Source organism: Macrobrachium rosenbergii, chromosome 12 (genome assembly GCF_040412425.1).
Source record: "Macrobrachium rosenbergii isolate ZJJX-2024 chromosome 12, ASM4041242v1, whole genome shotgun sequence".
Lineage (NCBI taxonomy): Eukaryota > Metazoa > Arthropoda > Malacostraca > Decapoda > Palaemonidae > Macrobrachium > Macrobrachium rosenbergii.
Window position 1 is genome coordinate 66,672,820 of NC_089752.1, and position 52,500 is coordinate 66,725,319.

The window sequence follows — 52,500 nt, forward strand, 5'->3', positions numbered from 1 at the left end:
AAACTCCCTTTTTCATTTTCTTTAGCACTGAATAGCTGAAGTTGCTCTAGTGCTTGGCTTTTTAGCATAAATTCCATAAGTCCAATCCTACCAGTTTTTGGAGCCACAACAAAACTCCTCCAAATAGTAGCTGTAATATGTTTTATCAAAACATGCAGTAAAATGAAAAAAGGAACAAAAGAAGCATTGGTTATTTTGATAAAGAATTTCACCATAAAGCAAATATTATACCAGTAACCTTCAAAAGTGACAACGTGCATTAACCATTTGACATATTTACCAAGAAAGTCCCATACTTATCACAGACAAAATCTTAGAAAAAGTCAAATTAAAAGACAACAGAAATGAAGTTGATCAGAATGAAGAGAGTGCCAAAATAACAAGAGATAATGCAAGTTACAACAACAAACTTCCAAGTAAAACATTTACTTTTGTAGATCTCCAAAACCTGATTAATCGTTGTTTCCCTAAAGAACATCCTCAGGTTACAATGTGTATACAAGATACAAATTACTGTAGATTATATTCTGGTATCTTCCTAATGTCATGAAGAAAATAGCAAGGAACTGCACTACAGATACATGAAAAGTAACCTATGACAAACTAGCTATACATTACTTTGGATTTCAAATCTGGGCTATAAAGATCTACCATGAAAGCAATAAGGTTTTTGCTATGATAGTAATTTATACGGTTGTCCAAGTAAGAATTATGACCTAATAAGAGACTCTATAATGCCTGAAGCAAATTCAAGATCACAACTGCTGTACAGCAGATAACCAGGGCTGCATACTGAATAATTAATAGGACACTAATTGGCCTTTGCTATTGACAATGAAACGCATACAGATTTCTCCAAAATACATGGAATATTTTCATCATTCGACATAAGTATGTATTCCTTCTGTATTATAGACAGGTTTGAGTGGAATATATGTGAGGGTCTGTACAGCAGTGATCACTTCAATATCAATAAAATGTTTGCAGACCAGCCTAACTGCACTTCCTTTGCTTTATAATCTCTACAGAGCCAATCGGAATCTATATCAGTAGCACACTTGAGAGACCATAACAAAACCACCTCCATAGGGGAATAGTGCTATTGTGTACCTCATTTGGTGCACCGTAAGGCATTTCTGAAGGTAGGTTGCAGCAGCCCTTTGGCCCTTAGCCGCACCCACTCTCTAGCCTTTTACCTGAGTTCCATTACAACTTTCCTCAGTTGTGCTGTCCAACCTCTCATTACTTCTCCAAGTTCCACCTGTAGGTCCATGTACCTAATTTTTTTATTCCCTGGATCTTTCTATCTTGCTGTCCAGCTTCCTCATTTTGCTGTCTTAAGCACTGAAAGTATGCCTTTGCTTGGCTTGACAGCCTAAATGTCATAAATCAATCCATCAACAAAACCAACAGATGTATCCACATTGTTCACCATGGCAAGTAAAGCTGCTTCATTCTTCTAACTACCCTTCTAAACACAAAGTCCCCAGGTGGACAGAGGTGGTATCAGAATTAACAAAAACCAGGTATTAAATTGAAAGACAAATCAATGGATGAAGCAGAAGATATAAGAAGTTTCAAAACAAACCACTTGTGCAAGGGAGAACATTACTAAAACTAGTCATCATTGCTATTGAAATAGGTATACAGAAATCAACATAATAAGGTCTCTGCTGAGTTTGGAAAAGTAATAAGAGGAAGAATTATATCCTGGAGGCAATATGTATCAGATCAGGTGGTAACCATTTTAAAGGCAAATATTGCAGAGATTCTGCAAAACCTAGGGAAGTTTTGCAGGTTCACTGACATGGAAACAGAATTCATAATACTTGTGAAATCATTAATAATCTACGAAGACATGTTTAGCAGACCCCGTAAGGAGGGTAGTGCTGTTAGTGCACCTCACTTGGAGCACTATATGCATTACTAAAGGTTGTTTGCAATATCCTTTGGCCCCATCTGCATTTAATTTTTGGCCTTTTACTTTTCCAACCATTCCCGCTTCCTTCAGTCTTTCTTTCCAACACCTCTCACTGCAACTGTGGTGTTTCCTCCCAATTCCACCTTCAGATCTTTGTACTTGTTCTTCTTTACCTTATGGATCTCATCTTGCTTTCCAACCACTGTAACTCAACTCTTTTCACAATCTAAAGTGCCCCAGTGCTTGGCTTGTAAGGACGGGATTGAGTGACATACTGGCTGGGTGTTGACTGGTTTATTGGTAGTTCCTTACTGACTGAGTGTACAGAATCTTCGAAGATGTTATTGGCCTGTGCGAATGGTAAAGTATACACAGACAGAGTAAAACAGAGGTAATGTTTCGGACATCTGTGTTTGTCGGCAGACAAAACGACGGCGATTGTGAGAGACATAATAAACGTACAGTGATAAAACATATATCAATGGAAAGGCCAGGAAATTCTACACATGGCCAATTGCATGAGATTCGAGACAGATTAATAAATACAATGCAGTAGCGTAATATATGTGAAATGGCAAGACGTTTGGCGTCTTCACAAACAGAAACATACATACAGCTTGATACAGAAGATTCGGTGGAACATTGTGAGTACATGATTAGAATGCTTGCATGGCAATGCAAGTAGTGGTGATTGTACATATATCAAGACAACAATGGTTAGGGAGAAACAGACGGAAATATTGTATGGTAGAGTTGTGTTCCTTGAGAGAGAGAGAAAACGAGATGCTCGTTTCTGTCTTGTCCCCTCCGATGGATGACGAACACACGTGTGCTCGAAAGAGACCGTGGTCGGTGCAATGGGTCTCTTACAATACTTCCCCCCCAAGCAAGGCATCAATGCGGAAATCGTCTTGCTGACGGTTGGAAGGGGCTCGAAGAGCTTGGGCTAGGGGCAGGTAGGAGGCTGAAGGGCAGCGCTGGCCGGCAGGAACTCGAGGAGGGCGGTAGCGGGTTGAAGGGTGACGTCGGATGATCCTTCAGTAGCCAGCTCGAGGGGGACGGCAGTAGGCTGAAGGATGATGGCGGCTGATCCTTCGGTAGCCAGCTCGAGGGCTGAAGGATGACGGCAACTGATCCTTCGGTAGCCAGCTCGAGGGGGGTGGCAGCAGGCTGAAGGATGATGTCGGCTGGTCCTTCGTTGGTCAGCTTGTCCGGTATGAGTTCGGGGGCGGCTTCAGGCTTCCTGAAGGAGGCGTCCAGGGCTCCGGTGGTGGGGTGGGTCATCTCAGAGGGCCAGACATCTACTTAGAGCTTGGGAACGGCGGGAAACGGGGTGGCGGCAGAGGGTCTATTGGTGCGTGGGTCGGCCGGGTCCTTCGTGTCACTCCGGGGTCACCAGTGTAAGGATGGAATTGAGTGACATACTGGCTGGGGGTTGACAGGTTTATTGGTAGTTCCTTACTGACTGAATGTACAGAATCTTCGAAGATGTTATTGGACTGTGCAAGTGGTAAAGTAGCATCTACACACAGACAGAGCAAAACAGAGGTAACGTTTTGGAAATCTGTGTTTGTCGGCAGACAAACAGATGGTGATTGTGAGAGACATAATAAACGTACAGTGATAAAACATATCAATGGAAAGGCCAGGAAATTCTACACATGGCCAATTGCATGAGATTCGAGACAGATTAATGAATACAATGCAGTAGCATAATATATGTGAAATGGCAAGACGTTTGGAGTCTTCACAAACAGAAACATACATACAGTTTGATACAGAAGATTCAGTGGAACGTTATGAGTACATGATTAGAATGCTTGCATGGCAATGCAAGTAGTGGTGATTGTACATATATCAAGACAACAATGGTTAGGGAGAAACAGACGGAAATATTGTGTGGTAGAGTTGCGTTCCTTGAGAGAGAGAAAACTAGATGCTCTTGTTTCTGTCTTGTCCCCTCCGATGGATGACGAACACACGTGCTCGAAAGAGACCGCGATCGGTGCGACAGGTCTCTTACAGGCTTGACAGCCAATATTTCATAAATGAAATGAAGCAGTTTTTATCATAAATAGCCACAAAATATCAAACAACTAATTTTATTAAGTTTCTAAATAGCTGAATCTCAAAAATGTATATAGATCTACTGTTGATTATTTGTCCATTAGAAGACCATATCTTTTGTGGTCTTGAATGAAAACTAATGATCATAGCGACATTTCTTTATTTGTTCTGAACAAACATGACTTGAGAGAGATTGGAAACACAAGGGGTGGTAGAAGGGGTGGTAGAGGAGGGTAAAAGCCACCCTAGGAAAAATACAAATTACTTTGAATTTGGTATTTGTTCTGATGGGAATATGAACCTATGCTTTTACAGGTGGAGCCTCCCCAATAGGTGGAAGGACCAATTATCTAAAGCAGAGGTTGTCAACCTTTATTGCTTAGTGGTGCACTAATGATATTTCCTGGACTTTGACGGCGCACCAACTCTACAGTCAATGTAATTATGTATATTATATAAGCTTGCTACATATTCCACTGACACAAAGGTACACACTAGGGCTAGCCATAATATTAGTACAAATATATGTGTGCATATAATTATTATAATAATGAAGTAATACAGTACTGCAATAGTAATAATAATAACAATAATCATAATAATAATATTGTATAATCATAATAATAATATTGTAAGGATTGTATCTAGGGACATGAGGATGGAGTTTGGAATAGAAAAATGCACCTAGGTCAACATCAAAAAAATGGATAAAGCTACTAGATGGGAATAGCATCAAACACATAGATGAGACAGGATACAAATACCTGGGAATAATAGGAGAGGATATAAAGCACCAAGAGATGAAGGACACGATCAGGAAAGAATATATGCAGAGACTTAAGGCAATACTCAAGTCAAAACTCAACCTACGAAACATGATGAAAGCCATAAACACATGGGCAGCACCAATTATGAGATACAGTGCAGGAGTAGTGGAGTGGACGAAGGTTGAACTCTGCAGCATAGACCAGAAAACTAGGAAACACATGACAATACTTACTAAAGGTTCTTTGCAGTGTCCCTTCGGCCCCTAGCTGCAACCCCTTTCATTCCTGTTACCGCACCTCCATTCATATCTATCTTCCATCTTGCTATCCACCCCCTCCGAACAATTATTTCATAGTGCAACTGCGAGGTTTTCCTCCTGTTACACCTTTCAAACCTACCTACTCTCAGTTTCCTTCCCAGTGCTTGGCCTTTGGCCTAAACTCTATATTCCATTCCATCCACATGACAATACACAAAGCACTACATCCAAGAGCAAATACAGACAGACTATACATAACATGAAAGAAAGGGGGGAGACGGCTACTAAGCACAGAGGACTGCATCAACATCAAGAGCAGAGCACTGGGGCAATATCTGAAAACCAGTGAAGACGAGTGGCTAAGGAATGCATGGGAAGAAGGACTGATAAAAGTAGACGAAGACCCAGAAATATACAGAGACAGGAGAATGAAAAACAGAACAGAGGAATGGTACAACACACCAATGCATGGATAGTACAAGACAGACTAAAGAACTGGCCAGCAATGAAACATGGCAGTGGCTACAGAGGGGAGAACTCAAGGAGGAAACAAAGAATGTTAACATTGTCACATGATCAGGCCCTAAGAACCAGATATGGCCAAAGAACAATAGTTGGAAATAACATGTTACCCATATGCAGGAAGTGCAATATGAAAGACGAGACCATAAGCCACATAGCAAACGAATGTCCGGCGCTTGCAAAGAACCAGTACAAAAAGAGGCATGATTCAGTAGCAAAAGCCCTCCATTGGACCCTGTGCAAGAAACACCAGCTAGCTTGCAGTAATAAGTGGTACAAACACCAACCTGAGGGAGTGATAGAAAACGATCAGGCAAAGATCCTCTGGGACTGTGACATCAGAGCAGATAGGGTGATATGTGCCAATAAACCAGACGTGATGTTAATTGACAAAATCAAGAAGAAAGTATCACTAATTGATGTTGCAATACCATGGGACACCAGAGTAGAAGAGAAAGAAAGAGAAAAAATTTATAAGTATCAAGACCTGAAAATAGAAATAAGAAGGATATGGGATATACCAGAGGAGATTGTACCCATAATCATAGGAACACTAGGCACGATCCCAAGATCCCTGAAAAGGAATCTGGAAAAACTAGATGCCGAAGTAGCTCCAGGACTCGTGCAGAAGAGTGTGCTACTAGAAACAGCGCACATAGTGAGAAAAGTGATGGACTCCTATGGAGGCAGGATGCAACCTGGAACCCCACACTATAAAAACCACCCAGTTGAATAGGATGACTGTGACAGACAAAAAAAAAATTATTACTATTGTTTCTATTATTATATATGAATGAATTAATGAGCACATGGGAATGATGTACAACATACATTCCAGTTGTGGATTAAACATACCTAATTAATGGGACTTTTGCACCTGTCTGGATTTGCATATCCTTTCAATGTTGTGAGGGACACTGGACAGGCACACTCTCATTTCCTCTTCAACACTCAGCAATCTAGACCTCTTCTTATTAGTTTTGAAGTTTGTAAGTGTTGAGAATACTAGTTCACACAGATATGAGGTCGAACACTGCAGCAATATTTTCTGGGTTTTAGGTATGTGAGGGTGTTCCTTTTCAATTTTTATCCAAAAGCTTTCTAGTAACATATCCAAGTACTCTAGTTTTAGTGTGGGGTCATTACGAATGTTAATTAGTTCCTCTTCTTCAAGGATACTAAGTTGTGTCTTGCTTGAGGGATCATGGATGAAAGGATTTCTTACCCAATCATATTGATTAGCAGATATATTAGGGAAATATTTTTCAATGTTCCCCTCTAGAATTTCAAGGTGCTCCTTGATGAGTGGAATGATGTCTGTATATTTAGCTTCAGCAGTCTTTTGAAACATAACGGCATTGCCATCATTCACACTATCTTTCCAAAGCCTTATTTTTTTCCAGCAAGCCTCTTATTTTGTCAGATGATGTTAACATATTCTCATTTTTCCCTTGCATACTGGTACTGCATTAACCTTGTTTAGATGTTCAAATATATCTGCCAGGTAGCATAACTTTGCACTCCAAATTTCATCGGCCAGTAGTTCACAAAATTCAGGTTTTTCCAGAAGATTAAAGAAAACTAGCATTTCCTACCTAAGTTCATGTACTCTCGACAACACTTTGCCTCTTGATAGCCACCTGACCTCTGTACGGAGGAGAAGGCCATCGTGGGCAGATCCCATTTCTTCACAGAGAATGGAAAACAGTCTTGTCTGCTTTGGTCTGCTCTTTATGAAGTTTACCATCTTTACAACACTTGCAAGCACAAGCTTTTATTCCTGTCCAAGTGTTGCAATAAGATTTTCATGATGTAAGAAACAATGTGTTGTAATTAGGTGTGGGTTTTCCTTCTGTGCTGATGACATGAAACCTTTTACTGATCCTACCATAGATGGACAACCACCTGTGCAAATTCCCCCAGATAATTTCCACATCAGTCCCATTTCTTTCAAATATTTTGCTACTGAAGAGAATATGTCCTCTCCTGAAGTTTGCACAAGTTCTTTGCAGCACAAAAATTGTTCAATTATTTTATTATCAGCAATATTCCTGATGAACACTAGTAATTGGGATTTACCTCCAATATCAGTTGACTCGTCTGCTTGCAGAGCATACATTTCATCTTTCATAAGCTCACTGACAGTCTTTTGAATGTCAGACGACATATCCTTGATTCATCTACCAATAGTGTCATCCGAGAGAGGTATTTTTTACTTATTTTTCAGCCTCATCATCAAACAAGGTTTTCACTACAGCACAAGTTGGAAGAAAATATGAGTTCGCAATTGAATGAGGTTTCATATGTTTTGCCGTCTGCTCTGCCACTAAATAACTTGCTTTCTGTGTCATATGCCTATCCGTGAAATTTTCTCAGCACACTTGGGGGATAGTTGCGGCACAGAAGGGCGCCATGGTGCAGTGGTTGAGAATTACTGATCTAGAGTGTCGGATGAATGTGCTTTGTAATGGCAGTGCCTCTCTACTAATACTTATGAAGTTACCTCTACGGCTCGGGTCACCACTGAAGAAAAATCTAACTAGGTCAACCCCACCTACTCACCATCTCCTTGGGGGGCCCGTTGATGATGAACGATCCTGTTGGCAGAACCTACCCTTGGGGATTCACTGCCATTATACTACCTGCTGGCTTGCTACCACTGGGTTCAGGGTGAAAGTATCCAGGGACTTGTGAGGCAAGTCCTGGAGATAGAAAGCCATAAATGTTGACTGCTTCTTCCACGTTCCTACTTTCAGGACCTGCTGGATGGAATGGTCCCTCTTGTTTGCCACTGAGGGGCCTGTACCTCTTATATCATGGGTTTTGATTCCTGATGGGTGATGAATATCATCTTGTACTGTGGAATATGCTCTGACTGTGACTTCCCTCTGCCGGAGGGAGATGGTGTTGGAAACCTCCCTCTTCTCCTCCCCCACTCCCCTGGTACTTATGAAGAGCCTCCTACAGGATAGTCTGTGTGGGGCCATCTGCTTCAGGTATTGTCTTAAAGTTCTGAGTGGGCATAGAACTCTTATGAAATTCTTTAATGAGGGCATGGAGAAACGTTTAAATTTCAGGTCTGGGACTGCAGGGTTCTGGGTCTTGGCCACAGAGTCTGGGATGTGTTCCAGCAAGATGGAGGACTTCCCCACTACATGCAAGACATACAACTGGGCATGAAGTTTCTCCACCCTTTTGGCTGATGCCAGGGTGAGGAGGAAGATAATCTTCAACGTCAGGTCTCTATCTGACGCCTTCTTGAGAGGTTTGAATGGGGCCGTCCTCTGGAAGGAAAGAACCTTGGTTACATCCCACTCAGAGGACCTTAACTCTCTTAGGGGGCATCTCTTCTTGTAGTACTTGATGATGGTGGTCAATTCCCAGGCATTCAAGAGGTCCATCCCCATAGGTCTGAAAACGGGCTAGGGCAGCTCTGTAGTCTTCACTGCTGTATGCCCAATCACGACCCGCCACTTGTTTTGCCATTTGCTGTGGTTTTGAGGAGAGAAACAGCTCTGATACCCTCATCAAGTTGGCAATCCTCTGGTTAGATGGAAATTCCCTTCCCACCATGGTGTTGATCCTCATCCCCAGGCACTTGATGGTTTACTTTTGGGAGAGCTTTGATTTGGGTAAATTTACCCCCACCCTCAGGTCCTTGCAAAGAGACAGGGCCTGGTCCCCATGGAGTTCCCAATGGCTTAGGATGCTAGGATCAGCCAGTTGTCCAGGTATCTTCGAAGTCTTATCTCCTTGGTGTGTGCCCACTCCAAGACTAGTTGAAACACTCGGGTAAAGACTTGCAGCACTGTTGCCATGCCAAAGCAAAGGGCCTTGAACTGGTAGACTACTACCTGGGAGACAAACCTCAGGAATTTCCTGGACGTCCCGTGGGTGGGGATGTGCTGCTAGGGATCCTGCAGATCCATGAATACCATATAATCCTTGCCCTTGATGGAGGCCAAGACTGACTTTGGTGTCTCCATGGAGGACATCTTCTGGTGGTAATGGTTCAGAGCAGACAAGTCTATGACTGGACTCCAATCCCCAAATGCCTGCTCCACTGGGAAAAGGCAGCTGTAGAAGCCTGGTGAGTGGTCACTCATGATCTTCACCACCTTCTTGAGCATTGTCTCCACCTCCTGCTGCAGTGCCTTCCCCTTGGACAAGATGTTCCTGTAAGAGGGGAAGGGAATCAGGGTTTTGGATAAAGGGGGTGATGTAGTCATGAAGTGCGGTTTGTATCCCCGTCTGAGGACCCGCACTGTCCACTCCTGTGTCCTGAACTGCTGCTAGGTGGTCCTCTTGTCTGCTAGGAACCTCTTTACTCGAGGCAGCGGGTTGGGGGGAGGCCGCTTACGTCTCAACTGGAATCTCCCCTCTTCTCGGTCCTGTTTCTAAGACGGCCATGAAAGGGCTGGGGCCCCAGAAGGGTTGGTTGTTGTCCAAGGACCTGCTCTGCAATGCAGCCTGATTCTGATGGTGGAATCTGTGTTGGGGAGAAGACTAACTACTGAAGGAGGAGGCCCTGTGCTGAAGGGGGAGTCTTTTTGCTTCTCCTCGAGGCAGAGGTGCGGGTTTCTTGGATGAGGCATGTGAGAAAACAGGGAGTCTTGTGAGTCTTCCATCTTGATGCCATTGGCCTGCTGAACTAAATCTGGAGGGAAGTAGAAAGGAGAATCAAGGAGGGGACAGTTTTGGAGGCTTGGCCAACTCTCCAAGGAAATCATTTTCTGCACCAGTGAAAGAGAAACCTCTCCTCTCTTCAGAATGATGTTGGCCCAAAGGTGGCCAACTTGTCTTATCATGTACAAGAGGACTCCCCCTGATGGTCCCAGGAACTTCTTGACCCCTGATCACTTTTCCGGAAGGACGACTTCCTTCAACTCTTTAATCCATGCTCCTTGACATTTGTTCAGCCAGGAGATGGATCTCAAGGTTTTTGCTAACATCAGCTCAAATGTGCCAAACTCAGTGCTGCTAAGATGGATGCTCTGCTGCTTGAACCTCTCTAATGGGGTGTTACCTGCTAACCTGCCTAACCTCCAGATGTTTGAAGCCAAAGTTCTCGGTATGGTGAAGGCATCTTCCAGGATGTAGAACTTAGCTTGTACTTAGCTTGCCTCAGGAGAGGAGGGAGTTTATCCAACCTTGCTCCTGCTAAGGAGCTCTTGGGTCCTGCCACCAAGGACTGTACTTCACACATGACCCCAGTGATCATGGGGTGCCAAGGGAGGTGCACTGACTGGTGCATCTGTGGTGGAGGGGAGTCTCATCTTCCTGTTCCTAATAGGAAAGTGGGGTTAGGTCCCCGGTTCTGCTGTAGATGGTTCAGTCAAGAGTAGAATTTGTCTGATTTGGCATACAAAATCGATGAAATCTTTCTCCTCCTCTGGGATCTCTACCTGTGAAGGAGTGTCGACTTTGTCTCTGTTGTGTGGGGGTCTCTTACTGCCTCTTCTCTGGTGTCCCTTCCAAAAGAGACACCTGAGCTGTTGGATGAAGAGAGAGGGTTGGGTTGGTTTGCTGGTGGATCCTCTACTGTTATAGGTCCTATCCTTGGTCTTGCCTGTGGGGGTGCACCTCTGGTAGGACCTGTTGTAGGGTGGGCTGCTTCAGTCTGTCACTGCCCTGTCCCGATGAGCAGCGCTTGGAGAATGCTAACCTTAACAGGGAGAAACCTTGTACTTCTTGTCACTGGCACCACTCCAATGTCTACTTGCTTGCTCCAGGACCGGGGCAGGGTAACTCCACTGGTGGGATACCTAATGGAGTTGCCTCTCTTCTGATGTTGCGGAGGTGGGGGGGGGGTAATGCTACCCAGCCAAGAGTCACCCTATCTTCTCAAGGTGCTCCGTTCCACCGTCCTGCTGCTGCTTTGGGACGAGAAGTTTCTGCTGCTATTCCTTGATGCTGATAGCCATCTCCGATGTAACAAGAAGTTAAAGAGGCATGCTGGGAACACCAACAAGGAGGCAACTGATGGGGAATGACAACGACTGGTCCTACTGGCAGAGGGTGATCTGGATTTCCCCAATCTTTGGTACTTGGAAAGAGGGGAAGAGGGACCAGTGGAATCTGCTCTCAACCTCTTGGACGGGAGGCTGTCCATATTGCTGACCTCCTTGGAAGAGGGAGACTGACCTGATGCTAGGAATGGCCCTTTGTTCTCCATGTGGCAAAAGAAGAAGATTGGAGTCTTCTGGAAATTACCCGCCACCACCTGTGGAAGAGATGTGCCACCTTTTACCCAGATATCCATGACAATCCTCAGGATATCTTCTGCCTCAGAGCCTTCCCCTGATGAAGAAACTGGGGAGGTACTAATAATACTGCTGGGGGAGTAACTCCTGGGGGAGGCCTAGACAAAGGTGGAAGCACAGGATGGCAGGCTGATGGACTAAGGGTAGGTTCTCTCGAAGAACTACCCTTCTTCTGAAGCCTTTTCTTATAGAGACCATGGGGGGGAGGGGAGCCAACTGGCCACTCTCAAACACTCTGTCCCTAACACAAGATGTATATGGAGTGCGGACCTACCGCTATTGGGGACATCAATTTACTGCAGCGCTTACAATTACCCCTACAATGACGAAATTCAAAGTTTGTAATCTCCATCGTGGCCATTGAAAACACAAGGAGGGAATGATGGACAATACGAGCTGGTATCACTCAACAAATTAGACAAAAGGTGGTCACCCACGTGGCTGTCACACAAAAAAGAATTTAACACTACACAACACTAGGGTACATGGCTAATGGAGGTGGAAATGGCACAAGAAGGGCAAGATGCTGCAGCAAAAACGAAGACAGGGCACAAACACATGACACACACACACACAAAAGCAAATCTCTACTATGTGAGATGAAGGTCAACAGAACTGCAAACCGAGATGACTTAGAACAAAACTGGTGAGTTACCCCTGGCTCAGGTCACAGGTAAGCCTATTCGTTAGGCAGTTATTTTTTGTTGTTAAGTCAGCAAACAGCCACAGCATAATTTGCGTTGAGTACTCTTTATCTATGATAGCACAGGTATGTATATTAAAACACATTTGGCATCACATCTAGATATTCAGTTTTCAAAATATATAACAATAATCACAGATATTTTCCAGTATTTATCAAAACTTCCCTAAATGACTGTCCTTTACAAGTAGGGGTAATATTTACTCGAAAACATATAATCTATCAATCGAAATTTCTCCAGGTACAGCAGTGTCAAAAAAGTGTAACCTACCGGGCTTGAAAATAATGTGTTCATGAATCACTTTTAACATATTTATTCAGCATCAAACATGCGACATGCCCCATGAATCCTTGATTTCGCTGTAAATAAGTTGCTCCATAGCCTTCATCAATTAGATTTGAATCCTCAGTACAGAAAACGTAATTATTATGCTTTACAAGAGACAGCAGGTGGAAACAAAGCTATCAAGTTGAAATAAAAGTGAGAGGAAAACAGCCATCCTGTTAAAATCTCGGGTCTAATATTTGGTACACCAAAACTGATAAGTCGAAATAAAAATGAGAGAAAAACAGTCATACTATCAAAATCCTAGGTCTAACATTCAAAATACTAGGCTTAACATTTGATACACCGAAACTGATAAGGCAAAATAAAAATGAGAGAAAAACAGTTATCAAAATCCTAGGTCTAACATTTGATACATCGAAACGGATAATTTGAAATAAAAATGAAAGACAGTCATACTGTCAAAATCCTAGGACTAGCATTTGATACATCAAAACTGATGTCTAAATCGAAAAGAGATGAAAAACAGTCATACTGTGAAAATCCTAGGTCTAACATTTGATACATCGAAACTAATGAGGAGAAATAAAAATATGAGAAAAACATTCATACTGTACTGTCAAAACACTAGGTCTAATATTTGATACATTGAAAATGATAAGGCAAAAATAAAAGAGCCATACCGTCAAAATCATAGGTCTAACATTTGCTACGCTGAAGTGTAATCTTATATATAAAAGTGAATGTTTGTATTGTATGTTTGTGCACATTAGAAATCCAAACTGCTTAACCGATCTAGACAAAATTTGGCATGTGGCCATCATTTGACCCAACTTAGATATAAGGATAGGTTTCAAATCTGTACCCCCCTTCCCTTCATAACTTATGTGGTGACCGCTTGGCCAATCTAGACAAAATTTGGCACTTGGCCATCATTTGACCCAGCTTAGATAATAGGCTAGGTTTCAAACCCATAACCCGTTCCCCTACCCTTTGTAACTTATGTGGTAACTGTTTGACTGATCTAGACAAAATTTGGCATGTGGCCAACTTGGATAATAAGGTAGGTTTCAAACCCATATCCCCCTTCCCTCTGTAACTTATGTGGTAAATAAACTCTACAGGTTTATCATACCTCCTTTCATGTACTCGATACCATAGAAATAAATTACTGAAAATGCCTTTTCTTTCCTATGATTAATAATTCTGTATCAAGGTTTGTGCTTAGGTTTAGTGGGGTGTGCGTTTAGTTTTCGTGGGGATGTTTTTAGGCTTAGGAGGGGATGTGTTTAGGCTTAGTGGGGGTTGTGCTTAGGTTTAGTAGGGGGTGTGTTTATGTTTAGTGGGGGGTAAATAGAGTCACTGCAGTAATGTCTGGGTAAAATGGACAGTCACCACAGTAATACCTGGATAAAATGGACAGTCAGTACGTGAGAGGGTGCAAAAGAGAGAGCAGGTAGACATTGACTGCTAGTTTATTAAGGGAGCAGGTCGCTTATAAAGTGGCATGCGGACGTCAGTACAAAGACATACAAGGACATACAGGTGACCTGAGGTCAATTGTTCTCAATGTGAAACAGGACAGGTAAATACAGATGTCACAAATAAAATTAACAGATTAGACACAACAATGCTCTGACACATGTACAATACAAAAGGACACAAATGAGTAAGTAATAAATGCACATTTACATACATAAAACATGGCTAGGTACCCCGACCTAAGGTCAGGAGAAAAAGGCACCGTAGAAAACGGGAGGTTCACTAAAGAAAACCCGTTGAACAGGGACTTTGCAATAGCGCCACCCCCCCAACACGTAGGTAACGTCTGATTAAAGCAAGTATCTGCTGGGGCGCTGGAGAGGGCTGCGGCTCCGCGATGTCAGCTGGGGGATGCGTTGCATGTGGGAGCGGTTGGCTGCAGCGCTGCCTGGGTCTGAACCTGTGGGAGGAGCTGACGGAGGAAGATCTCCCTCGACAGGCTTATCTCCGTGTGCCTGCCTCTGCTGTCTGTCCTGGGTAGGATAAGGTCCCGGATGACGTTCCACATCTCCAGGAAGTTCTGGTCGTGCCGGGGGTTGTTGGCGAGGTCGAGGGCGCAGGCAGCTCTCTCGGAGATTGGCAGGGAGTAGGTCTCGACGAGAAAGGCCTTCAGCTTCTGGTAGGTAGCAGGACTTGCGGCAGACACCCACGGGGTGATCTTCCTGCAGCACTTCGTCAGTCAGGCCTGCCAACCTGAACTGCCCTTCGACCCTGTAGAGCTATGATGATGATGGGTTGTGGTGTGTGAACAGCGGCAGCTTTATGGCAAGGGCGGACCTCGGTTGGTTCGTCAGGAAGGGCAGCGCGTGAGGAGCGGGTACCGACATGGAGGAGCACGCAAGCCTTGGCGTGGGGAAGGGCACGAGTGGGTTTTGTGCAAGGGAGATATCAGACTCCGCGAAGTTCGCGGTTATTTGTATGTGGGAGGGAATGTCTGCGTCCATACTCGCTTCTGCACTCTCACTCGGAGTGTGAGTTACACTCGTGTCAATACACACTTGGGGGCGTGCTGTGTGGGTCTGCTAATGACGCCCATGATCTGCCGACGAGGGTCGGTACACCCGAATGCTTTGTTAAAACACCGTAGTTAGTCTGTTAGGGGCGTGGGGTAGTTCATCGGGCCAAGACTAAGTCGCCGTTTGGGCCCATTAATGGCTCCGGGAACCACTCCAGGGTCACTACTGTTACAGGGTGCAAAAGATAGAGCAGGTAGACATTGACTGCTAGTTTCAGTACAGAGACATACAAGGACATACAGGTGACCTGAGGTCAATTGTTCTCAATGTGAAACAGGACAGGTAAATACAGATGTCACAAATAAAATTAACAGATTAGACACAACAATGCTCTGACACATGTACAATACAAAAGGACACAAATGAGTAAGTAATAAATGCACATTTACATAAATAAAACATGGCTAGGTACCCCAACCTAAGGTCAGGAGAAAAAGGCACCGTAGAAAACGGGAGGTTCACTAAAGAAAACCCATGGAGCAGGGACTTTACAAGCACAGTAATACCTGGGGGGACAGTCACCACAGTAATGTCTGGATAAAATAGACAGTCACCACAGTAATACCTGGATAAAACAGTCACCACAGTAATACCTGGATAAAAATGACAGGCAGCACAGTAATTCTTGGATAAAAGGGACAGACAGTACAATAATACCTGGATAAATGGGACAGTCACCACAGTAATACCAAGATAAAAATGACAGGCAGCACAGTAATTCTTGGATAAAAGGGACAGTCAGCTCAGTAATACCTGGATAAATGGGACAGCCACTACAGTAATACCAGGATAAATGGGACAGCCATCACAGTAATACCTTGATAAATGGGACAGCCACCACAGTAATACCTGGATAAATGGGACAGTCACCACAGTAATATCTGGATAAAATGGACAGCCACCACAGTAATACCTGGATAAAAGGGACAGTCAACACAATAATACCGGGATAAAATGGGACAGTCACCACAGTAAAGTCTGGATAAAATGGACAGTCACCATACTAATACCTGGATAAATGGGACAGTCACCACAGTAATACCTGGATACAAGGGACAGTCACCGCAGTAATGTCTGGCTTAAAGGGACAGTCAGCACAGTAATACCTGGATAAAAGGGACAGTCAGCAAAGCATTACATGGTTAAATGGGACAGTCACCACAGTAATACCTAGATAAAAGGGACAGTCAGATCTGTAATACCTGGATAAATGGGAAAGTTACCACAACAACATCTGGATAAATGGGACAGTCACCACAGTAATACCCAGATAAAAGGGACAGTCACCACAGCAACATCTGGGTAAATGGGACAGTCACCACAGTAATAACTGAATAAATGGGACAGTCAGTACAGTAAGACCTTGATAATAGGGACAGTCAACACAGTAATACTTGGATAAATGGGACAGTCAAGACAGTCATACCTGGATAAAAGGCACAGTCACCACAGTAATATCTGGATAAATGGGACCATCAGCAAAGTAATATTCGGATAAAAGGGCAGTCAGTATGGTTATTTCTGGATAAAAGGGACATCCATCACAGTAATTCCTGGATAAAAGGGACAGACAACAGTAATACCTGGATAAATGGGACAATTATGACAGTAATACCTGGATAAAAGGGGCATACCACAGCAATATTTGGATAAAAGGAACAGTCAGCACATTAATACTTGGATAAAAGGGACAGTCAGTACAGTAATACCCGGATAAACGGAACAGTTACTACAGTAATATCTGAATAAAAGGGACGGTCAGTACAGTAATACCTGGATAAATGGGAGAGAAAGTACACTAATACCTGGATAAAAGGGACAGTCACCATGGTAATACCTGGATAAATAGGACAGTCACTACAGTAATATCTGGATAAATGGGACAGCCACTACAGCAATACCTGAGTAAATGGGACAGTCAGAACAGTAATATTTGAATAAAAGGAACAGTTAGTACAGTAATTCCTGGATAATGGGGACAGTTACCACAGTGATACATGGATAAATGGGACAGTTAGAACAGTAATATTTGGATAAAAGCGACATTCAGTACAATAATTTCAGGATAAAAGAGACAGTCAGCACAAGGAGGTGCAGGAAATTTTTTTTGAGTCCTTCAGTTTTCCTGGGCAGTGCCGGGTTGGTCAGCTAGTTTGAAATAAAAAGAGAGAACAGTCATTCTATTAAAATAATAGGTCTAACATTGAATCTGCCATGTCAAAATAAAAATGAGAGAAAAACAGTCATATTTGTCAATTGCTGTCAAAGCACTAGGACTAACATTTCACTCATCAAAACTGATGTGAAAAAAAAAAGAGAGAGAAAGGGAGAGAGAGAAGAGCATTCGTACTGGTAAAGTCCTATGTCTAACATTTGATACATCAAAACTGATATGTCGAAATTAAAATGAGAGAAGAACAGTCATAATGGTAAAATCCTATGTCTTACATTTGATGCATCGAAACTGATAAGCCAAAATAAAAATGAGAGGCAAATACTCATAACTGTCAGAATGCTAGTTCTAACATTTGATACATGAAATATTTGGATAAAAGGAACAGTCAGCACATTAATACTTGGATAAAAGGGACAGTCAGTACAGTAATACCCGGATAAACTGAACAGTTACTACAGTAATATCTGAATAAAAGGGACGGTCAGAACAGTAATACTTGGATAAATGGGAGAGAAAGTACACTAATACCTGGATAAAAGGGACAGTCACCATGGTAATACCTGGATAAATAGGACAGTCACTACAGTAATATCTGGATAAATGGGACAGCCACTACAGCAATACCTGAGTAAATGGGACAGTCAGAACAGTAATATTTGGATAAAGGAACAGTTAGTACAGTAATTCCTGGATAATGGGGACAGTTACCACAGTCACAGTGATACATGGATAAATGGGACAGTTAGAACAGTAATATTTGGATAAAAGCGACATTCAGTACAATAATTTCAGGATAAAAGAGACAGTCAGCACAAGGAGGTGCAGGAAAATTTTTTTGAGTCCTTCAGTTTTCCTGGGCAGTGCCGGGTTGGTCAGCTAGTTTGAAATAAAAAGAGGGAACAGTCATTCTATTAAAATAATAGGTCTAACATTGAATCTGCCACGTCAAAATAAAAATGAGAGAAAAACAGTCATATTTGTCAATTGCTGTCAAAGCACTAGGACTAACATTTCACTCATCAAAACTGATGTAAAAAAGAGAGAGAGAGAGAGAGAGAGGGGGGGGGGGAGAGAGAGAAGAGCATTCGTACTGGTAAAGTCCTATGTCTAACATTTGATACATCAAAACTGATATGTCGAAATTAAAATGAGAGAAGAACAGTCATAATGGTAAAATCCTGTCTTACATTTGATGCATCGAAACTGATGAGCCAAAATAAAAATGATAGGCAAATACTCATAACTGTCAGAATGCTAGTTCTAACATTTGATACATGAAAAGTGATAAGTCTAAATAAAATTTTAAGAGAATAAGTCATACTGTCAAAATCCTAGGTCTAATGTTTGATACACTGAAACTAAGTCAAAATTAAAATGAAAGAACAACAGTCATACTGTTAAAATCCAAGATCTAACATTTGATACACTGGAACTGATAAGTCAAAATAAAAATGAGAGAAGAACAGTCATTCTGATAAAATCCTAGGTCCAACATTTGATACATCGAAACTGATAGGTCAAATTAAAAATGTGAAAAACAGTCATACTGTTAAAATCCTAGGTCTAACATTTCGTACAGGGCTGCTCAGGAGACTTTCATGAACAGCTGCAAAAAAATATGAAAGAATAATAATAAGTGTCGTGCAAAAATTGGATCCATTTTTTCTCGACAATCCTTCAGAACGTTAAGGATAAGCGCGGGGGAGTGGTAAGCAGGTGGCAGAGTTCGTGGTTCCCGGTTTTCTGTAAATATGTTTGAGTGTTTTTGTGTGTGTATGTGTGTGTGTGTGTGTGTGTCCGGCTAATTGCCTGTGTTAACTGTATCATGAATGTTGGAGAAGCTCTTTTTTAAATAATTAAAGTACATTCTTTGGTAAAATAGCCTATGTAGAAATTTTGAAAGGGAACCGAAGTGACGACAAGACATGAAGAGGGGAAATATGCGTCTTTCTCGAGGGCATATCATTGAGGTAAGCTGAGCACTCTCCAGGCCGTCACCTCCCCAGCCAAATTCTTTATTTTATAGTCAAGAGCCAGTTCCTTTAGTACGCTAAATTAATCCCTTCACATTTTTGCCATCCGAGGCTTGATGCAGTTAATATTCAGTTAAAGTATAGCCTGATTATTTCGAAGTAAGTTTTGTATAAAACTGTAACTTCCAGAAGCCATATTTTTTGAGTTTTGGGTAACTTTTTCGAAGTTTTGTACCCGACCGCGAGGTCCTTGTGCATTAATGTATGTTAAATTTAATTCGTCTATTTTTAAAAATAAAATTGTAAAACCCTGCCTGATCTTAATGGACCTTCGTTTCGTTGTTTGTTAGTAGTGCCCTTCAGGCCTGATCATCCTAGTCCCATACCATCCGGGACTTAAAACCCTCCCAGTCGTTGGGAAAAATTCGCGACAATAAGAATAATGAAAGAGATTACTTTACTCAAAGGTATAATTTACACTAGTTGGAATTTTAATAATTTATTTTAACAAATAAACCCAAACAGATCATAAGCAGATACAAATTACACGGCCTATTTGGCCAAAAGGGAGGGTTGCAAAATCAATATACTGTACAGGTAGAAATTAATAAAAGAAAATCTTCGGCAGTGCCAGATCACGAGAAAACTTCTGCCTTGGAGCTTCCACATGGGACCAGGAGAACTGACCATTTCTGAGAGCTGAAGTTCTGACTTCACACATGATAACACATCTCTCTGAAAGAGAAATGGGTCGTATTAGCTATGGAAATGGCATACAGATAAGCTAGCAGGGTTCCCCGACTGAGTAAGCCCAATGCAGCGCAACTGTGTCATGGTTCAGGGCAACAGCTCATGCATGTGGATGGCTAAACCAAGTCGAACACTCTAAATGCACAATTATTTCAATTCTACATTAAACGAAGGTCATATGAGGGAGGTGGGACACTTGCTGAATATCAGTTAAGGATGGTACGAGGTTTCGGATAAAAGGAGAGAAAATATGATTAGGTTGAGGGAATAGGTTGCCGTTGCACTGTTTAGACTTACCTGGACGGTTACTGTGATTTTACATGCAATGAAACGGCCCCTACTGGGTAGCTATTCTCTGCTAGGGGTGGCTTCCCTTTGTTCCGCGTCTGGAGCAACAGACAATAGCGGTCCTCTCTCCTCCGAGTTCTTGGCCAGAATCAGCTTGGGTCAGGTCTCCCTGGCCTGAGCTGGCTGGCTCACAAAATGATCACTCCCATCCGTAAGCCTGAAAGAGCACAGAGAGCTCATAGCAGAAATGGGATTTGGGAGTGGTCAGTCCTCCCGCTCGTCAGCCATCATGAAAGGTGGATTTCGAACGAGGTTAAGCCTGTGTCCATGACACATTTGATAAATTGAAAATGATAAGTCAAATTGAGAGGAAAAAACAGCCATACTGTTAAAACCATATTTCAAACATTTGATACACTTCAACTAATAGGTCAAAATAAAAATGAGAGAAAAGCAGTCATACTGGTAAAATCCTATGATAACATTTGATGCATCAAAACTGATAAGTTGAAATCAATATGAGAAAAGAACAGTCAAACTGTTAAAATACTAGGTCAAACATTTGACACATTGAAATTGATGAGTAAAAATAAAAATGAGAAGAAAAACCTTCATACTGTCAAAATGCTTGGTCTAACATTTGATAAGTCAGAACTAATAAGTTAAAAAAAAAAAAATAATTGAGAGAAAAACAGTCATGCTATTAAAATCCTAGGTGTAACTTTTGATACATCAAAGCTGATAAGTTGAATAAAAATGAGAGAATAACCATCTTACTGTTAAAACCCTTGGTCTAACATCTGATATATCTAAACAGAAAAGTTGAAATAAAAATGAGAGGAAAACAGTTATACTGTCAAAACATTACGTTTAACATTAGATAAACTAAAAGTGAAAAGTCAAAATAAAAATGAGAGAAAATTAGTTATACTGTCAAAATCCTATGTCTAATATTTCATAAATCTAAACTGAAAAGTCGAAATAAAAAGTAGAGAAAAATAGTCAAACGATAAAATCTAGGTGTAACATTTGACATATCAAAACAAGTTGAAATAACAATGGGATATTAAGACTTATTGTCAAAATCTTATGTTAAACATTTGATAGAACAAAACTGATAAGTTTAAATAAAAAAAAAGAGGGAAGAGGAGTCATTTTGAAGTCTCAAAATGTATAAATCAAAATAAAAGTGAGAGAAAAACATTCATACTGTCAAAATCTTAGTCCTTACATTTAATACATCAAAACTGAAAAGTCAAAATAAAAATGAGAGAAAATAGTTATAATGTCAAAATCCTAGGTCTAACACCTGACTCATCGAAACTAAGAAGACAAAGTAAAAATGAGAGGAAAAATAGTTGTACCATCAAAGTCCTTTGTCTAACATTTGATACATCGAATCTGGAAAGTATAAAAAAAAAAATGACAGAAAAATAGTTATACTGTCAAAATGCTAGGTCTAACATTTGACACATCGAAACTAAAAAGTCAAAATAAAAATGAAAGAAAAAAAAAGCTATACTGTCCAAATCATATGTCTAACTTCTGTTACCTCGAAACTGAAAAGTCAAAAGGAAAATGAAAGAAAAATAGTTATACCATCAAAATTTTATGTCTAACATTTGATAAATCGAAAATGAAAAGTCAAAATAAAAATGAAAGAAAAAAGAGACATATTATCAAAATTCTATGTCTAACATTTGATATATCCAAACATAAAAGTCAAAATAAAAATGGATTTTGAAAGGAAAATAGTTATGCCATCAAAATTCTATGTCTAACGTTTGTTATATCGAAACATATGTCAAAATAAAAATGAATAAAAATAGTTATGCTATCAAAATCCTATACATAACATTTGATACATCAAAACTGAAAAGTCAAAATAAAAATGAAACAAAAATATTTATACGATCAAAATCCTATGTCTAACATTTGATTCATCAAAATTGAAAAGTCAAAATAAAAATGGAAGAAAAATAATTGTACCATAAAAATCCTATGTCTAACATTTAATACATCGAAACTGAAAAGTAAAACTGAAAATGAAAGAAAAATAGTTATACTATCAAAATCCTATTTCAAAAATTTAATATGGAAACTGAAAAGTCAAAATAAAAATTAAAGAAAAATAATTATACCATCAAAATTCTGTCTAACATTTGATACCTCGAAACTAAAAAGTCAATATAAAAATGAAAGAAGAACATTTATACCATCTAAATCCTGTCTAACATTTGATACATCGAAACTGAAAAGTCAAAATAAAAATGAAGGAAAATAATTATACCATCAAAATCCTATGTCTAACATCTGATACATCAAAACTGAAAAGTCAAAATAAAAATGGAAGAAAAATAATTATACCATCAAAATCCTACGTCTAACATTTGATACATCGAAACTGAAGTCAAAATAAAAATGAAAGAAAAATAATTATACCATCAAAATCCTACGTCTAACATTTGATACATCGAAACTGAAGTCAAAATAAAAATGAAAGAAAAATAATTATACCATCAAAATCCTACGTCTAACATTTGATACATCGAAACTGAAGTCAAAATAAAAATGAAAGAAAAATAATTATACCATCAAAATCCTACGTCTAATATTTGATACATCGAAACTGAAGTCAAAATAAAAATGAAAGAAAAATAATTATACCATCAAAATCCTACGTCTAACATCTGATACATCGAAACTGAAGTCAAAATAAAAATGAAAGAAAAATAATTATACCATCAAAATCCTATGTCTAACACTTGATACATCGAAACTGAAAAGTCGAAATAAAAATGAGAGAAAACTAATTATAATATAAAAAACCTATGTCCAAAATTTGACCCATCAAAAATTAAAAGTCAAAACAAAAATGAAAGAAAAATAGTTATACCATCAAAATCCTATGTCTAACACTTGATACATCGAAACTGAAAAGTAAAGAAAAAAATAAATAAATCATTATAGCATAAAAAATCTATGTCCAAAATTTGACCCATCAAAACTGAAAAGTCAAAATAAAAATGAAAGGGAAATAGTTATACTATTAAAATTATGTGTCTAACCTTTGATACATCGAAACTGAAAAGTCAAAATTTAAATAAAAAGTAATTATACCATTAAACTCTTATGTCCAATATCAAAACTGAAAAGTTAAAATAGAAATGAAAGAAAAATAGTTATACCATTAAAATTGTATGTCTAACATTTGATACATCGAAACTGAAAAGTCAAAATGGAAATGAAAGAAAAATAGTAATACCATCAAAATTCTACTGTATGTCTAACATTTGATACACTGAAACTGAAAAGTCAAAATAAAAAAAATAAAAAAAAATAGTTATACCATTAAACTCTTATGTCCAATATTTGACCCACCAAAACTGAAGTCAAAATAGAAATGAAAGAAAAATAGTTATACCATCAAAATTCTGTCTAATATATGATACATCGAAATTGAAAACTCAAAATAAAAATGATAGAAAAATAGTTATACCATCAAAATCCTATGTCCAATATTTGATCCATCAAAACTGAAAATTCAAAATAGAAATGAACGAAAAATAGTTATACCACCAAAATTCTATGTCTAACATTTGATACCTCGAAACTGAAAAGTCAAAATAAAAATGAAAGAAAAAGAATTATACCATCAAAATCCTATGTTTAACATTTGATATATCGAAACTGAAAAGTCAAAATAAAAATGACTAGTTCCTTAAAAACAGGGCAGGTTTATACAGAGAACATAGTGATAAACAATGTCTGACACATGAAATAAATATCTTGTCACTTGTACATAACAAATGATTGTTTGGAAAGACAATATATACATGGTGTATAATTGTGATGATAAATATATACTGTATTCCGCTCGACCGTAGGCCGCGGAAAGGCACTGCAGAAAATGGGATGTTCTCCACAGAGAACGCATTGAGCGGGGACTTTACAAGTTTCTATGAGTCAAGACAAATGTGCAGACTGCCATCTGGTTTGTGAACATACTGTATGTGATACTTGACACCAAATTAGTAGGTTCTTGCACTGGATGTATGACATCTAAAGATATCATTCTGTCTAGAACAGCTCTGATTTTCTCCTGTAATTGGATTGGTACTCTCCTGGGTGGATGTATTGTTGGTTTGACACTGTCATCAACTATCAGTTCATGTTCACCAGTGAATTTACCAAGACCTTGGAATCTGTCTGGGTAACTGCTAACCAAATCACTAAGGGACTTGACAGCTTTATGTAAATTCTTTCTTGAAATGTCTAAATTTCCCAGTTCAAATTTACCAACCCTAGAGTTCTACATGTATGGAATCCAAATATTACTGGACGTGGAGTATCTGCAACATAAAATCTTGCTTTCCACACATCGCCTGGATACTTGCAAGTTATTTCAATACACCCATAATGACAAATTACAGTACCATTGTCTGCTTGTAGTGAGGTGTGTGAAAAACCAGTATTTATAGGAACTCCTCTTGCATTACTGTATCTTGGATACAAGTTCTTGAATGTTTGGATAGGTAATATATTACCCTTAGTGCCTGTGTCAGCTTTTCCTGTGGAATTTGTGTCTACCCTTGTAAGGTTCTATTCAAATTGTTGCTAAAGCTTAATCACTGACATCGCTAAGAATATCACTGTCAAAATAATCAAATACATTGAATTAAAATTGAGATTTTCAAAATCTTCATATAGATGAGACTCATAATTTTCACAGACATCACTATTTATAACATTAGCTTTTCTACTTCTGCTTCTAGGACTGCTGAATTTCTTTCCTTTACTCCTTCGTGTTGTACGTGGATGCACTTGAGCATCGGGTTTACGACTTCTAGACTTGCTTCTTTCACGTGTGTGGACTTGCACATTCTTGTAAGAGGTGCAAAAAACCCAGCAGGTAAAAGAGAACTGCTGCTTTATTTCAGATCCACGCAGTTTATATAACGGCAGACTGGCGCCGTGCCGCGAAAGACAATGAGATTGTGTGTGACCTGAGGTCGATAATAATTAACAATAATATACAGCGAGCAAGTACACTTTACAATATAAAAACAGACAGAATTCCACTATGGATATAATCTTGATGCCTGCGAATGAAGAAATACAAGATACACAATTGACAACAGGTGAACAAATACATACATAGTTTAAATGATTGAAATCACGTGACCTGGCACGTTAGGCGTGACCAATTGTATGGCGAAGAAAATGGGACACCACCATAGAAAACTTGCTCACCGGAGACTTAGTGAATGACACGTTCAATGGAGACGCCGCTGACGGCTCTGTAGGTGACTTTACAAATACTCCCCCCCGAAGACGTGGGACAAGTCTGATCAGTCTGAGTATCTGCTGGGGCGCTGAAGGGTGCCACGGCTGTGTGAGGACAATGGGGGAGGACTCTGTGCGTGAGGCTGCCTGACTGCGGGTGAGGGTGGCCTTTTCCTGGGACGGCCGCGCGCCTGTTGCTTGCGGTGGCCCGGTTGTGGCGAAGGGTGGCCGGGCAGGGGGTGCGCTGTGGTGATGTCTGTGTCTTCCTCCAGGAGGGCGGGCTTTATCTGGTCTATGGAAACCCAGTCGTTCCTCCCAGAAAGTGCTAGCAGGAATGCCTTGTTGTTCCGCTCCAGCACGCAGAAGGGGCCCCTGTAGGGCCTGGTCAGTGGCAGGCGGACGGCGTCATCCCTGATGAAGGCATGAGTGGCGGATGCCACCCCCGGTGGTGTGAAAGTGGCTGACCTGTCGGTGTATGTGCGCTTGCAGGGGGCGAACTTGCCGACCACATCGTGGAGCCTCTGCACTGACAGGTTGTGGTGATCTTCTGTCACAAGTTAGCCCGGGACCACGAGGGACTCGCCATAGGTTTTTTCAGCTGTGGACGGGGCGCCATCGGCCCTGGGGGCAGTTCTCAAACTGAGGAGGACCCAAGGAAGCTGATATTTCCAATCCTCGGCGGTGCAGCGGGCCATGAGAGACGCCTTCAGGGACCTGTGGAACCGCTCGACCAGGCCATTGGCCGCCGGGTTGTAAGCCGTGGTGGTGTGATGCGTTGTCCACAGCAGCCGAGCCAGGGCGGGCCATAACTCGGACAGGAAAGCGGGGCCCCTGTCGGTTGTGATGTGGTCCAGGACGCCGAAGCGGCTGACCCAACTGGAAAGCAGGGCCTCGGCACAAGCGCTGGTGGTGGCTTCTTGCATCGGCGTGGCTTTGGGCCACCTTGTTGAGCGATCTACCACCGTCAGGAGATATCTGGACCCGCCTGATGGGGGAAAAGGCCCGACGACGTCGATATGGATGTGGCCGAAACGCCGCTCTGGCTGCGGGAACTCGCCTATTCCGGACTGTGTGTGACGTCCCACCTTGCTGGTTTGGCACTGCAGGCACTGTTTCGCCCAGGACGTGGCATCTTTCTGCACTCCGTGCCAGACGAACTTCTTTGACAGCAACTTGGCCGTTGTCCTGCCAGAGGGATGTGAGAGGCCGTGAATGATGTCGAATACCTGGCGGCAGTGGGAGGCTGGAACCAAGGGGCGGGGCTGGCCAGTACTGATGTCGCAGAGGAGACTTGGGCCCCCGGGGGTGAGGGGCACGTCCCTCCACTTGAGGGACGTGACGGCGGTGAGGTAGGCTGAGGTTTCTGGGTCTGCAATCTGTTCCCTGGCGAGGTCTTCGTAGTTTACCCCAAGCTGCACCGCATTCAGCTCGACTCTGGAGAGGGCGTCTGCTACAGGACTTTTCTTGCCGAGGCGGTACCTGACGGAGCAGGTGAATTCGGCGATGGCTGAGAGGTGTTGCTGCTGCCTGGAAGACCATGCGTCCCCCTGCTTAGTGAAGGCGTGAACCAACGGCTGGTGGTCTGTGAAGATTGTGAAGGGTGTCCCACCATGAAGTGCTGGACTGCACGGTACACTGCGCAGAGTTCCCTGTCGAAGGTGCTGTAGCGGGCTTCTGCGGGGTTGAACTTCTTGCTGAAGAAGGCGATGGGCTGGGGAACACCATTGATGACCTGCTCCAGGACAGCACCACAGGCGACGTTGCTGGCGTCCGTTGTCAGCTGGAGGGGGGCGCTGGGATCCTGGTGTGCCAAGGCGGTTGCCTCGGCGAGGGCGGCCTTCGTCAGGGAGAAGGCCTGCTGCTGGCTGGGTCCCCACGACAGGGACTTTGGTTGGCCTTTGAGAACTTCCGTCAGGGGGGCCGTGGTGTGTGCGACCCCGGGGATGAACCGCCTGTAGTAATTCACCATCCCGAGGAACTCCTGGACGGCCTTGACAGAGGTGGGGGTGGGGAACCTGGTGACAGCTGCGACCTTGGATGTGAGCCGGCGGACACCTGCCGGGGATATCTCGTGGCCTAGGAAGTCAGCTTTCTGGACGCCGAAGGTGCATTTGTCGAAACGCACAACGAGGCCGTTCTCCTGCAGGCGCTGCAGGACTGCCCGGATGAGTTTCTGGTGCTCACTGTGGGACCTGGAAAATATGAGGATATCATCAATGTAGCAGACGCAGAACTTCAGGTCCCCGAGGATGCTGTCCATAAGCCGCTGGAAGGTCGCCCTGGCATTCCTCAGGCCGAAGGTGGAGAAGGCGAACACGTAGGAACCGAATGGCGTGGTATATCCTGTGGTGCGACAGGTACTGAAAATATGATTTTAGAAGGTCTAATTTAGTGAACATTTTGGCTCCGTTAAAGGAGGCCGTGAGGTCCTGCATGTTCAGCAGGGGGTAGTGGTCGGGCTCCGTTGCGATGTTGAGACGCCTGTAGTCGCCGCAGGGTCTCCAGGAGCCGTCCGGTTTCTGCACCATGTGGAGGGGGGAGGCCCATGAACTGGAGGCCTTTTTGCAGATTCCCATTCGCTCCATTTCTGCGCATGCATTTTTGGCCTCTTGAAGGCGCCGTGGGGGAAGCCTCCAGAACTTCGCATGTGTAGGGGGGCCCTTAGTTATTATATGATGGTATATGCCATGTTTGGCTGGGGCCCCGGGGACTTGGCGGAGCTCGGGCTTGAACACCTCCAGAAACTCCGTCAGCAGCTGTGCATACTGGTGGGGGGCGACGGAACAGATGGTGGGTGCCTTGGGTCCCGTTGCCAACGGGAGGGACCGGCAGGAGTCGGTGTCGAGGAGGCACTTCCGCCCGACGTCGACTGCCAGCCTGAAGTGTGCCCGGAAGTCAGCACCCAGGAGCGGGGTCCCTACGTCCGCGACGACGAAGTCCCAGGAATAACGCTGGCCAAGGATGGAGATTGACAGAGGCCTGGTGCCGTAGGAGAGGATGGTGGACCCGTTGGCGGCCATCAGGAAGGCAGCCGGATCCGGTTTTTGCTTGAGGTCCTCCTTGGATGCTGGGAAGATCGATCTAATGGCCCCCCGTGTCGACCAGCATCATCCTGCCGGAGACGGTGTCGCGGACATAGAAGCCTACTGATTCTGGGCCCCTGGGTTTTTCAGCTGTCATGGCGGTCTGTCCTGCTGGCCGCCGCCTCCCCCGTTTTTTGAACGGGCAAATGAACAGGGCAGCAGGCAGTTCTGAGCATCTTTGCCAAACCGCTTGTGGTAGTGGCACAGGCCCAGGGAACTCCATTTGTTGTGGGGAGGTGGTCGCCTCCTGGTGATGACGTTGATGTCCTGCTCCGCGCCTTCTTCCTGCTGGACAGAGCTGACTGGTAGTGTGGGCTTTCTTAACCGCTTCGTTGCCTTCACGCAGTCCGTCAGGTGCTGTGCCATTTGGATGAGGGCATCGAGGGGCATGGTGTAGGGGTGAGGAATCTGGGTGCGGACCTCCGGGAGGAGCTGGCGAAGGTAGATCTCCCGCGACAGGCTTATTTCCTGCTGCTTTTTGCTGCCGTCGAAGTCTGGGAGTGAGAGCAGGTCCTCGATCATGCCCCATGACTCCACCGCGTTCAGATCATGCCCCAGGTTGACGGCAAGGTCGATGGCGCGGGTGGCCCGCTCGGCGATTGGTAGGGAGCACGTTTCGAGGAGGGCCTTCTTCAGGATGTGGTATGTGAGGGGGTGTGCAGCGGACACTCGCGGGACGAGTTTCCTATATACTTCCTCCGGCAGGGCGTTAAGGACTGTGTCAGCCTGTAGCACTTCGTCGGTAAGGTCCGCTATCCTGAACTGGCTCTCAACCCTGTACAGCCACGTTGTTGGGTTCCCGTGTGAACGGTGGCAACTTTATGGACAGGGCGGCCCGTGACTGTTTTGCGGGGCCGGGGAGTGTGTGGGGCGCGGGAATGGGTGTGGAGGAGCGTGAGAGACTCGGTGGGGGGGCAGGCGCGGGTGAGATGGGAGGAAGGTAGACGTCTGAGTCTGTGAGGTTCGCGGTTAATTGCACGAGGGAGGGGATGTCCGCGTCCATGCTCGCTCCTTGCCCTCTTACTGGAGTGGGGTACTCGCGTCAAAATGCACTTGGAAGCGCGCCGTGTGAGTCCGTAAATGACACTGGTGATTTTTGCCAACGAGAGTCAGCATGCCCAAACGGTGGTTACAGCGGCGTCGTTAGTCCGCTAAGGGCGTGAGTGAGTTCCTGGAGCCAAGACTGAGTCACCGTATGGGTCCGCTAATGGCTCCAGGACTACTCCGGGGGTCACCACTGTAAGAGGTGCAAAAAAACAAGCAGGTAAAAGAGAACTGCTGCTTTATTTCAGATCCAGGCAGTTTATATAGCGGCAGACTTGCGCCGTGCCGCGAAAGACAATGAGATTGTGTGTGACCTGAGGTTGATAATAAGTAACAATAATATACAGCGAGCAAGTACACTTTACAATATAAAAACAGACAGAATTCCAATATGGATATAATCTTGATCGCTGCGAATGAAGAAATACAAGATACACAATTGACAACAGGTGAACAAATACATACATAGTTTAAATGATTGAAATCACGTGACCTGGCACGTTAGGCGTGACCAATTGTATGGCGAAGAAAATGGGACGCCACCATAGAAAACTTGCTCAGCGGAGACTTAGCGAATGACACGTTCGATGGAGACTCCGCTGACGGCTCTGTAGGTGACTTTACATTCTTCCCCAAGTGTCCTATTTTATGGCACTTATTACTGTACTGGTCTTTAGGGGACAGTTCTCTCTCTTATGTTTAAGTCCTCCACAAAAATAACAGTTCTGGAATCTTGGTTGCCCATTATTAACTTTTGAGTTACCTTGTGCTATATAAGGCACTTGATCAGCACACCCTAACTGATGTATTTGGCTTTGAGCTGCTTCGTAAATTCTAGCAAGATCTAGAGCCTTATTTCAAGTTAATGCCTTTTGGTCTTGATTGAGAATTTTTTCCTGAAGAGCAACATCTGCAATACCTTTGATCAATTGATCTATCAAGTTATCTAACAGCGGTAATTCTAAGTATTAGCTCCACGCCTTTTTTTACCTTGGAAACTGGTTTTTTCTACACTTTTAGGGCTTCTGATACTGGCGGTGCATCTGTTTGTTGTCAGCCAAATGGAATGTCCCTTCGCCGTGTTTAGTACTATCCTCGGGGGGTGTTACCCATACGTTAACAAGTTATTGCACTTGCCGGACGGGCCGGACGGGATATGAACCGTTCAAAACAGACGTACCCGTGCTCTGTCTCGTGAAGATCGCATATGGAAACCCCTTGTTGGGTGGACTTCAGGGGTTAATTAAAGGTTAATTACATTCGTGCAACAAAAATTGAAGGTAAATCCATAATTAGCAACCAAAAAACTGTAGAAAAAGTCAAGTTAGAAGGAAATCGCTGCTGCGGAGCTACTACTTAAATCTACCCTAACAGCAAATCAGGGGTGCTAAAATTACACTTCTAGGCTTGAACCTTCAAACGTGTAACATTGCTGTCTACAGGCTCGTTATTATGCTGCTTAATGTCACGAAGTTGAAAATGTGCTGCCAACCTGAAATTGGATTTTGGCTCAAAATACTGACTGAAAGCATTCCAGACATCCTCTGGATTTTCCTTTTGTTGATTCGATAAATGTTCCAGGTATCAAATATCTCCACAGCTTTGGGCCCCTCCCATAACAATATATATACTTGACTTCATTTGGGGATTTACTAGAGTATGTTGGAGTACTTAGGATTATATGACAACATTGCTTAGAGTTCCTGAATTGCTGTGTTGGCTCAGAAGCCTCCCACTGAAATTAGGTACTTTAATGCCTTGTAATTCACTGACATACAGAACAGTGTTGGGGAAGTTGCAATACCTTTAGTAGACATGGTTTGGCTACACTAACTTATTCTACTTTAGATTATGTTAGGCACACACACAAATGAAAAATGGCCAATAACTGTTGAGATAGGTTAGACTAGACTGAAAACATTGGCCACCTAACTTTACAGTAGGCACGATACACTACCCTAACTAACTCTGCAATTCTTTTAGGCTTGCTGCACTTGAAAATTACGAAAATGCAAGTTTCTTATTCGAAAGCCCATCATTCATAAGTTCACTTGCCTAATACCACTGGCATGACGACAGGTAAACTTACAGTCAACATCGGCTAGGCCTGGCCTAGCTGACCCTAGTAACCTTAAAATTTCAAAAAGGCTGAGCCTTGTATACAGTCATTTAGGATTACCAAATTATGGCAACGAGTCTTGCAGCTAACTTACTTCACTGAAGAAAGCTTATAACGCTAGGCTTCTGTAACATTTACTTGAAGTAGTGTCATATCGAAACTCCTCAGTGGTCTTGTTCTCCTCTGCAGCTTGCAACTAGCAGTAGGTTGGATTACAGTCCGTTAGTCCGAAGGCCCGATAGTCCGAAGGTCCGATAGTCGTAGGTCTAAGCCGGCATTCCGAGGCAAGCGCCCCCCACCCCCGCCTGATTAATCCCCCCGCCTCCATGGCTAATACAGCAAAATTGTAACCAGTAAACACCCCTAGGGTACGGGTATTATTTTATAAGTTGCCAATACACACTATGAAATTGTAACTTACATTTTTGAAAAGAGCTCTTCATTCTCATTATTTTGAACCCCATAAACACTATTCGCAAATGACAAATAAAAAAATGAGAAAATTTGGTATTATTTTATAAGTTGCCAACACACGTTATGACATTGTAACCTACGTTTTTGAAAAAGAGCTCTTCATTCTCGTTATTTTGAACCCCATAAACACTATGCGCAAATAAATAAAAATCGTTAAAATTGCGACTTATGAGGTAAGAATACCGGTCCCCAAAACCCCTCCATAGCTAATACGGCAAAATTGTAACCAGTAGGTTAAGTTATATGGGAATTTTAATTTTCTTTTAGTGCCCTATCATTTCCTAGTCATTTTTGCATGAAAAACTCAAAATAGTTTTTCCTGCAAAAATGGCCGGCTGGAGTCTTATTGGCAACTTTTAAAATTTTACCCAGAATTCTTAGGAGGTGGGTTATTCTTGCTGCCACCATTTTGCATTATCCTTGGTACGTACCTGAAACTCTTCCTGAAGAACTGTCATGGTTTTATTATCAATGACTTATCAATTACAGAATGTGAGACAATGGATTCCAACACATGGAACGTATCTTTTGAACTTCTACCTGATAATATTTGGGTAAGATGTCAACAAGTATCATTTTAGGATGTAACAGCATGGGAGTAGTGTTTCTCAGTGTTTCTCATTAGATACTGGAGCAAAAAGAGGAAGAGGCACACTGAAGGAATTTAGTAATTTTATCTACTGAAGGGTAGGCAAAGCAAACAATTAAGTAAATTTGTAAAATTCACTCCTGGAGTATGCGGATGAAATCTTTGCATTTAACTGTAATCTGAATTTCACTGAAGCCATTTAAATTTCGAGTCTGACAGAGCAGATTTATATTTATCAGCTTTCTATCTTCTCCGGGATATGGTAGTTATTAAAACAAAAAACAACGCATTGCAATCGGTATATGTTGTATTTCACTTTAGTCTTAACAAATTGTAAGTCAACTTGCAACACTATTGATAGTCTAGTGGTCTAGCCTACATAAAAGTCATGCAGCAACTAAAAGTTTTCTGTAATAAGTAGTGTTTTGTGAAAGGAGACTTTCATAGAAAACTACGATTTTTTTATATGGCTATTATTAGTTTCATTGACATACAATTTTTTTATGAATACCTTTCCTGAATGCTGGGACTTTTCCCATATTGCTTTGAACGGTTGTTTTTATTCGGTCATGAGAAACAGAGCATGGGTGGACTTTATTAAAAGCCATTAAAATTGAAAATGGTTATTGGTGAGTAAACTAGAAATATGAATATGCATACAGCTTCTGAAATTGGAAGGAACAATAGCTTTGAGTATCCGGAATAGGAAGACTTAATGGAAAAATGATGACCTGTCATGAAAATTGTGATGGTAATTCTTCTTGGTATGATAATGAATAAGGAAATAAGATTAGAATCTTTTAGTCACGGGCCTGCCCACTGCCGATGCTTCGACAGGCGTCATGATCCCCCTGCTGCCATGGTAAATGGGCGAGGGGTACCATAGTGTTCAGAACTGTGGTTAAAGAGACGTGTGAATGAATGGAAAATTAGAGTAGGATTATGGAATGTTGGTACCCTGGCAGGAAACTTGAGAGAAATTACTGATGTGATGGAGAGGAGGGTGATAGATGTTCTTTGTACACAAGAGATTAGATGGAAGGGAAAGGGTACCAGGGAGATAGGTTTAAGCTTTACTGTGGATCACAGAAAAGAAATGAATGAAAAGAAAAAGTGGTGGAAGTAAAAGTTAGTAACAGGCTTATATTAGTAGTATTACTAGTAGGGAAAGATATTTTTAATGTAATTTCAGCATACTCACCTCAGATGAACTGCCAGGAGCAAGAGAGGGAAATATTTAGAGAAGAACTGGAAATGGCAATTAGAATGATAAAGGATGGAGAGAAAATTATCATACTGTTGGAGGTTTATGGAGGCCAGAGATCTGAAGTAAGGAATGAAGATGGAGAGAATATACTGAAAATAGCACAGAGTTTCAAATTACCTGTATGAACACCTGCAGTTCGTGGTGGAATACAGAGCCAGATAGATAACGTATGGTTAAGGCTGATAAGAAAAGCAATGTAGTAAATTGTTAGGTAATTGTTGGTGATGTATTTGTGAAATAACATAGATTTGCTAGTGATGGATATTGAGATAAGATGAAGAAAACCCAAGAAGAGGGTGAAGAAATCAAGAATTGAAATATGTGATCTCAGAGTAAAACAATGTGAGCAATGTAAGAGGTATGTAAGAAAAAGACTTCAAGTATGAATAAAATGTGAGAGAGAAGGAAGTTGGTGGAATAGAAAACACATGGAATGATATGAACACTTGTGTAAAAGGTGCAGAGGATAAAGTTCAGCAAATATGAGACACTGGGTGCCAAAAGTAGGAAAAAAGTGTTGATGAAATATAGGTTCAAGATTCAGTCAGGCAGACGTCTAGGGCTTTCTAGGATTGGAAGGCACGATGTGGAAGTTGCCAGAGAATGATATAGAGGAGAGAAAGACTAAGAGGATACTGGGCATAGCCATTAGAAGGGTTATGGCATAAAACAAAGATAGCTAGATTAATATAAGGATCTTTTAAGCACAGAAAATTAGATGGGATTTGAGTGAGGTGGGAACAACGGAGGGTCCCATGATGGAGATAAGATCTATAAAAGTAAAGACCACAAGTAAAATGAAGAATAACAAAGCACCAGGTCCATCAGAGTTGCAAACTGAAATGTTGAAAGTTCTTGGAATAGAGAGGGAAGAATGGACACTGGAACTGTTGAGGGAAATCTGGGAAGAGGAAGTAATTCCAAATGACTGGAGAGTAAGTCTAATGTTAAATGTGTTAAAACGGAAGGCAGATATTGCAGTATGGTAATTATAGAAGAATCAAACTAACAGAACATTTGTTGAATATTTTAGAAAGAATATTGGATGCAAGACAATTGATACCGTCTTCATAATAAGACAGATACAGGAAAAGAGGCTGAAGATAATTGGAAGCTCTGCTTTACATTAATAGACCTAGAAGGCATTTGATAGAATACCAAGGGAGGTAGTGTTTTGATGTCTGAGAAAAGGAAATTGCCAAAAAACTTGTTCAGTTTGATTGAAATGATGTATTCAAGAAAAAGGACATCAGCAGTAGCAGCCTTTGGCAATAAAGGAATGTTTGAAGTTAGAGTAATTTTATATCAGGAATTGGCACTTAACCCAGTTCTGTTTGTACTGGTTATTGACATATTAAGTGAAGAGATTGGGAACAAAAATCTGTGGCAACTGTTATATGCAGATGATCTGGTGATTACAGCAGAGACGAAAGAAGAAAGAAGAATTGCAGAGAAGAGTGATAGAGTGGCAGGAATCTCATGAATAGGGTTGTATGAAGGTAAATATGGGTAAAACAGGTTACTTGTACGAGACAGACGAGGCCTTGATTTGAAACAGGTAAGAATTTCAAATACTTAGGATCTACTGTAAGCCAGGAGTGAGGTGTGAAGAGGAGGTTGAAAGCAGCTTAGGGGAAAATGTACGGAGGTGGCAGGAGTTGTGTGCATAACAAAACTGATAATGATTTACAGCACTGTAATCAGACCAGTTATGACTTATAATTTAGGGAAGCATGGACATTAAGAAGGAAGGAGGAACAGAAATTGGAGCAAAGAAAAATGAGGATGTGAAGGGAGTCTCATTGCTTAAGAAGATGGAAAATGACGGAATTAGAAGTGCCAGAGTGGTGAAGATTACTGATATGATAGGAGAGTCGAGATTGAGATGGTATGAGTATATGGTAAAGATGGGTGAGGAGGAAGGAGTGAAGGGGTCTTGGGTGAAACGTGTCAGGGGTAGAAGAAGGTCACGAGAGAGGACAGGATTAACAGATAAGGTGAAGGAGGTTTGGAGAAGGGTTTAGTGAAGGAATCTGCTTTCCACAGGAAAAGCTGGACAAGACAACCAACTTCTTAGCATAGGGATAGCAGTGGGATGAATAGGAAGAAGCCTGGAGTATTAACTTACTAGACTGGGCTCTAAAATTTCTTATGCTTTGGCATGAATAACATTTGAAAACTCTCGTCAGTCAAGATAGAGAGGTGTAGTTTTGCAAAACTCAGTTTTGGTTGCATGAGAAATCTTGACTCTAATCCATGAGAAACTTTAATATTCTATAATGTTCTGGAATAGTGAATATATTGAATGAAACAATATATTGTAATTTGCTGACAGTACAAAATTCACTAAACCAGCAAGGATTTCCAGCTGAATTTGTTCAGTTACTTTTTCTTGCATAATTTGATATAACAAATTGATGAACATATACTGTATGTGATACTGTGGTGAAAGGTGAATTCTATAAAACTAGTTCAGCTTTTCTTGTCTTCCTATACATGAATGCTTGCACACAGAAATGTTTTTATTATGAATAATGTGCAGGAATTAGTAATTTTTTTTTACCTAGCATTAGAAGTAATGTAAAAATGGAGCCCTTTCTTTAGGCAATATTCATCGCACCATTATCAGCAAAAGCTCGTGCTCCCTGTGAAACACTCAGATCTAGATAAACAGCACTTTACTCAAATATTCGAGGCCTGAGGTCAGACTTTCTTTATCTCCAAAGTTGTGCCTGTAACTATGATTTGATGTTTTTATCTGAGACACTCCTAAGTTGTAACAAGTCAGAGGGCGAATTTTCAATCCCAGAGTTTGTTGGCACAGATTTTATTTATTGTTGTAACATCCCACATGCACAAGGTATGGCTGTATACACTACAGTATATCTGGAAGACTTACTTATCGTCCAAAAACTTGGAGTGGAGTTGCCATGAAGCTCTTCGTTTTAAGAATCTTAGCAAATTCTACAATGTTTATGCATATTATGTTTAGGGAAATCCAAATATTGACGATTCTGTATATGAATGCTTCTTGGAGATGATTAGTATGGCTCAATCACAGGATTCAAAAGCTTCATTTGTTATTTGTGGAGATTGCAGTGCAAAGCACAACAAATGGCTTAATTCATATTCCACTGATCACCATGGCTGGTCTGCTCTTGAGTCCTGTGTGTCCACCGATTTTGTCAAGTTAAACGAGGAACCCAAGTATATTTCTGGTAATAGACTAGAACTCATATTCAGAGATGTTCTAGCTATGGTTAAGTCCAAGGTCTGCGAGTATATAGCACTCCCGACCATTGTTCCATTGAGATGGACATACCTGTCAGTCTGTACATTCCTAATGCCACCTTTGGAAAAATGGTCTGGCTGGAATCTAGAGCCACTTGGGATTGCATTATTCAAGCTTGTCAGGCACTTAATATTTCAGATGCCATATCAGATGCAGATCTCAATAAGAAGTTAAACGAAATGCTAAAGGCTATTTTAGTGAGGTATGTCTCTAGAAAGGTCGTCAAGATTAGGATAAATGACCAGCCATGGTCTGATGGTACTTTTAAATGAGCTTACTATGAGAAGCAGACCAAATTTAATACATGGAGACGAAATCGTTCACATGGAAATTACACCAGTTTTGTCGAGTCTCGCCATGCTGGGAATAGGATTTATCATATAGCTGAGTGAAATTAAAATAATTCCTTAAAGAGGAGACTTGAAGGAATTGCTCATCCTCATCTGTGGTGGACCAAATTGGAATATTCTGTCTTTGGGTCATGCTCATCTTCCATTCCACCACTACTAACAGCTGATGGCAGATTTACTACCGGCCCAAAGGAAAAGGCTAAACTACTTCATTGAGCCTCTGAAGCTAAGCAATCAGCTGAGGATGTCCCTCTCCCTAATACTCATCATCCTGAACTTTTTGTTACAAAATTGCATTTTGCTTTAGGGATGTTAAGAAAATTCTTGGTAATCTTGATAGCTGGGGTGGAGAAGATTCTAATTGTTTGTTCCCTTTGTTTTTTTTTAAAAAAGTTTCTAATGTTTTGTCTCCCAAGATTAGTAGATGCTGTAGATTTTTATGTTGAATAGTATCTTCACAGATGAGCGCAAGCTAAGTCATATCGTGCCTGTTCCAAAGAATGGCATATTTGCAGACAGCAGTAACTACATTTTAATTTCTATTCTCTCTGTGCTCTCCAAAGTTGCAGAAAAACTTACTTTTAAGCCAATTTATGAGTAGGCCTTTGTGGAATCCAAAGGATTGTTAGCTGATAATCAAAATGCATATAGGAAGCAGTTAGGTACCTGTGGTGCTCATTTAGTTTTGATATGCCATTTGCAAGAGCATCTCAATAAGGGTTTTGAGTGTAGAATAATTCAGACAGACTGTAATTCTGCTTTTGATTTAATAAATCATAAGGCACTTGTCTATAAACTTCAGAATCTTTGGGTGGGTGGATATGTTTTAGGTCTACCTCAAAATTTCCTTACAGGTAGGCAGCAGTGAGTTGCTGTTGTTGGGATCTTAATGTACCAAGACCTATTGTGTATGGACTTCCACAGGCTAGTGCCCTTGGTCCACTGTTATTTTTAGTGTATACAAGTGATATGGTTGTTGACCTAGAAAACAAGATTGTTGAGTATGCCAATGATGCAATACTTGTTTGTGCAGTAAAGTTTCTACTAATGAGAAATGAAGCTTCCTTCAGTTTCAATCGTGATTTGGAGGGACATTAGTGAATGGTATAGTTACTGGGGTATGAGGCTGAGCTCCAGGAAAACGAAAACGTTACTAATTAGTAGATCTCGTACTGATTTTCTATCTCATCCTCCTCTTCAGGTGGATGGGACTCTGCTAAATGACACTGAAGTTTTAACTATACATGGTGTAACTTTCGACTCGCAGCTTACTTTTGAGAAACATGTAATAAGAGTGTCAACAAATGCTGCACGGAAGTTAAGTATTGTATGTAAAGCCTCATATGTTTAAAACAGTGATAAAACCAGAGTAACCTTCTTTAGGTAATGTGTCCTTCCTTTACTGTTCTCCAGTGTAGATGTCTGCCTCTGCCAGAGCTTTATCTCTTTTAAACAGATTGGTTCGTGGTGGTAGGTTTTTGTTTCCTAATATGAGCATTTATGACTTGGACCATCGTCAGATGGCCTTTTATTAGTAAATTTGTCATAAGTTCTATTTTAATAAAGATCTTTCACATTCGCCATTGATCCCTGATCCCCTTTTCCTGCCGAGAGCAACCAGATTTGCTGAACAGCAGCACCAATATGTATGCAATAAATGTGCCTCACTGCCAAACTTCTCAGTCCCAGAGGGCCTTTATTCCTTACACTACTGGACTGTGGCACAGTCTCCCTGAGGACGTTGTGCAATTGTGACCTCAAAAGTTCAAGCAAAGATGCAATTCACTACTACCATGAAGCAATTCTCCTTGCATTGTATAATGTACTTACACTTTTATCTGTTTGATAATTTGCTAATATATTTTTCTCTTCTAATAACTGATCTCTTCTTTCTGTGTTTCCTATGATCTTCTGTTCCTTCTTTCAAATGAACACCATACTCTTTGGAAGTTTGAATTACAAGTCAGTGGCCCCTGTAGGCTTATTCCATATGAAAAGGATTCATCTTCATAATAATAATAATAATAATAATAATAATAATAATAATAATAATAATAATAATAATAATAATAATAATAATAATAATAATAATAATAATAATAATAATAATAATAATAATAATAATAATAACAATAATAATAATAATAATAATAATATATGAGGGGAGCAGACCCTCTTTCAGGCGGGTCTTATTGAAAAGGATGGCTATATTCTGCGAATTTATCTTATACAGGATCTTTTCTATCCTCCTTATAATTCGCTTTTCAGGCCCAGCGATGTTGGTCAGCAACTGGCCAGTATAAATAAGAAAAGAATCCAGAATCCAAACCACCGAACGAGACCACGAAGAAATCTACAGATTTTTGAACGAATAATTCAATAAAAACGCTTCCCTCATCTCACACTGTCCTTTTCCGATATGAATATTGGCCAGTTGCTGACCAACATCGCTGAGCCTGAAAAGCGAAATATAAGGAGAATAGAAAAGATCCTGTGTAAGATAAATTCGCAGAATACAGCCATCCTTTTCAATAATAATAATAATAATAATAATAATAATAATAATAATAATAATAATAATAATAGTACTTGTCATCCCAGCCTGCCGTGCTAGTGCAAGTTTGATAGAGTATAAGGTTTTTTTTAGACCCACCCACTTGCAACTACTCTTTGCACACCTAACTCTTTTTACATGATGATTAATAATTACCTTGGAATAAAGTTGTGTCAATCTGCATTTGTATGTTTAACGGCTATCATCAGAAAGTTATTAATGGATCTTACTAGCTCATTTTGGCAGTGAATCATGAACAAAGCACAAAGAACTAGTTTTTTTAGAAGGACCTGGGTCCATAGTTTTTATTTCTAATGTTTAAACTTTAAGAAATATAATATATAACCAGTGTGTCCTAAGCATAGACTTAATAAAAAAAAATAACAATTACCTGCGCAAACGAATTCGGACTGAGGTTATGTATTTTCTTTTAGTCTGTCAAGTACTTTGGCTCTTGACAACTAATCTAATCTGGTGAATAAAAATATTTACTCTCTGTGGACTTGAGGATCTTTAGTTTGTAAGTTTATGAAATATGGGTTTTCTGTTCGTACTCTTCTTGCTTACCTTCTGTCACTGGTGTTGTCGGAAATTTTACCTCCTACGCACTAGTTCTGAGTCGAGATGTTAGTTGGCTCGCTGTAATCTGGCCTGAGGGGCAAAAATCTGCAAACATCTAACAGAAGGTCCACCAAGATTCATTTGAGTTTTTACAGTTTTATTACAAAATTAGACTATTTAAATTTAACAAAGACAGAACCAACGGACCACGTGGTCCACGGCAAGGTACACAATTCAAACAAGGAAATTTTGCGACATCGACCCAAAAAGACTGCAGTTATATATTTACGTTACTTCTAGATCATCAAGCAATACCTTGGATAAGCTTTAACCACGTCAAGACGCGGATGACAAAAATAGAGAGAGATTACATTAGCTCACTATACGACTTTGTGGAGCGTGGGACGATTGCAGGGACGATTTGGAGGGTTGGGCAGTGGAGTGACTGTTGGTGCCTCGTGCTGCCGACACTAGCGGCACACAGGCATATTTGTATATTTGTATTATATGTACTGTACGTGCAGTAGCGCCCGTAGAATTTGATCAGGACTGGGGGCCACTTTTCCATATCACCCAGTCTCTCCCCACCCCCCAAATCGATGAAGATCCAGCCCCGCCTGGGAAAGTTCTACCACCAAACTGCAGATTTAAATAGTGCTTTATTTTCAGATATTATTACAAATGAAGCAAAATTAATTTTGCAATAAAAGATTACCAGAATTATTAGTGAATGATTCAAAAATCAAAATGGTATATGAATTAGATCTTCCTTTCGAAATTTTATAAATCCTGTAGTGCCTCTGATTAATCTTAGATTATCGTGAGAGACAAACTATTTAACTACAATATAAAATCAAGTCGCCTCTTGACCTTTCTAGAAAATATATCGGTAACGGAAGAAATTTCCTGATGATTTTCTGATAAGGCGCTATGAATATATAATTTGGCAAGACCATTCAGTCGATCTTGTTCCATTGTTGCTCTTCTATAACTCTTTACAAGACATAGGGTAGAAAAGCTCCTCTCTGCAGATGCAGAAGAAACAGACAAAGATGCATACATTTGTAACAGCCTTCTAGTTACTGGATCATTTTCAGAACACCTTTCTGAAGTCTCGCACACTGACAATGGGAGAGAGTTCTTTCAACTGTACCCCACCTTCCTCTCCAAAGTTTGTGTTCAGCTTCATATTCCTCAGCATCGGTTATATGGTCAAGTATATAATTTGTATACATATTCAGTGCAGGAACCAAGTCCTGGAATGTGGTGCGACTGAAATAACTTGGCATCAGTGAGCACAATGACCTAGCAACACTGTGATGATCTATCATGAAACTGAGCAATGACGAAATCCAAAAATGGCAAAAAAAAGACTCTTATAATATTCCTCTGCACTGCTATATGGGTAGAGGAGGGGTTAGATCTGTATCGCTGACTGCTGGCTACTCTGGGCATTTTAACTTCAATCTTTAAGGTACTTGAAATTTCTGTGGCAAACTCGAAACATTTTTGGAAGCCTTTGTCATTAGTCACCTACAAAGACACACACTCTCTCTCTCTCTCTCTCTCTCTCTCTCTCTCTCTCTCTCTCTCTCTCACACACTATAATTTTTTTTACCTCGACTTAGGGGAGGAGGCGCGTATCCAAGTGGATCCCCACCCCCGAGGGCGCTACTAGTTCAGGAGCCCAGTGTCGTTTAATTCAAAAGTTGCTCCCAAAAGGTTTGACTGCTTTAACCGACTGTATATGCAATAGGAATGACTCAGAGGGATTTCTTAAGCTTCGCATTCCTGGGGTTTGGAAGAAGGGACCTTAAATTCCTTATAATTCAACTTCCGCGCCCATTCAAGAAACGATGTGTACTTAGCAGAAACATACAGGAAAGAGCAATAATGCAACTTAAGAAGAAAACCTCATTAGCATTACCATTTAAGAATGATAGTAATTATGGTAATTAATCCCTTATAATTCAAATTTCGCGCCCAAAATAATTTTTCACTCCATAAGCTTTGTATGCTTAGGTACTATCCAAAAACGCAACTTAAGAACAAATCTGACCTGGCATTACCATTTAAGATGGGTCAAAGGTCAAACATGAACCCATAAAGCACTAAAAATTCAAAATATTTGCCCATTGTTCATATTTAGTTTATAAGTTGTTCCTGTTGAATAGTCATTCAGAGTGCAACTTAAGAAAAAAATTCAATGGCATTACCATTTAAGAAAGGCAGTAATTATAGTAATTAATTCCTTATAATTCAAATTTCGCGCCCAAAATATCTTTTTGTTTCATAGGCTTTGTATGCTTAGGTACTATCTAAAAACACAACTTAAGAACAAATCTGACCTGGCATTGCCATTTAAGAAGGGTCAAAGGTCAAATATGAGCCCTGAAAATCCTCATAATTCAAAATATTTGCCCATCATTCATGTTTAGTTTATAAGATGTTCCTGTTGAACAGTCACTCAGAATGCAAATTAAGAACAAAAATTCAGTGGCACTACCATATAGGAAGGGTATCAATGATAGTAATCATTCCTTATGATTCAAATTTTGCACCCAAAATGTTTCTTTATTTTATACCCTTTGTATTTTTTACGTACTATAGAAAAAAAACATATCAAATCTGATCTGTCATTACCATCCAAGAAGGGTCAGAGATCAAATATGAACCCTGAAAGTCCTCATAATCCAAAATATCCACCTATCTTTCATATTAGTATTTAGTTTGTAAGTTGTTCCTGTTGAATAAACATTTTGCAAGACGTCAACTGGCACAGAACATGTCAACTTTGTCAAAAGACAGGATTCACGTACCAAAGAAAGACACAGTATTCAATGTTTATTCAGTTGATTTACCATCATCATCATCCAGGTGCCATATCCCCAAGGACGTCGGCAATCATGGCTTGCCACTCCTCTCCATTTCCGACTCTCTGCAGCAACTGAGCTGCAGACATTCTTCCTCCAGTCATTCTCACCAATCCATCCATATATTTTTGTCTAGGTCTTCCTCTCAGCCTCCTTCCATTGATTTTACCAGTGAGAGAGATGTTCTAGTTCTTGTCTTCTCACTATGTGACCCACAAACCGCATTTGTCTACCTCTCACTGAGGCCAAAAGTTCTCTCTCAACACCTACTCTCTCTAATACCTGCTCATTAGTTTTCCTTTCTGTCCATGATATTTTCAGCATCCTTCTCCAAAAACACATTTCTGCAGCTTGTAACCTCTCCTCGTCTGCCTTCCTCAAGGTCCAAGTTTCACAGCCATACAACAATACAGACCAAACAAAACATTTAACAAATCTCCTCCTTAGATTCATCGATATTTTTGAGTTGGTGACTAATTTCTTGATCTTGCCAAATGCATCTTTTGCCATGGATATTCTCTTCCTGATCTCTTTCTCGCATTTTCCATCACTTGTGACAGTGCATCCTAAATAATTAAAGCTATCGGTTTGTTTAACTATTTCAGCATTAATTCTTATATCTGTTCTTGGGGGGATTTCATCTTTGGAGATAATTTACACAATTATGGTATTGGTTGGTTTGGTAAGGGGTATAGTTACTAACATAGGGGTGATTCAATCGGGACCCATGAATTCTGTCCTAACAAAGTTAACTGAATTTCTTTCTCTTGTCAAAAGAAGAAAAGGCGTAGCTTCAAGATGGCGTCAGGCCTCTCTCTGCAGCTCGTGTTGTTATTCCGTAAGACAAGGTTTTAATTTTTTTTTTTTTTTTTAGTGCTTGACCTAATATTACGCACTTGCAATATAGTGTTTCTTGACTGTGAAAACTTGCTGATTCTAGTGATGTGATGCTGAATAGTGAAAACTACGTTGATAAAAGGGTATCACGTGAGATATATTGTCAACCTGACATTTTTTTTATTCTGAGACGTAGTGCAATGTAAATAACGGCGTCAGTAGGGGATGTACCGACGGTGGTGTACCGACATTCAGAGTATATGCCCCCAGTTTAAATCTCAATACAATATTTGGTAAGCAGAAAACTCACAAGGTGTTTAATCACAAGTTCTACAGTCTGTGTCCTATTGTCATAATTCGTCTTTTATTCTACATACATATACCTAGGCCCGACAGTGGTACTCTATTTAAAACCTCTTACCAGTGGACTTTAATTCCCTCAAACTGCATGATTAAAATTAAGGAAGATAGGCCTTTACCTAAAGTTTACTGTACAACCACCAATTTTCAGTAAAGTTGGTTACCTGATTTTTGTTGGAAATTTATCTCCTGGTAGTTTGGATTATCCCCATCTTACCCTACCCGTATTGTTGATTTATTTTTACAGTGGGATTAGCTATGGATTAGCCTATGGAGATTTTCGCAGATTATGAGTCACCTGCAACAAATCGTCTACAAATGGATACTTCAACTCCAGAGGATGCCCAAGTGCACTATACAGGCGACCAAGATGTTGTTCATCCAGGTATGTGAATTCAGTTTTGAGCAAGCTATAACCGTTTGTCAAGTATCCACGATCCTTTTGTTTCCAGACAACTTATAATTTCATTCATCTATCGAATTATGAAGTTTTGCACAAACGTATAAAAATCAGTGCGTTGATATCAAAGGTGTTAGAGTCAGTGATTAGTTAGTATTTGTCAATCATGAATCAAGATTGTAGAGTGCACTTCTCAAAGGTAAAGCATAATTACTATTTAGTCAGGTGTACAGGGAAAATCAATGGCTAAACTGCACCAGATAATAACCTTAAATATAAAAAATATTATTTTGATACTAATAACAATATATATTTAAGGTTATTATCTGGTGCAGTTTAGAAATTGATTTTCCCTGTACACCTAACTAAATAGTAATTATGGTTTACCTTTGAGAAGTGCACTCTACAATCTTGATTCATGATTGACAAATACTGTACTAACTAATCACTGACTCTAACACCTTTGATATCAACGCACTGATTTTTATACGTTTGTGCAAAACTTCATAATTCGATAGATGAATGAAATTATAAGTTGTCTGGAAACAAAAGGATCGTGGATACTTGACAAACGGTTATAGCTTGCTCAAAACTGAATTCACATACCTGGATGAACAACATCTTGGTCGCCTGTATAGTGCACTTGGGCATCCTCTGGAGTTGAAGTATCCATTTGTAGACGATTTGTTGCAGGTGACTCATAATCTGCGAAAATCTCCATAGGCTAATCCATAGCTAATCCCACTGTAAAAATAAATCAACAATACGGGTAGGGTAAGATGGGGATAATCCAAACTACCAGGAGATAAATTTCCAACAAAAATCAGGTAACCAACTTTACTGAAAATTGGTGGTTGTACAGTAAACTTTAGGTAAAGGCCTATCTTCCTTAATTTTAATCATGCAGTTTGAGGGAATTAAAGTCCACTGGTAAGAGGTTTTAAATAGAGTACCACTGTCGGGCCTAGGTATATGTATGTAGAATAAAAGACGAATTATGACAATAGGACACAGACTGTAGAACTTGTGATTAAACACCTTGTGAGTTTTCTGCTTACCAAATATTGTATTGAGATTTAAACTGGGGGCATATACTCTGAATGTCGGTACACCACCGTCGGTACATCCCCTACTGACGCCGTTATTTACATTGCACTACGTCTCAGAATAAAAAAAATGTCAGGTTGACAATATATCTCACGTGATACCCTTTTATCAACGTAGTTTTCACTATTCAGCATCACATCACTAGAATCAGCAAGTTTTCACAGTCAAGAAACACTATATTGCAAGTGCGTAATATTAGGTCAAGCACTAAAAAAAAAAAAAAAATTAAAACCTTGTCTTACGGAATAACAACACGAGCTGCAGAGAGAGGCCTGACGCCATCTTGAAGCTACGCCTTTTCTTCTTTTGACAAGAGAAAGAAATTCAATTAACTTTGTTAGGACAGAATTCATGGGTCCCGACTGAATCACCCCTATGTTAGTAACTATACCCCTTACCCAACCAACCAATACCATAATTGTGTAAATTATCTCCAAAGATGAAATCCCCCCAAGAACAGATATAAGAATTAATGCTGAAATAGTTAAACAAACCGATAGCTTTAATTATTTAGGATGCACTGTCACAAGTGATGGAAAATGCGAAAAGAGATCAGGAAGAGAATATCCATGGCAAAAGATGCATTTGGCAAGATCAAGAAATTAGTCACCAACTCAAAAAATATCGATGAATCTAAGGAGGAGATTTGTTAAATGTTTTGTTTGGTCTGTATTGTTGTATGGCTGTGAAACTTGGACCTTGAGGAAGGCAGACGAGGAGAGGTTACAAGCTGCAGAAATGTGTTTTTGGAGAAGGATGCTGAAAATATCATGGACAGAAAGGAAAACTAATGAGCAGGTATTAGAGAGAGTAGGTGTTGAGAGAGAACTTTTGGCCTCAGTGAGAGGTAGACAAATGTGGTTTGTGGGTCACATAGTGAGAAGACAAGAACTAGAACATCTCTCTCTCACTGGTAAAATCAATGGAAGGAGGCTGAGAGGAAGACCTAGACAAAAATATATGGATGGATTGGTGAGAATGACTGGAGGAAGAATGTCTGCAGCTCAGTTGCTGCAGAGAGTCGGAAATGGAGAGGAGTGGCAAGCCATGATTGCCGACGTCCTTGGGGATATGGCACCTGGATGATGATGATGGTAAATCAACTGAATAAACATTGAATACTGTGTCTTTCTTTGGTACGTGAATCCTGTCTATTGACAAAGTTGACATGTTCTGTGTCAGTTGACGTCTTGCAAAATGTTTATTCAACAGGAACAACTTACAAACTAAATACTAATATGAAAGATAGGTGGATATTTTGGATTATGAGGACTTTCAGGGTTCATATTTGATCTCTGACCCTACTTGGATGGTAATGACAAATCAGATTTGTTATGTTCTTTTCTATAGTACATAAAAAATACAAAGGGTATAAAGTAAAGAAACATTTCGGGCGCAAAATTTGAATCATCAGGAATGGTTACTATCATTGATACCCTTCCTATATGGTAGTGCCGCTGAATTTTTGTTCTTAATTTGCATTCTGAGTGACTGTTCAACAGGAACATCTTATAAACTAAACATGAATGATGGGCAAATATTTTGAATTATGAGGATTTTCATGGCTCATATTTGACCTTTGACCCTTCTTAAATGGTAATGCCAGGTCAGATTTGTTCTTAAGTTGTGTTTTTAGATAGTACCTAAGCATACAAAGCCTATGAAACAAAAAGATATTTTGGGCGCGAAATTTGAATTATAAGGAATTAATCACCATAATTGCTACCATTCTTAAATGGTAATGTCATTGAATTTTTGTCCTTAAGTTGCATTCTGAATGACTATATATCAGGAACATCTTATAAACTAAATATGAACGATGGGTAAATATTGTGAATTATGAGGACTTTCAAGGTTCATATTTGACCTTTGACCCTTCTTAAATGGTAATGCCAGGTCAGATTTGTTCTTAAGTTGTGTTTTTAGATAGTACATGAGCATACAAAGCCTATGAAACAAAAAGATATTTTGGGCGCGAAATTTGAATTATAAGGAATTAATTACCATAATTACTACCATTCTTAAATGGTAATGCTGATGAGGTTTTCCTCGTAAGTTGCATTATTGCTCTTTACTGTATGTTTCTGCTAAGTACACATCGTTTCGTGAATGGGCGCGGAAGTTGAATTATAAGGAATTTAAGGGTTCCCTTTTAAGGGTCCCTTCTTCCAAACCCCAGGAATGCGAAAATTAAGAAATCCCTCTGAGTCATGCCTATTGCATATACATTCGGTTAAACCAGTCAAACCTTTTGGGCGCAACTTTTGAATTAAACGACACTGGGATCCCTAACTATACTGTTTACATTTTTTTAACCCTTTTGTACGACACAAATTTATGGGTGTCAGTAAGTTTTCTGAGAGTGATTACTGTCGTGTTTGAGTAGTGTATCTGAAGTCGTGAACTGCGTTTCACTGAAGCGCTGCAGTTGAAGTTCCCTCTGCCTCTTTCTCCCAGGGTACCACCAGAGGTAGGCTCGTGTAATCCTTGTGCTTCAGCCAAGAGCTGGTTTTGTTGTAGAGTCCATGAGGTGTTCACCTCGAATCACCTTGTAATTTTGCCCGGCGAGGCTTAGTATGGTTGATGCTCAGTCAAAGTGTACTGTAGTCTGATGATTCTGAAATAAGATTCACGTGAAATTGTAACTTTCTGAGGCCGATGTCATGGGTTTTGCAGGTTTTGTGAGACTTTCCGTTTTTTGGAGTTTTGTGCCTTGTACCCGACCACGTGGTCCTTAAGGTTGTACTTTGGCTTAATGTATGTTAAATTTTCAGAGCCTAATTTTGTAATAAAACTGTAAAAACCCCAACCGAATGTTGCTGGGCCTTCTCTTCGATGTTTGCAGATTTTTGCCCTTCAGGCCAGGGGTATCCCGAGTCAACCGACATCTCGACTCAGAACTACAGTAGTGAGTCGGACGTAAATTCCCGACAGGTCTTTTCATTTGTATGGTGATTTTTTCTTCCTATTATCTTTTATTACCACAAGAATGTATATTTGATTCAGTTTTGTTATCAAAGAGCCTCAACTTAACGGACTTCTGCACTTATCAGCTATATTATTTTGATTATTTTTTGCAATGCCACCATTTCAGATGTGATGCATTTTCTAGTAAATATCTTAAACTGAATATTAAAATTGTAAAGTAACGGTTAGTGTAGGTTAGGAGCTATGTAGAATTGCTGTTGGCGGTAAGATTTACAGAGAATAGTAAAGTGCACGCTATAATATAGGTCTTTATTACTTAAACTTTGTTACTTATCAGACAGCCACGCCCCAAAAGCTTCTGATAAGTGAAGGTAGCCTACTACTGCATTTAAAAATAGTTGTATTATGGTTTCATGTGGACTGGACCTCTTTTATGAATGATAACTTTTTTCTTTAACTTCTAAATTTTGTTAGTCTACATCAGAACTTTTTTTATGTAAGTGGTCACTTCGGGTAAAAATGAAATTAATTTGCGTATGCATATAATAACTTGACATGGTAAACTAAGGTTAACAAGAGTGGGGTTATAGAGAACACAAAAGTAAACTTCTCCATTTTATTATCTTATCACAAAACTACAACTATTTTTATTCACAAAACATTACACCACATTTACAAAAATAATCTAAAAGTTAACTTGCTGTTTGCACAAGAAGAACAACGAGGCTCTAAACCTAATGAAAGCACTTATGAGTCGCAGCATCCCGCTGCCGCTGGTGGCGATCCTCACCGCCCGCCACGCTTCACTTCTGTAAGGATGGCCTCCAGAAACATTACTCTCTCTCTCTCTCTCTCTCTCTCTCTCTCTCTCTCTCTCTCTCTCTCTCTCTATATATATATATATATATATATATATATATATATATATATATATATATATAATATCAACTTCCAACCTTATCCTTTTGATGGTATATATATATATATATATATATATATATATATATATATATATATATATATATATATATATATATATATATATATATACATATGTATATATATATGTGTGTGTGTGTATAAACCAAGTCAAGACTTAATCTCGAACAGAAAACAGTTAGGAAATAATGTTTTTGTGTTATTTCCTAACTCTCCTATTTCCAAACGTAAATCTCACTATTCACAAACAAATGAAAACGAACCTGCATAAAATGTACATCATCATGTTTTCTTGGGATGGTTTCGATAAATGAAAAGTGGCAGTAACCGTCAGTCACCACGTAACAAACTGCTTATAGCCAGAGGTCCTTCTAGAGTATTAAGACAGCATCATAAACTTGTATGATGCTATCTCATGTTTTGTTGGCTGAAAGCAACAAAGGAATTTTTAATGCGTGTAGGCTATCTGTTATATAACCCTTTCGTTGGCTGCCAGCATTATAGGAAAAACTTTTTACAGTGCTTCCCAAAAAGTATTACTCTCTTACCGGTTTCCTTCTCGCAGTGAACAGTCATATTATTTTATTGAACGGGCTTTGCCTGCCGGCAGTATACATCAAGAGGAGAACCTTTGATCGTAGTTTCAGATAAGGTAACTGTTTTACTGGCTGGCTCTTAGCATCAAGATGAAAATATTTCGCACAGTTTTAAGCAAGCAGCACCGGTTTGGTGCTTGCCATCAACGAGACATAAAAGTTATTGACGTTACACTGATTTCAGGAACGGGGTTTTGAGGCAACAGAACAAAAATAGCAAATCTCAAAGAAAATGAAGAATCTCCAAACCTATTGAAAGGCAAACACCAACTATATTGTATTCTGTTCTTTCATTTTCCTTCCTTCTTAACAACAGTCACAGAAAATTCATTTCACAAATTCACTGAAGAAAGAAATCACTTCAAGCATAAACATAAATTGCACAACATGTACAGGTAAATACACTGAATAACATGTATCTGTTCCCTTAAAATCTCCCACAACATGGCACTTAAGGTATCTAAGTAATAAGTCAAGTACACGATTTTGACAAAAAGCAATTTGTACTATATGTACACATTGTAGAAAAAGAAAGCAGACATCTGGCATCTTGAGAAATCTTTGAAGAGTTATGTCATTAGGGTTTTAGAAATGTAGTAAGTGCTGTGAAATGCAATTGGCCCTAATCCAACTTGCCTTGCTGAAAATCACTGAGACCTCATGTAGCAAGAAAATCATATAAATAAATTTAGTTAATATACTTTCTATTGCACAAAAAAATGAGGCTTGTCCGCAATCATCGTCATCCCCTCAAAGCTATACATCCTGACAATGAGTTCTGCATTCCTTTGGCCTGCGTTTTTGTATTGTCAAGTTCACTGATGTGATTTCAACAATTGAATACATAACGAGAAATTTTACTATGGCCAGTATTTCATCGTTCACCGAGGATATTCATGTCCCACAGTTTTCCACTGAACTGCGATTATTTTCACAATTTACAGGGTGAAAGATAATCTGAACAACTGTCTTTGGCGTATTAGTTTCACTCTGACAAAAAATGATGGTGGAGAAACAATTAGGCAATCCCAAAAATTCACGGAATAATTCAGTCTTACTCCGTGTGTCCATTTTACATTTATCCAAGGAGCATGCCTTTCAAACAAATTTTGAAATAAGCTCAGTAACATGTCAGCAACACATGGTTTGTGTAGACAGTAAATTTTTTGGAGTGTTTGTGCACACGTGTTTGTTTCCAGATATGAAAAATTACACTTCCTGCGGAATTTTATCAATAGAGATATTTGTAGCATTAAGTGAATGTATTGACAAATACGTTTAATTCCTCATCCTCTGAAACTTGAAGA

The 52,500-nt window shown here is 40.4% G+C and overlaps 3 protein-coding genes and 1 long non-coding RNA gene across 6 annotated transcripts in view; all 4 read right to left on the bottom strand.

The window, feature by feature from the left end:
• Positions 1 to 6,396: 6,396 nt before the first annotated feature.
• LOC136844054 (protein FAM200A-like) lies at positions 6,397 to 6,888 on the bottom strand. The gene has a single exon (XM_067113069.1). It carries the CDS (start codon positions 6,886 to 6,888, stop codon positions 6,397 to 6,399), a length of 492 nt encoding a protein of 163 aa, XP_066969170.1.
• A 423-nt stretch (positions 6,889 to 7,311) lies between these two features.
• On the bottom strand, positions 7,312 to 7,704 carry LOC136844055 (protein FAM200C-like). Its single transcript, XM_067113070.1, has one exon. It carries the CDS (start codon positions 7,702 to 7,704, stop codon positions 7,312 to 7,314), a length of 393 nt encoding a protein of 130 aa, XP_066969171.1.
• Positions 7,705 to 19,979: 12,275 nt separating this feature from the next.
• LOC136843712 (uncharacterized) lies at positions 19,980 to 33,099 on the bottom strand. Its single transcript, XR_010854654.1, has 3 exons — positions 32,972 to 33,099; positions 20,544 to 20,751; positions 19,980 to 20,231 (listed from the first exon to the last, which is right to left on the bottom strand). It is a non-coding gene; the product is annotated as an uncharacterized lncRNA (long non-coding RNA).
• Positions 33,100 to 50,681: 17,582 nt separating this feature from the next.
• The window catches only part of LOC136843713 (uncharacterized), a 383,396-nt gene continuing 381,577 nt past the window's right edge, over positions 50,682 to 52,500 (bottom strand). For all 3 annotated transcript variants that reach the window (XM_067112307.1, XM_067112305.1, XM_067112306.1), the window contains one exon: positions 50,682 to 52,500. This exon is cut by the window's right edge. The gene's annotated coding sequence lies outside the window, so the exon portion shown is untranslated.

Coding starts and splice junctions, on each gene's coding strand:
- LOC136844055 (XM_067113070.1), bottom strand. CDS start 7,704: ATGTCGTCTGACATTCAAAAGACTGTCAGTGAGCTTATGAAAGATGAA.
- LOC136844054 (XM_067113069.1), bottom strand. CDS start 6,888: ATGTTTCAAAAGACTGCTGAAGCTAAATATACAGACATCATTCCACTC.